Below are 72,089 nucleotides of genomic sequence, written 5' to 3' on the forward strand. Positions count from 1 at the left end.
GCTATACTTTTTTTTTAATAGCAGGAAATTAGACTGTACTTTAACATTAATCCACAATTTAGAGAAAAAATTGCATTTTATTCTGGGGGGTATATTTTAAATATGACAATACAATTTAGCTTCATCAGGAGTACCAACAGTTCTGGAAAGAAATACCACTTCATTGCATTCTATATTTAATCATTTATTTTGATTCACAAAAAGAACTTCTCTCAGGATGCTCTTGATAATTTAAAAAATTACAGCAATTATACCAGCTCAATAAATACTTCAGCTTCATCTTCTACAGTCAACATATTACTGCTAAAAGGAAAAAATAAACATGGAAGTGTTCCTCCAGTCCTTCTATATTTGGAATTAGGACTGTAGCAAACAACATGGCCACTCTGACAGATTCACAGGGTCAAAAGCTCAGAAGGATGGCTAAGAAACCACTTTGCATCCATGCTTTACCACAGATTTCTTGTATATCCTTTGGAAAAGGCTGAGATGCTACTCACACAGTCACTAGTCATGGAAATAGAGATTTAATATATTGGCTAAGTCACTCCACCTGCCTTTGTGCCGACCTATTGCAGGGCTGACATTGCCTCCCCAGTCCCAAAGGCACTATGATGGAGCATGGCACAAAGACACTCTGGTAGGATCCACACTTCTAGCAAAACAAACACTGACCCAGTGCTCTAAAGCACAGTCAGATACAGAATAATCCATTATGGGTTGTCTAATAGGCCCCACAGTAGTACAGCCTTCTATTGACACTTGAAAGGAAGTAGTGCTAAATTGCCTCCACCTGCCGAAAAAGGAGTGGGATGAACACTCTCCTGAGGTGCCTCTTCCTTTGATGCAAGCTAAGAAGTGCTCATGGGCTGTGGAGCACCAGGAGCAGCAGGACAGATGCCCCAGTGCCCTGCACAGAAGCAGTGCTGCCTGGAAGCAGAGGCAGGCACCACCAAGAAGCAAGCAAAGGAGTTGCACTTGTGTGTTAATTAAAATTGTATCTGGATTCAAAGTGTGGCACAGACATTTTGAGTACTGATGACCGAGAAGTCATTATATGGAAAGAATACCTCTAATATTGCATCATGTCTTAAGGAGTTCTGATGGTGAGTCTCTTTGTGCCTGTACACAAAGAATAAGGCACTCAATTGCCTCTGCTGCCTCACCACATTGCCTGATAGTGCAGAGACCTCCAAGGACTTAGGCATATAAAAATTGTTATTAGACAAAGACTGACAACTTAGACTGTTATCAGCATCTTGATGAACTTACAGCTCTATCTTCTGCTCCAGGGGGAATTCATTGATAAATCCTCACTCCTCTTGCAGCACCTAGGGAAGGTGCAAGGATGAGGCTCAAGAGCTGCAGCTGAAGCAGCCTGGAGGTGCAGAGATGCTGCAGGAACCCTCCTGGGCAGGAACCACCTGCTTTGGTCTCTGTGGACAGAAAGATGAGATGTAAGAAATGTTGAAGGTCACAGATCTGCCTGAGTTGGTATTTGAGCCTGGTGAGTATCTGAGAGGCAAAGTGAGTGCCCAGCAGAGGGCTTAGGCAGGCCATGGAAGAAGAGGACTCCTAAAAACCACACAGGGTGGATGTAGCAAAAAAAGCTCTCAATGTGCAATATGATATGGTGCTCAAGATATAATAAAATACTTAAATAAGTTCTCTAAATGAATGCACCCTGAGATGATTCAGAGGAATTGCATCACTGCAAATAAGTGAGACAGCAAATCAGTTTTCGAACCTCAATCCTTTTAAACTGTGAACATATTGAAAGACATATGGTAGACAAAATACTTTAGGTCCAGAAATCTTCCCTGAAAGAAATGTCTGCAGAAAATACAGTTTGAAAATATGAAACTGTACCAATCAATTTGAGGATCAGGCCACCTCTGCCAGGGCCCAACTGCTCACTCTGACAGCACCACTGGCAGGAAAAGGACAGGAGACTGTCATTGAGAATAGCGAACCTATAAGTATTTCCTTTTATTTCAGTAACTTTGTGTTACTGGGAACTTCAGTTTTCCATCAATGAAGTGCTTAGGACAATAAATAAAGAAATAATAATCAGTAAAATAGCCTGTACTTTGCTTTTTACTCTGTTGCTCTCATATAATGACTTGTGCATTCAATGAGGCAGTACATTTTTGTCATTTCCTAGTATTTTAGTAAAGCTTAATGCTCCCTGGCCCTATGGAAATGTTTCCTTTTTGTTTTGAATCATGAGTAATTTCACTGGCTGGAAGGAGCTTAACACTCACCCGCAATGAGGCAGGACTTTTGCCACTGCTGCCACTGCCTGACTCTGCTTTTTCCATTATATCTATGGCTGCTGACATTTGAGGGTTTTTCCACATGGGTGAGTTGGAAGTGATGTTAAGCTGCTGAAAAAGCTTTATGGAGAGCTAAGGAGTTGGAGTTTGAGCTGTCAGTGGGAGGCAGGAGAACGCAGGAGCGTTCTCGGTAGTGACAATGCGGTGGCACAAAGTCCCACGGGGGCAGTAAAGGCTTCTTGCTGTGACTCCTCTCGTCTCATAGTGAAAATGCAAGTAAATCAAATTTACTTTGATTTAAGCGTATGATGCTTGGGGCTTAGTGGCCTAATTAATTTGTGCCACATTCTAATCTGCTATAAAGTACACATTTCATTCTGGTGGTGAACCTGGAGCCAAAAATGATTTCTTTATCTAAGGAAATAAGTCTTATGTGAACATCGCGATCTCTGCCACCCGCACCCGTCTTTGTGAAACAACATCCTCCATGCATTCTTACAAGTACTATTTGCAACCCCATTGCTCGGTATCGCTCCAAACGCCACCGGCGAGACGCAGGCTCCGCGTTTGCGGGCAGCGCCGCCCCACACGGGCCGCTGGGCGCTGCTTTGGCTGCGGCGGGGGAGGCGCGGCCCGGCCGGCCCGGCCCCGAGGGCCGCCCCAGGGCCGCCATGGCGGGCGGAGCGCGGCGCCTGTACCGCCGCATCCTGCAGCTGCACCGCGCTCTGCCGCCCGCCCTGCGCGACCTGGGCGACCGCTACGTGAAGGAGGAGTTCCGGAGGCACAGGGCGGCCGGGCCCGCCGAGGCCCAGCGCTTCCTGCGGGAATGGGAGGCAAGTGCCCGCCGCCCCGCGGGGCAGGGACGCGGCGGGGCCCGGCGGGGCGCAGGGCAGGCCCCGGCAAGGTCAGGGGCGCCGGGCGGTCGCAGCTGCTCGGGTGTCGGGCTCGGTGGTCTCAGAGGTCTTTTCCAGCCCAGCTGATTCTCTCTGCTCGGGCATGCTCCCGTGAAGGGCGAGCTCCTTGCAGAGCTGCAGAATGCCTTGTGACTCCATGTCTCTAGGCAGGTTATTTTCTATGGTTCTCAGTGCCTTGCCTCGAATGTGTGTGAGCACACACAGGTATATGTAACAGAGTGGCCTCAGTTATATAATTAGCTATGTATAAATATATAAATAAAAGTATACGCACAATTATCTGTATGATCTATAATAATGCATTGTATAAGTATATATAAATATTTATAATGACATACATAACTAATTGTATAAGTATAATTAGCTAAGTATGGGTGTAAATAGCTTCCCTGTGAACTTGCATTTGATTTTGGAGTAGCATTTTTTCATTGTTTCTTAAGGAAATAAGTCTTATGTGAACATTGCTTCTCTGCTTAACACCCCTTCCCCTGAACTTCCTGCCTGGTTTCTCCAAGGAGAGAAAAGCAGATCACTCCCAAGTGACGAGATTGTAACAAGTTTCACAAGCAGCAGAGGAAGGAGACCTGTAAGGTGCTTTCCCCACAGGCCTGGACCCCAGTAGGTATCAGCATATTAACAGGAGTCACCAGGAGTCCACGTGGCAAATGTATAGGCACTTCACAGAGGAGAAGCTTCAGTTAAAGTATGAGCACAGCTGCAAGAGACAGATGTATTGACAAGCTTCCCATTAATTTTCATGCTCCTTCAACTACTGGCTTGGTAGTACTTTTGAATCTCAAAACTGGTTTCCTTTCTGTGGAAGGAAACTCTGTTCTGCTTTGCAGTGGAAGGTGGTTAGCAAAGGCAGCATCCATTGCCTCCCAGCTTACCAGAAGAAGGGTCCTGGGGGAGAACTGCCCCATCCCTTCTACCTGCAGTAGCTGAAATCTTAGGGCTTAAAGTAACTGGGGCATCAGGAATAAGCAGGGAGAAGACTGCCTGGTGTTCTCTACAGAGGAAAGGAATAAATGTATTTTAATTGCCTCTTGCCAACTGATAGATCCTCAAATCAGAGGAATTTGTATCAACTTCTCAAATGCCTGATGCTATTGTAATTTTCAATTGCCGTTTACTTAATACTGCTGAAATGTTTCCACATCACTGCTTTCAATTTTAACATGAGCTAAAGAGACAAGTTACAAGTTACTATTTCCAGTGCTAAAATCTTCCTTAAAATAGTTTTAGAAAAGGAAGGAAATGTTTACATTGAAATATCTTTAGCCATTTTTAAAGTGAAGTATACAAATAGTGAAAATGTTTCTCAGTTCTGAAATGTTTTAAAGGTAGATTATAGGGAAAATGGTGACAAAAATTAGACTACAAGTAACAAATTGAATTTTGAAACCTGACATTTAGTGCTATTAGCTATGATATGTTCAAGGAAAGGAAACTAATTTAATAACTGTTTTGAGTGTGTGAATATAAAGAACTTTGCAAATATGTCTGTCTTCTAACAAGATGCTGGGAGATATTAGCACGTAGTTAATGTGTCTCTTCTCATATTTAATTTTTGTTTTGTTCTGGGGTCTTTTTTTCACCCAAATAATAATTTATTTTGAGTGTGAAATTTAAATCAGACTTTCACATTTTTGGCGTGTGAGACTTGCTTTGCATCTTATGTTATGCTGTGGTTCCCAGCCCCATGAAGACTTGAATGAGGTAATCGAGGAAAGTGGACTGTGGACAAACTGGGATTAGGTAAATCTGGGCTCTAATTACATACTAATTAATTCATGTTGGAGTCAGTCCTCTGGCCTGTTTTTGGCTAAGATATAGTTAATTTTCTTTGTAGTAGCTTGTTCAGTGCTGTATTTTGGATTTAGTGTGAGAATAATGTTGGTAATGCACTGTTGTAGCTGTTTTTGAGCGTGCTTACTCTAAATCAAGTATTTTTCAGATGCCCATGCTCTGCCAGTAAGGAGATGCACAAGAAGCTGGGAAGGAGAATGGCCAGGACAGCTGACCCAAAGTGGCCAAGTGGATATTCTATACTATACAACCTGTAGGATGTTCAATATATAAACTGGGGGAAGTTGGCCATGAGGGTTGATCACTGCTCAGGCGTGGGCAGGGCATCAGTCAGCAGGTGGTGAGCAGTTGTACTGTGCACCACTTGTTTCTCTTGTATTTTATTTTTTGCACCCTTCCTGGGCAGCAGGACACTCTTGAAACAGGTAGGAAGCTCCAGGACAGGTCTTGCAGGACACACCAGCATAGCTGTGGAGTGCTTAGATTCTTGCCTAAGAGTCACCCAGTTAGCCACGAGGGAAGCTGAGATAATGCTGCTGTTCATGTAGCTTGTACCATAACTGTACTTCTTGCCTCTAATTTTATTAAATGAAACAAAAAACAATCAAACCGAACAAAAAAATCCACCTAAACAAATCACTACAACATTAATACAAACTGGTTGTCCTGTTAAGTTTCTTCTTTTTTTGGAAAAATGCATGCTTACAGCTCTGATAACAGTATTATGGCATGTTGCATTTCCAACTTTTTTCTTCCCAATTTGCTTGTTCATTAGGCTAAGCGTATACCTTGCTGTATGCACATTGGTGTTGTCAATATTCAGCTTCCATCTGGAAATGTTCTTTCCTCATACCTTCTGTAGAATGCAGGGCAGGGCATCTGGTACAGAATGGCATGATGTCTCATGTTACAGAGAATTAGCATTCTTAACTTTATGTTAAAGTAATATGTCTTGATGTATATTTATCAGAGGGTAAAGATTATGGATATGATGATTGCAGTGATGTTTCTTGACTTTGAATGAGGATTCCAGTATGAAGTGTAATCTTAATAAGTCATCTGAAGTGCTTTTTGAATGAAAATTTCCAAGATGTCGTATTTTAACAGGAAACTCCTTGACTATTGCTAAATCTCTTCAGGCTCTCTTTGGGTAGTCAGACCTTCTGGGTGAGCCTGAATATACTAGTTCATAGCCTGTGGTGTGCTTTCTTGTCCTCCAATTTGATTCATACTAGCTGAACATTTAGAAAACAGGCCTGGCATTTCAATCACATTGTGGTTGCCTCACATGATGCCCCTGCCCCCCTTGCTATTTAAATTATGTTGATTCAAGGGAGCTGGGCATATTAATTCAAGTTTGTAGCCAGGTGGAAGTCAGCCTCTTGTCCCAGGCTGTGGTTGCTGTCCCAGCCTCAGGGAGGCTGTGCCATGGGGAGGTTCAGGTTGGACATCAGAAGGAATTTCTTAGCAAAAATGGTTGTTAAGAACAGACTGCCCAGGGAGGGGTGGAGTCACTGTCCCTGGAAGTGTTCAGGAGATGACTGGATGTGGCACTTACTGCCATGTTTTAGTTGACAAATTGTGTTTGAGCAAAGGTTGGGCTCCATGACCTTAGAGGTCTTTTGCAGTCTGAATGATTCTGTGATTGTGTCTCACAAATGGAATAAATTTCCTTTATTTCTTATGAAACACAGTGGAAAACCTATAGGGAGATTTCTAAGATCAGCCTTAAAAATAAAAGGAGGAGAAACAAGAAGTAAAAAGCTCCGAGATTATATTATTGTAGGATGTCAGTGGTTCGTGTTGTTTTCCTGTAAAGGAGATGAGAAGGGACCTCATCTTGTTTAGAATGCACAGGAATTGAGGGATTTAATGTTAGAGCCAGCCATGCAGATGGCTAATGAAGTTTTGTAGGAAACCTAAGCTGACCTATTTGCACTTATAAAATAGGGAAACTATCCATTGAATATTCTTGGAAGAGTTTTTAAGTGGGTACCACCAATAGTAGACTGCAAGTCCATATGTGCTCATGTCAAAGTAGAAGAATATAAATATTGTGGTTTTGCTATCATTGGTATTGGATTCCTAGTTTGTGTCTGGAAACCTGCTGGAAAATATTAAAGAGGGATGATACAAAGAAGGTGAGCTTTGTTGTTCAGGAATTATGCTTCTTCAGGTAGATTCAAATTAAGCATATAAATTATTAATATATGTTCCTATCTATTTTCTAAATAGTTAATATTTTAATTAAAATAATTGGTACTCATTTACAGGAGACTGCTGATATAATTAGATTGATACTGATTATTATCTTGGAATGGTATTGAATTAATGTTGACAGGTATGATAAGTCAGTTCAGCAGTCTTCTAAATCACGGTAGCTGATGAAAATGCTTACATAAGATAAGTAATATTAAGATAGTATTGATTACTTCATTTCAGATTGCAATAGGTTCAATATTCAGCTAAATAATTTCAGTAACAATTTGTTTCGCATTTAAGCATTAATTTTGAAAATGACCATTTTGTACTTGGCTTTTTTAAAAAGCCTGACCCTGTAGATGAGAGGGCCTGGACTGTCACTATGACAAACAGAATCATTCTGCAGAATTACACAACATTTTCTCAATTTAATACATTGAATAAATTGCCTTTGAAATTCTTTGGCCACTCTTGACCTTTGGAATCTTTTTCCAAGCTTTCAAATGAACTGTCACGTAGCCTCGCAGGAATGACTAAATTTTTGAATCAGTGCATTTGATGCAATACAAATAATTGTCATTCATCAAATTTATTTTCAGTTGCCTGTGTCACTTGCAGTATTTACTTTGCTGGGAAGGTTGTGGGATGCTGTCATATCTCAGAGAATAAAGTTGTTCTGATATGTCTTTTTCTGCTCATGAGCAGATACACTTACAGAACTTTTTGCTTCTTAATTTTCTGGGCAAGTGTAATCTTCCCTCCCCTTCTTGATTTATTTTTAAACTACTAGCACTCAAAAATATGTTGAAATGTTGAGTGGAGAATTTGAAGAGCAAATAGTCAAAGAGGGTGGAAGAGGAAATTGTGGCCAGTACTGGAGTCAGACTGAAATGGGAATGGGATGTGTGGGTTCCCCTTTGTGCTGTCTTTCAGCAAATAATGTAGGTAGTACAAGTATAAAACAGCTGCTGGCATTCTGAATTCTGCTCTCAGTTTCAGTGAAGTGCATTATATAAGAGATGTTTTCTTTGCCTGACAAAGAAATACATTTTTTTTTGGAAGTAAAATATGTCCTTAGGTTTTTTGCCATTTTATTACTTCTATTAAAGTTGTGAAATAGGATTTTAGAGTAGTATTTCATTTTAACATTACTGGGTACATGGGAATTTGCTTTTAGTGATTTTTATGGCTATCTGGATGAAAACCTTATTAAGAGTAAATTCCTACTGAGTCCTGTGTTTTTATCCCCCACTTAGGGTGTTCACTAGTTATTAATCTGTAAGAACTAAACTGTAGTCAATTTCCTGTATTTTCTTTTATATTTCTCAAAAGGTAGGAAGGAATTTTGCACTTTTCTGAGAGCCAGGGAGTTGTGTCTGATAAACTGAAGAGCATTTGGGATTAGGGCATGAATGGCTGCAGGAAATCAGGCTGCTGCTCTGACCTGGTGTTCCTGGTAGCCTGCTTGGTTGTAGGATTTGAAGTCTGCCTCTGATGAAATTTTGCCTGGATGCACCCCCATGATTTGGTGAGTGTCCTGAATTAGTATTTATGTGCATTTGCAAAGGTTGACATTTGTTGTGAATCCCAACATCTGTTGTGAATCCTGTTTGTTGTGAAGTTTCATGCAAATGAAACTCTTTCATATTATGCCATCAATTCCATTCTTTCAGTGCTCTTTCAGTTTTGGGTTTAGAAGCAGGAGCTGGTGTCTGCTTCTCTTCTGTAGAGAGCTCAGACAGTCTGGGAGCTTTCTGAAGTGGTGAGACTTGGGGTAGCCTGGTGGATACCCACTGCCTTGTGCATGATGCACACCCATTGCAGGAAGGGGAATTTGTTACTTCTCACCTGGAAAGCAGCATCATTGTCCTTCAGGTTCACCTGGCCACTGCTGAGACCAGTGATTTTTTTTTGCTGGGTTGGTTGTTTTGTTTATTTTTCCCCCCTGTGTACATGCTGGTTTTAGACCTTTACCGTATTTTCTAACTTCAAAATTTTATAAATTGTAGCATCAGCATTCTCAATGCTTCTGTCATGTTACTATGCCCATTATCTGTATGCTATCATATCTATGATTGCATGTAGCTAGTCTGTAGATGGCTCTTTTGATAACTGCTTATCTGCTAGTTGAAGTTTTTATTTACAACTGTTTTGACCCAGCAGGAAATCACATGGAAGTCAGAGGGGTGACATCCAACAGTAATGTCAGTCACTTGCTTCTGCCAGTCACCTCTGGTACAATGCAAGTATAAATACATGATGTGCAAATAGGTTTATAAATTTCAGATGGTTTCATAGCATGCCTTGGATATTTAAAATGTGGCATGAATTGAATCCCTGAACTGAAAATTCTTGGCAGAATATAGCAATTTTATTAGTTACAACTTAGGTTGAGAAGTTTAAATTGCTGGAGAAGCGGGATGCATCTCTAATGAGTGTTAACAGTTTACTCCTTACATGGAATAGCCCTGAGAGGCCACATTTCTCAGGGTTGAAGATACTCTAGAAGTTTTGTGAATGTCTGCTCCATGAGCAGAGACCTGAACCTTCCTAATGAGTACAGGTTAGTGACAGGCAGTGTGAGAATAGGTCTCTAGATAAGAAAAGAGCCAGACACAGTAGAAGCAGAACCAGTAATGGAGCATTTACAGAATTGTCAATTTAAAAGGTAATTCAGGTTTCCATCTAGTGGTGGTATAAAATTCTGTCCAAGCCATATGAGGCAGCATGTGCATAGCCATGTTCCTAGCATACTATTGTACTGGTGCATATGTGTGAAACTTAGGGAATCAAAAGCCTTTATTATGTATAAATTATATATGTAATAGCACATAATTCTCAAGACCTCCAGATTTTTTTAAGTCAGAGCTGCAATGACCAGCAGTCTGTAATTTTGTGCATTCAGATATCCAAATACTCTTCGAATGTACATTTATCTTATTTGTTGTGAATGAGGCTGATTCCTCTTTTTCATTATTCCATGACAGCCATTTAAAAACGTTTAACTTGACACAGGTTATTGAGAGCAAATGGGTTTCTTAAAAGGTTTTCTCCAAGTTGTATCTGTGCAAGTATGAATTTTGTTCAATTTCTTGCTTTCTCTTAAATCTAAACAAAACAGAAAAAAAAAGGAAACAGGAACAGATGAGTATTCTGATTTTTCTGCCCCAGTGTTTTAGCCCTATTTTTACTATTTAAAGTATTTTGCAGTAGAATTTAGAAAACCTACCAGGTTATGTTTTGAGATGAGAGTTAACAGTGATTGAAAGATGGACCAAGCAGTGTGATGCTGCAAGGATGTTCATTGACAAAAGGCACAGATATTTAAATTGTTTCAGCTTCTGCCTAAAAATTTCCAGTTGTTCAGTCTATGTGTGATTTAGTACATAGCAGGCCATAATGTATATTTTTTTCTTTTGCACAATTATTTATCACAGCAGGCTGTTCTGTTCTTTGGGAGGGGGACACAGTTTCTGCAGGTCCTTCTTTATGTATCTTTCTCAGTTTCTGCAGTTCTTTCTCACAGCTTTTTCTCACAGCTCTTGCTGTACAATCTTCAGCAACTCAAGAGTATTGTTCATGTCCTTTAGCTCATTCTGCTCTGCAACACAAGGTATCGAGGTCTGAACTTTGTTGCTACATTTTAAGACAATGTAGTATCTTAAACACTACATGGGTCAGACAAACAAACTGAGTATGAATTGCAGTTGCAAAGTTATGAGGATTTCTGCTTGTTTGTATTTTATTGGCACCTTCCTTCTAGCATTTGTTTGGCACTTGTGTGAATATTGTCAGCATGTAGTGTTTTGTAAGCATGGTAGGTTTTTTTACCGCCTTGTCAGTGCATTTCCACTATCAACACTGTAAACACTGCCAACTTTCTACAAGTGCTGTCAAGTACCATATTTTGTAATTACTGCAATAATATTATGAGTGCTGTAATTGCATATACTGTATAGATGTGCCTTTCTGTCCTGTGTAGATAGAAAATTGATATTTTCTTCAAGTTAAAATTGCATCTGGAGCACATCAGAATAATTGTTTAGAAACTGTTGTTTTTTTTTTTTTCTTCTTCTTTCAGTGTAATGTGAGGTTGCACAAATAGTGTTATGCATATTGGAGGATTTTAAAGCCCCAGATTTTTTATATAGAGAGCTATACTTAAGGCATACTGATGTGTACCCATTGAAGAATGAAAGGGTTTTTTTACACAGTTCACTGATATTAAAGTAATTTAATTGAATATTGTTTTTTGCAAGAAGTTGAACCTCAGATTTTGACCTGATAATCTTGTATTTAGTGGCATCTTTATCACCATTCATGTTGCTTTAGCAGTCTTTTGTATGCTGAGACCTTTGGCTGTTTTGAAGCTGACTGTACTTACAACCATACATCTTCTTTCTTCTTGGTGATGTCCTGCTTTTTGTGCAGCTCACTCCTGGGAATCCATCAAGCAGAAAATTTCTGATGAAATATATTTTGTTTCTTTCTCTCAAAGCTGCTAATTTCAAGCTGTATTTTTTAAGGATATAATTTAGAAAATATATTTAATCATAGTGTCTGATAAAATGTTTGAGCTTCTAGCTTTTAAAGGTCGTTTCCAGAAGTAATGTATAGTAATGAGGTATTTCTAATGAACAAGTTAGAAATCCTACTAGAAGCATAGTTACTGAGTGTTGGATTTTAGGCTTATTGAAATGTGGGAGGGTTGAGTCCTGTTAATGTCCTGGTTTTTATTGTTTCAGGGGTATTAGTGAGAGACAGAGCAGTCTAAGATGAAAAAGAGCATGATGCACTTTTTTCTTCACTGCAGTAACTAGGTAAATTTGTAAAATACCTTCTAAATTGATCTTGCAGCCATATTTCAAAACTAGCTAACAAGAGACACAAGGTAGATGCATCTTCCCTTTCTCTGTGGGAATTACTGAATGATGTACACTTGATAAACTGGTTTTATGCAACTTTATGGTATTTTTTCCTTCTTGATGAACTATTGTATTCAGTAATTTAGAGGAAATGAGCATTAGGTCACTGAAACCTTTTTTTTTTTTAATTTTCTTTTTTTTTTCTTCCTGAACCAGAAGAAATGTGGTGGAAGGGTTTAAGTCCCTGTCACCATTGCTTCTTTGGAGATGTCATGGCTGAAGGTGTTGGGTGGTGTTGGAAGTATTGATATTTGCTTATTTTTTGCTTATTATTTCTCTGGCTTATTGGAATAAGCCAGAGAAGCTGGTTTATTTTTTTGTGGGCCATCAAATACCATTTATTTATAACCAGTTTCTGGCTTCTTATGATTGCATAGTGAAAGCATGTGGTCTTTGTTGTAGAATTTGGATTATAATAGGCAGTCTGTATTGAGGTAAGAATTCATATTACATTAGCAATCCTTGAGACTTCCATCACCTTCTGACTGAAGTCTGTAATACCTTTATGTGTAATCTCATGGCTGATTTTTGACCTGATGAAGGAAGTGTTGTTCACAAGTTTGCAGTTTTTAAAGTGTACACATGATGGCAGCAAATACTTAGCTAGAGAAGCCTTGTTCCTATGCTAGAAAAAAGAGGCTGCTGAATTTTCTAATACAAACTAGAATTCCTACAGATTCAATTATTGTTAAATTATTTATTGAAATACATATTGAGAATTGTTAACTTACTGCTACAAATGTTGAGAAGGCTTTTCAATTAGAAAACTTTCCTGGGCTTTCCACCTGGTTTAGTCATAATGTGCTTTCTGGTTTGGATTTGCATTGGTAAACAACACTCTTGGGCACAGGGTGTGACTCTTGTGGATGGTGCTGGGCAGGGCCAGGGGTTGGACTGGTCCTTGTGAGTCCCTTCCAATTTGGCATATTCTTTGATTATAAAATTCAGATCAGCTGTGGGAGTCCCCAGGAGGGTAAGCCCAGAGCAGATGGAGCCTCAGTATGTAGATGCAAAACTCTTTTAAAATTTTATTTTTGTCATAATGTATCTGTTGAGTTTTAAAGCAATTATATTTTTGGAAGTGTACTGTAATAGCCCAAATACAAATGTTTTTTCTACCAAATAAAAGTTTTATTGTTAGTAATGTCACATTTTAGATGCTGTTACAACGTATGTTGTTATTGCATAGAACTGTTTAGAGTAGGAAGTTTTCTATAAAAATGAAAATATAGTATAAAATATTATTTACCTGCTTTTATTCCTGGATGCCAGTGAAACATTTAAATTGAATCTCTTTCTCTTTCTTTGCCCCTTTCAAAATGAACATGGCATATGTCAGTCATCCACCATGATATTTTAAGCCAGGAAGTTACAGGTTGCCACAGTTCCAATAATAAAACCTTGTGGAAGGTGTAGGTCAGCTTTTGGCAGTGGTACAAGCAGGCTGCTCTAAAATTAAGGATATTTTGGTTCATGTTCAATTACTTGTTCTGTCTACATACTTTATTTGCAGTAGTTTAAACTTGATTTTATGCTTAGAATTAATTTTAAAGTGTTTGGGAAATCATGATATTCTGTTGTTTTCTGGGCCTCTTAAATTTGGTTTATTGTTCACAGTGAAGTACCCTGGTGAGCTATTTAACATCTGTTATTACAGTGAGTCATTTTAGGAATTTATTTAAGAGATCCATGATGTGAAGGGTTTTAATTAAATAGCAAACATGTCTTTTGTTCTTCAGTTCAGCTGCTGATTGAGAAGTGAAAAGAAATTTCATTGGTAGCACTAGCAAATGTTGTTCTGGTTCATGGACAGTTCAGTACCATCAGTGTAACCGAAAGGATTTACACTGTTGGGAAAAACATTATCATCCTGTCAAGAGGGAAGTGAGAGTTGCTTTGTGAATAATGTCAACTCTGATTTGTCTTTTAAAAAAAATTTATTATTTGTTTTACTGGTGAATCTGATTTTTGTGGAGTCCTTGTCTGCCAGCAGATGCCACTCCTCAGCAGCAGAGTGTTTCCCAGACTTCACCAAATAGAAGAAAATAATTGTGGTAGACCCTTGCCTTTTAGATATAAAACAATTAAATATTTATATTGCTATAAATATGTATAAACAATTAAATATTTATATTTTACAATGGAGCTGTTTAAGGGTTTGTTTCCTGCTGATGCATTAAACCCCAAGGCTGCAAAAATGGTAGTGTGTGAGGTAAGATGCCTTTGTTCTTCAAAGTATTTTAATTGAACAGAGGATGACCCAGAAATCCTTTGGGGCTCAGGGAGCTTCATTACAGAAGGTGTAAAGGTGTCTGTGTTGGAATTGCTGAAAAGATGTAATGAGAAAGCCTTGGAAACTGAAGTCTCAATGGCTTGCAATAGGCCAAGTCCTTGTAAAACCTTTAAGCATATGGAAAAGCAGATGGCCCAGTTGTAAGTGTAAGAAGGAACTAAGAAGTGAAAATAGACAAGGAAATCCTGGTAAGAATATTCTGTTTTTAATTTCTAAATTTTGAAAAGATACTGTGCTTATGTGTCCTGGGACATGAATAATGACATACTGCTATCTCTAAACTTCAACAGCCAGCGTTTTTAGCAGCTGGTGTTTTGGATATGGGCAAGGCCTGCCTTGGCCTCTGTAGGCATCTGCAGTAGAAGACTATTTTGATAATTGTCAAATATGGTTGGACCACCAGACCTTGAATTGAGATTATGGGTGTCAGCTTTACAGCCTCAACCCCTTCCATCTGTGTGCCAGAAATGGAAATACTCTTGATATAGCAGACAAGTTTTTGACTTTTCACACAGAATCACCTCTGTGTGTAGTTTCATTCTAAAGGGTTTTGATTTATATTCCTGGTGAGAGAAGATATATTTTATATATGTATATATATATATATATATATATATATATGTGTATATATATCTATATATATCTATATATATATATATGTGTGTGTGTGTGTGTGTATATATATATATATATATACACATATACTCATATTACGCCTCCTCAACTTTAAAAATAGTGCAGACTACTTTCTTGTGGCTGGTGGGAAACCTGTGAAGATCTGGGGATGCCATTTGAGCCCTGGATAAAAAACTGTGAAAAAAGCCATACGTGCCAGTTTTATTGCATTCCCATATGTTTCCTGGGAAAGTTCTCCTTTAACTTCTAGTTTGTGTTCTGTAGTTTGGGTTTCATCAGCTCTTCCTTGGAAATTGTGTATTCTGCATTTTGTTTTATTCCCATCGCTTTCAGGGAAAAGTGTTTCTGATTTCATTTGATGTTAGAACAAACTTGCTTCTCCTAAGGATGTTTACTGAAGCATTGATTAGTGTCAAGTATCCAGTGTTAACAGACTTAAGTGTTTCACAGACTTAATTTTCTAGATGTTAACTATTTCCAACCTTTTTGAATTTTTTTTTTCTGTATTCATATACCTACAGCTGTGCAGTATACATGCATGGTGTATTTCAGGGGTTTGGCACCATCTACTTCATTGAGTGTTTAATAGCTTTGACTTGAAGCAAAGCATATTGAAATCACAGGGTGATTTCAGTGGCTTCTTCTGAAATGGCAAGTGTGCTGGACAGTCTCCTCAGTGGACAGTAGCTGTGGGTGAAGTTGAAGTTCCTTTCAGCTCTTTTACTGAAGTATGAAGGTAAAGCCATTCATGTATCACAGTGTTTGGTTGAGAGAAAATAGTTGGAATTTTGCAGTTAGAGAACTGAAACACTTCCTGTTTGCATGCAAGCAAACCTTTGTATTAATTCTGCTTGACAGGCTTCCAAATGTTGTACTCTGCCATGCAGAGCCTTTGGAGCCTTCCCAGTGATGGGTTTTTGAAGAAGTTACCCCAATACAAAAACTGCACAGTGCAGAGGGTGAGACAAAAAGCAAGCAGTGTATGAAATAAGCTTTTGGCTTGGGAATAGAGATAACACACTTCTTGCAGAGTTTTCTGGGGACTGTTTGGCACAGCATTGTTCAGCTAAAGGTGGGTCTGTACTGCTGAACTGATGTGATCAGCAGGAAACAAACTTTGCCAACTTTGCAGCTGGCAGTGGAACAGCCCATTTCCATGCTGTTAAACTCCTGTGCTCCAAAGAAGGGTGGCCATGTCCAAACTGCCTGCTGGGAGCAGTCCCTGATCTGTGCCAGCTCACTGGCTGAATTTGGGAGTTGTTTCACATAAAGATGGTTATCCTTGATCAAAACCTGTGCCAGGGACTGTGGCACCAAGGTCCCAGGGTGGGTGCTTGAGTTCTGGTACCTTCTCAAAGCATTCCCTGGCACTGCTCTAAGCTGTAACTGCACACAGAGTGCTGGCTTCTTTGCTGTCAAGTGTAAGGTCTGCTTTTGTTCTGAATTCTCTCTGTCACATATTAGCAGATCCTCAACAGCTGTTGGATTTATCTACCTTTCTCCAAATCAAGAGTTGTCATATCTGAAATCTGTGTGGAGGTTGAGCTGTCTAAGAAACAAGCTCTGAGCTCTCTGGTGCTGTTCTGCTGCTGGTTTGGTGAAACGAGAGGAGACTCTCTAGGCCAAAATGAAATTGCAGTGCTGGGCACTGTGTGTCCACTGTGTGCTGGGCACACATTTGTGAATGTTCAGCTCTAGTGGAAAGTACATTCCTGGAAGGAAAAGAAAATGAAAAAACCCACCTTTGCTGTCTTTCTAACCAGCAGGGATTGCCAGACATGTCTCATTATTCTGCATCCTAGATCAGTAATATTCAGTACCATTCAAATATTATTTGAAAACTAGCATATTAAGAAAATTTCATTTGTGATTCAATTCAAAGACAGCATTCACTGCTATTTCAGAGGCCTCTGGAGAACATAGTCTATCTGCTGTTCATGGTTATGCTTTGTGTTGATAAGACAAGTAAGCACAGACTTTTTCATCATTCCCTTTTACTGACCTGCTTCTGAAATGTCATGGGCCAGGTTTACACTCTCATGGGCCACAGAGATGAGACTGAGTTTGGGAAGATTGTTTGGTGTGGTGACTTTGGGAGGGTATTGTGGGTTTGGGTGAAGGAAAAGCTGCGTGAAGAACAAGCTGCATGGGCGAGTTAACATGCTGTTAACTTGTTTGGGTGATGATGGGTATAGAGGAGCTCCTGAGTTCCCTCAAAAAACTAGAGCTACTATCATCTTACACAAGACCTCAAGGACAAGCAGGCAGAAAATAAACCTTTGAGTAATGCCAATTTGTGTATTAGAGCATTTCTAATTGTGTTTTGTTGTCACAGAACCTTATTTGGTGAACTGTTAAGATGTACTGCTTGTAAATTTTGATCAGATTTTTTTTTTTGAGTGCTGTTGCATAGTGTGTGTCATTTCCAGTAGAAATGAGGTTTTCTTATTTTTTCACTTGCATATTGTACAAGTAAAGCTTCAGTGACTTTGGTATAGAGAGGAAAATCATAAGTACAGTCTGTTTCTTATCTGAAAAATAGCTGTTAATAAAGTTTTGTGTTGATTATGAAAGAGTAGGATGGAAACTAGCTTGTGTGTGTGCTAGTAATAGCTTGTATACTAAAAGAGTTTGAATATATCAGCTGATTATTGAATAATGTCAGTATTATATTACTGATCTTTTAGCTGTGTGAACTTGTCTGTCTTAGTGAACTATGTAGTTGATTAAATTGTTTTGAAACAATTGCCTTGGGGGAAGAAGAGAACTGTTTGATATAGTATGATATCTTCAGTACTGAAACATTTTTAAAAAATCTGAAATCTGATAGTCCTCAAAACATAATGTCAGATCTTAACAATAACCCGAGATTTGTAATTTAAATATTTTTATCTTGGGATTAGCCATTAAAATACAACTTGAACTAATTTTGGGTTTTTAATGAATGGAGTAATAAAGCAGAGGTAGCCTGGAAGATCTTTACTGGCTGGGCCATTTTAGATCAGGTTGGTTGTGACCTCATCCAGTCCTTTACACAAACCCTTTTGGATTTTGCTGGTAGAGGATGTGCAGAAAAGATTTGACTTATGTATAATTTTCAAATGTTAGCTGAGAAGATTCCCAAAATTTCTTATATTCAAGCAAGACTAACTACAATTCTAAAAGTCAGTTGTAACCTAAGATGTATTCACAGGTGAATGGTGCTGAAGTACAAGTGCTGACTCAGCACTCTGAAGGAATATGTTCACTGACACACATTGGTATCCTTTGTGGCACTTTTAATTGCTTGGTTTCAATCCAAAAGTAGTAAGGATTGAAAACCTGAAAAATTTTTAATCATACTATATTGGGTTTTGCCTAATAATTAGTTAAGTTTACATAGAAATGTAACTGCGTAGGTGTGATATAGTTAGAGATGTGTTTATGCTTCCACAGTATGTTTAGTATGTTTTAGTTTAGTTTATCTGTCTTTATACAGAGACACAAGTCAGCCCTATAAATTGCATATGTCGTTGAAATGAGGATTAATGTGCTATACAGGGTGGAATGTAACTGTGATGGAACAACTTTCATGGTAATTAGCAAGAGTCTGGAAACCTGTGACTGCTGTCTACATCATTATTAGTTTTTATTGTATTGGTTTTGATAGATTGGTTGTGTAATTATTTGCACAAATGCACACTTTTAATGCACAGTAGCAAGTATAAGAATAAATGAAGTGTATGAGTTTGTGCATTTTTTTAATATTAATGCCATGGTATCTAAAAGATTTATTTCTAGTCTTTCATGGCATTTGATTGATATCTAACAGTTTCAGTTGAATTTATTTAGTAGTCTAGCAGAAAGCATACAGCAGTGTGCAGTGGATTTAATTGTGAAATTGAAATTCACTTTGAATTTATTTGGCATTGTCCTTTTTTTCTTAACCTTCAGATGTTCAGTTCTGTTATGTGAGATGAAATTCTCATGGTCCCTTGTACTATTTAGCATATCCCATTTGCTGATTAAGCTTTTGGCACAGTAATGCCCCTATCACTGAGTACTTACCAAGTTACCTGCCAAAGGTTTCCTTTCTCCTGGGTAATGGAACTTTTTTGTTTTCATTTGTGATTAGGTAGCTTGTAGGAGCATTTTTGAGGGAAGACAGATTCTGAAAAACATTTCAAATAGGTATGAAAATTTTGACAGCAGCTGTAGCAGAACTTTCCCAGGGAAATTCTCTACCTACCTGACGAAATAAAGCATTACTGAGAGGTTCTGTAAAGGAAGATGTTTTGCAAAGTTGTTATTTGTAAATTCACTGCTGTAGTGGATATAGCAAAGAGTTCAGTGAAGATGAGGAAATCTGCTTTATTTTTGTCATAAATATAGTAGAATACAAACGATCCCATCACTTTTCCCCAACGCTGTACAGTCTTGTTTCAGTGTTTTCCCCTATTGAGGCATTAAAAATGGATGTTAAAGTGTTATGCTTTGACACAGAGATGTTACATTTTGTTCCAGTTTTCTAGGGCAGCGGTCACTCGGCAAGGCTAGACCTTCACTATAGCAGCAGCTGCACTCCAGGCTGACTTTGCTGTAGTGCTCTGCCTCTGGCTCAGAGGTCCATGGGGAGCTTTCAGTGGCTAGCCCATAGGGACATTTCCCAAGCAGCCCACAGGTGGCTTTTGGAAGAAGTGTTTATTCTGGGTCACCTGTGTCTTCTGTGATAGCAATGATGGCAGAGGGGCCCCTGCAATCCAGTGCCTTCCTGTGCATGGCCATGCTCACAGCTGTGACCTGCAGCAAAGGTATGCTGTGCTCCCCTGCTGCATCTCAGAATACAGGGGAGGGGAAGGGCTTTCCCCTGCATCACTAAACAGATGTAGTGGGACTGGTCTAGGCTTCCCTCTCAACTGGTGCCTTCAGAAATTACTTTTTTTTCAAAGGTACATGAAACGTACTGCAGGACAGCAAATCATGCTAAGAATACTCATCCATCCCTTTAAGACTGAAATAAACCCTGCTCACAAAGACCCCATAAATTGCCAGTCAGTGTGATCCATGAGGTTTTGCTCTGCTTGTGAGCAGATGTCCACAAGACTTTCTTTTCCATATTTGTATTGGCTAGCAAGTAAAATTCATTAAGACGTATAAAGAACTGAAAAATAGTTCAAGTTTTTATTACTCAAATAGCATTGCATTTTTAAAATAAGTCCAGAGTAATTTTAAAGCCATGCAAATATAACCTGAGATAGTTCCTTAGTGTTGAAAAGTCCTAAAACACAAATGAAACCTCATTAATAGCTTTGATATTCTCTGACTGGTAGGAGCCATACTTATTGCATCATCAGTGGATGGCAGGCAGAGAATTTTCTAAACTTATTATATACTCAATTTAAAACCCTTCCTGATCATATACAGTAGGAAAAGAACTTGGTGTTTTTAATCCAGTGTAAGCAAACAGTGCAGTGGTTTGACATTGATGCTGGTGATAGGAGTATCATTGTATTAGTGTGCAGAGGGCAGCTGAGCAGATGTGGGTCACCGTACCAAAGTGATTATATGGTACCACTTAGAGCAGAGGTAGTTTATCATGGGAGTTTTGGACATACAAATACAACTAGTATGTGACACTTCCCATTTGTGCTCTTTGCCACAGGCAGGCTGCTTCTGCTCCAAATGTTAATGTTTTCTTTACCTCTAAGTGAAGAATGTGGCTGTAGAAGCACCTGCAAGAGTGCCAGAGCACAGAACTGAGCTTGCCCGACCAATCTTTATGTGGTGCATCCCTGTTTCTGCATGGTTGCCCTGATATTTTCATGGCTCTGGTATTTTCACAAGCTTTTTAAAGTATTGAGGTAAATTAACTTCTATGCCAGTTCAACATGTACCTGTTTGCTTGGGATCAGCCTGGTTTTGCACAGAGAAAAAGGAGAGGTTCTAGGTGAGTGAGAATTTTTAGGAATATATAGGCAGTCTGGATTTTTGTTGTGAAATCTTAGAGCTTTGTTTAACTGAATGTTCACTTAAAACTGAAGTACATACAGCTCTAAGCTATTTGACATACTTGATTTCCATTCCTTTATTTTTCCTGTTTTCCCTGTCATACAGTACAAAATATTTGATGGATTTTATTTTCAGAAGTACTTTCAGATTAACTGTCTCTACAGTACTTTATTGAATTTTGAAACTTGTTTGGCAGATGACTGAATTTTCCTTTTTCATTTCCTGCTTAATCCCTCCAGTCTTTGATGGTGAGGCTGTCGCTTGCTGTATTGTGACAGACACTATAAAAATCCTCTTAAATGTCAGAGGTGTTGGATAAACAGATAATGACTTGCAGGTGATTACAGAAAGTTTTTGCTATCTCAGATTGGAGGGTTCTCATGTAGTCAATAAAGATTCATGCTCCCTTTTAGCAGCTCTTGACTGTACTGACAACACATTTGTTTTCTTCAGTTAACTTGTGTGGCCAGTTCTGAAGTAATTCAGAAATTCAATAAAAATCTGCAAGTTAAAAACCCTTGGTAAGATATATAAATTTGTAGGCTTTAGAGTTTTTTTATATTAAGAAACCGCTGAAAAAATAAGCCCAGTTTAGAATGGGAACTTTTAGTTTCTCTGAGCATCTTTATCTGCAGTTACACCAGAGGACTCTCTGGCTACATATGTTAAGGAACTTTATGTTGTCATTTTGAGAGCAATAAAACTAAAGATGAAGGAAATGACATGATTTATTCTATTGCTTGGAGGATATGGAAGACTTTTTAAACAATTTATGTTATTAATTTCATTTGACAGAGGTAGGTGTATGTGTATACAAAGCATTTGTCTGGTCTAAAACTTGGATGCCATTTAACATATTTTGCTGCAGCAACATGAACTTAAAAAATTTGCATTTTAAAAATTTGCACAGCGAGTAATAAGTTAACCTTTTGTGCCTTTTATTAAGTACTGTGAAGTAGATGTTAATTGCAGTAACAAGCTTTTTTTCCATAGAGTGAATTTACAAATATTAACCAGTGTGTTGTATGTTGTTATAAGGAAGATGTCAATTAATCAATTTGCATTTCTTTTCATAGAGATGTCCTATTGCTGCTGTTTAAAAGTAAGGACTGAATTGCAACCAAATGATTGTGGCTAAGTACACTGATTTATTTTTACAGAGTAAGACTTTCAGAAGTTCCAGACTAAATGTCATACTTAGATAAGTAACACCCTTATTAGAATTCACCTGTGTTTCCCACTGGCAGTATTTTTTTCATTTTTTAATGAAAAAAAATTCATGAGTCTGCCTGTGTGTAGGCTTTCTTTTATTGATGGCCAGTCTCCCAGGCAGTGCTCTGGGAAGAGCACACCTCAGAATGTTTGTGTCTTGTTGAAGAAGCAGGTAGATAAACTTCCATGCCTCCTTGTTTGTCCGCTTTAAATTCCTCCACAAGTGCTGAGGTAGGGCTTGTCTCTGTCCCCTGTTACTGGACATGGGAATACTGGCCAAAGAAATCAGCCTCTGATTCAGTGTTTTCTGACACAAAGTTTGCATTGCTAAATTAGTATTTGCATGTATTGCATTGGAACAGGTAACATTGACTATGTTAATTTAAAAATGGGGAGCTTTCTGTCTTTTTGTCCCAAGGGGTGAATCTGACTTCTACACTAATGATCTTGTATGTTTATAAAATATTGCCCATGACTTTTTACTAAATTCATTCAAGCACATATATTTCTTCTACAGGTCCATTAAAGTAAAAAATTCAGTGCACCCTCAGCAGAAGGGTTATTTTTGGTGTCATGGAAATCAATACAAGATGCCTATTAGTGGATTAATTTTTTGTTTATACTTGAGGTTTTCTTTGTTGCTTTATTAGTTTAAGGTTTTGTTTCTAATGAGCATGTAGAAATGCGTGCAATGGAAAAATAACAATACCAAATTTTTTTTTTATGTATATGTACACTTTAAATGCATCATTAGGTATAAATTGAGTAGAAGAACATGCATGGAAGTCATTGAAATGTTATCATCTAGGATATATAATCTTTTGCATGTTCTTAGCATCTAGCAGTCTGGCAACTAACATGGTTGTCTTGGAAACAGGCTTTATTTTCCTTTTGTGAATATCTAGATGTGAAATGATTATCTTCCTTAAAAATCTATAAATAATACTTCTGAAAGAAATAACTGCAGATTTAAGATGCTTGTCATCTATTTAAAGAATTGAAACAGAAGTCTGCAAGTGATTGCATTGTGAGTTTTAATTATAGTTGTGTGCTTATGTTGATAAAACAGTCTTTAGTGGTTTTTTTAGGTAAAATGCCTGTCCTCAGTGTTGATATTTGTCTGGGAATTATCCGCAATGAAACACTTTGCCAAGATTTCCTAGCTTAATGTTTAAATAGAAATATTACAGTGTAACTGATGCATTAGAAATGAAATTCCTAAAACCAAACTGATACTGTGACTTACAGTCTTTTCCCTTGCCTTGTTTTAAATTAACAGCATGCAATAAATCCTTGGGTATTCTGTGAGATTATAGCATAATATTTGCCCGGTAAAACTTCGCTTTTTTATTAGCCAGAGAGCTGCCTGGCTATGCACAACATAAAATGTCAAAGTAAAATAGAAACTGAGTCAAGAAATTACCATCTTTCAAATTGTTGGGTTTTTCTTAGGATTTGTATGCAAATATGAAATAATGTTCTCGAAATTTAATTTTTCTGATCTGTAGCTTATTTGTCCTTATTTGTCAGCAGTCTCATAGTTTGCTATTAGTAACAGAGTATTTTCATCCTGATTTTTACAGATGAAGGTCCAGACAGAATAATTGTCCACGTTTTGTTTCTTAAATTTTTAAGTTTAATAAGTTTTCTAATGGAGGTTTTAATATATTTCTCTTCCCGATATTTTTGTTTCCAGTACCAATTTAAAAGGCTTTTAAATTTGGATATGTACATCAGAGAAGAATATTTTTATAAGCCTCTCATAAAATAACTGTTTTTTGCAGCAAAACTCACACTTTGAATGAAACAACCTGTCCAAGGATAGAGAACCATGGCAAGATCTTGTTTAGCCATCGGAACCCAATTGTGTGACCACTTCTTTCATTCATCCTCCCAACTCTTCCTCCTGCTTCATTTCTTGTGCTACACCCACATTTCAGATTGATCTCTTTTTCCCGAACTTAATTGACCATTTTATTTTTGCTTAAATGTTCAGGTGTGCTCCAAATTTTTTAACTTCCTTATTCCCTAGAATAAGATCAGGCTTTCTGTGTGAGGCCCGAGATGAAGCTTATTGACCTAAGTGGAGAGAATCTTGAACACTTAAAGACTATGGTTGTTACCAGATGATGCAAAAAGCTTTTAGTGACCTGTATTTTGGCCCCAATGTACAACAGTGACATAAGTATTCTGCACCCAGAAAGAAATAATCACAGCTTGTTTTTCCACAAATAGTGCTGTGTTCCATTTTGGATGCAATAGCATTTATATGTGTTTACCTTGATGGCCAGGCCGTAAACTTCCCACTTTCACCTCAGATTATGATCTCATAAATCTTACATTAAAAAAGGACATTAAAATAACATGTTATTTAAGCTACGAACAAAGCTGATTTAGTCCTTGAGCTTTTTTCATATTCCTCTAAATAAATGTCATTTCTTTGAGTTTAACAATATTAGTTAACTGTGTTCAGAAAAAGCAGTCCATTTTATACCTTCCTGATCAAATAATAATTCTTCATGCTGATTACTAAGTATTACATAATTAAATTCCCTGTCTCCATTTTAGCTGAAGATTTTTTCATCCTTTGCTCCTAAACTGCAAACAAGCAAGCAACTGAAAAAAAAACCCAAAAAAAACAACTAAACTCCTTATGGTAACAGTTGTGTGTACAGTATGTGCATCATTGTGTGAATGTGGTCAGTTCCCTGAAATTGGTTGATACACACACTAGCATCCTTTTTGAATATCCTGGGAAAACCTGATGTTGTTAAAGTTCTCATGGCTTTTCCTTTCAGATTAACTTTTAGTAAACTTTGATGTTTTCTTGTTCCTGTTCTTTATGATGCAGAGATGTTGTCCTGGAGAAATCTGTTTTACCTCTGTGCATTGTAAGACATTGTCTTTCATCCCCAGAAATGAAATTATGCATAATTCCAAGTTAGTTCTAAAGATAAAGAGGAAGTACAGTTTTTTTCTCTCACGTGTTTCACTTCAGGATGTTGCCAAGTCTGATATCAGCAGCATTAGGAAAAGATAAAACAAACTTCAGGGGAGGGATTGCAGAGTCATTCAAGGAGAAATGGTATTTTTGTTGCCTTTTGTAATTAAAAAAGCACAAAACAAAATGACTAATGAACATTTTTCTTTTAGCATAAGCAAGGAAGTTGATCAGATAGTCATCTACAGCCAGAGACAGAGACATGTAGTAGCTTTCTCAGTGATGAGAACCACATCTCTGGAGGACGGTGTATCCACTCATCACAGTGTGTTTAAGACAGAAGTTTCTCTCTCCAGTGCCCAGCACAAAGGCAAGCTACATCTCTAGCTTCACTTTAGGCATATGATATTTAGGTGTAGGCAGTCCCATTGCAAGTGCATGACATGGCTTGAAATGATCTCTGCAAATCTTCCCATCTAATAATGGACTGAAATACAAAATAGCTTATCCAAGCTGCTCTTTACACAACTTGTTTTAGAGCTTCTCATGAATAACAGGATCTTGTTGCTATTTCTTTCCTGTATATGCTTGGTGTGTCATTACACATATGGTGGATGCTCAGGTGATTCAAATGCCACAAGAAAAAGTTGCCTTTTCACCTTCTGTCAAGACTTGCAGTAGGAGCTGGACATGTTTATTCCCTAGAGGTCCTCTGCTGTGCTAGGTACCTCGGAGTGAAACTCTTGATTCTTCATTCTGTTGCCCTTTCCCCAGCAATTACTGTTTTAATTATTCACATAAGAAACTCTTCTAATGCTGCCATATGTCATTACTTGGTATCATTCAAATACCATTTGATAGGTATTTTCAAAAGCGGGGAGAAGGTTTACTCAGAACTCTTTGTAGTATATTGATTTTTCTTTTTTTCACTTGTTAATGCTGTGACCTTTACAAAACCAAAAGTGATTTATAGTTTAAATTTTGAAATGGATAATAACATTGCTCCTGTTAGAGGATGTGGGACTTTACATAGGTTTTTATTCACATCGATTAATTACTTTGGCAGTAATTGTATTTTATGCAATTTTTAAAATGTTTAGGGCTATTTTAATGGTCTTATCTCGTGGAATATAGATTGTTATGGGTTAATGTGTTTGTGAGTGTGTGAAAATGTTCACTGTAGTGGTGTATTAAGCTGAACTTAAATGTGGTAGAATTTTCCTGGGTTTATTACTGCATTTCTAACTATACCTACAGCTTCAGGTAAAATGTATGAAGAAGATACTCTGGATTTTCATGGGGTGTAGCGCCCATTAAAAAACACCTTCTGTAATACTGTATCTTTTTCTGATTCTCAGTTTAACATCAAAACAGCTTTGCAGTAAAAAATATAGTAAATAATTTGCAGAATTCTATCTGAATGAATATGAAATGATTAATTCAACATATCTCTGCACAACAATAAGAACAAGGCGCTCCTTGCTGTGCTGTTCATTCACAGCTGTTTCTTCATGCTGCCACCCTTCGCAGCATGTGTTTGATTTTGCTCTGAGTAGCAGCAGAAACACTTGAAATGCTGCAATTTGAAATTAGCTTCCAGGGAGTGATGACAGTGCCTTGTCAGGCCATGCTTTTTTCTTTTTTTTATGTCACCCTGAATAAAATAAATTTAAAATAAATTGATAGCATTTTTCTAGTGCCTGACCGTGCCCTGCTGAACACATCTCAGAGTAGCATTTTCTGATCTGGCCACAGTAATGTTTTTTATCAGTGCTGTCATTTGGCTGCAAGTGGAGATAGTCTTTTTGAATGGATGAATACTTCAGCTTTATACTTCAACTGCTTAAAGGAAATAAAATTTTTAGAACTTTTTAAAAGAGAAAATCTGACTAGAAAGTGAATTGTACAGGTAGTTACTATGAACAGACATATCTTATGGAGATTTTTTGGAGCAGTTGTCTTAAAATGCAGCATTGTACATGTTTAGGAGGATGCCAGAGAAAATAAAAATTATGATTATTGTTCTTTTCAGTGAAAATGAACTAATGGGCTCTTAATTCATTTAATTTTATGATTAAATAATAAATGCTTATCAGCACTTTATAGTAGCATATGAGATAAATGTGCGTCATTGTGGACTAGATCTGGTATGAGTCTGTATATCTGGCAGTCAGGGAAGTGGGGCTTTTGGTTGTGGGATTTTTGCTTTTATTTTTCTATTTAATCCTTTCTCAACTTGGAAGACAAGAAAGCTGATGCTCTTCCTAGTGTGTGGTATTTTAAACCTCAAATGTCACCCATGCCCTTGCCCTTTAATGAATTTGTGCATTCTATGAATGCCCATGAGTCAGAGAGCAGAGGGGAACTCTGTATTTGCTTCAGTTAGTGAATTTAAATAAAAAACCCCTATTATAGCAAACACTCACCTTCTGGTTTTTTGTATAAATAATTTAGAGGTTCAAGCATTTACTCATATAGGGTTTTAAGAGAGCCTGATGCTTGGGTTCAGCATGCATACTGTAGATGCCAGTGATCTGAGGCAGAACCATGACCTGTGTGTGAGGAGTGCATCAGACCTTCCAGGGGAGGCATCTGCCTCCACACTGCCCATACGAGGGTTTTGGGGTGTCCCTGTGGTGGCACACACTGATGGCAGTGCTGTGACATGGCCAGTCTGCACCTTGGACTGTTACCTTGGGCTTCCTTGAAGGTGAGGAGGGTGCCTGTGATATGGATGGGCAGCAGGCTGGGATTTAATATGGAAGAAATCAGCCATCTTCTGATGGTAAATGGTCAGGAGAGGTGATTGTAACTTGAACTTGATTCTGGTCCTCTGTTTCTAGTGGCAGTCACATTCAAGGGGGAAAGGCTTTTGCCATTCAGCAAGTGGTTTGGGTTTTGCTTGCTTTTTTCATGTCAAAGCACAGAAAGTTTACAGCTGGAACAGGCAGAGGATCATTGTAGTAAGAACTCCTTCCAAAGAAATAACTAACCAACCTGAAAACCACCAGGGAGGAGGGCTCCTGTGTCCCCCTGCCATCCTTGTGTATGTTGAGCCTGGCTCTGTGAGGGTGCAGGATTACTTGTGTTCCATTTTGTGTCTTCTGTCTCTGTGTTTGTGAGCACAGTGTGATCCATAATTGAAATAAGATGCCCTTGAAAAATCTGCTAAGGATTTGTGTCATGATTGATGACAAAGGAGTTTTGTTATATTTGAATGATGCAGTTAAATACAACATCAAATAAAAGGCAGAAGTGAAGTAATTTTCCTTGTTTGAGGAAGCTAAGCAAGAGTTGGTTTCAGTTCTGCTGGTGGAAAATAGTTAAATTCTGTATTTATTAAGTTCTAATGAAAACTAGACCTTACATGACCATACTGCTCCTATTACCTGAGAGGGACTGTGATCATTGTATTTTATGATGAAAGTTATATTATTGAAAGAGCAAATGTTAGCTTCTCCCCTTTTTATTTTTTCATTATGCTTTTAAACCTGTTACAAAACCTTGGAGTTCAGCACATTAAGTTCATGTGCTGTTAGGAAAATGGCACATTTTCTAGATAGAAGCTGAATATTAAATTATTATGTACCATCAAATCATGCAGTACCTCTCCACAAATCACTGATCACATAATAATAGTATTAATTTCTGAGGGAACAGTAATGTATTAAACAGTTAAATATTCCAGGCTTTGTTCCTTATCTGGTAACACCGGGAGAAAAAATGAGATATGCCACTATTTCATCTTATTTTCAGCACTTTTATAAAGGCTAAAGCATATTTTATTTGATGCATCACTACTTTTGGTAAAATGAGGTGAGAAAGCTCCACTTTCTCTTAGGAGTCAACCAGAGCCCAGCATGTTTCCACTGTCCAGTATTGAATTTCTGTTCACCTTGCAGATCAATGTGAAACTGCAGCCACTGAGGCTTTCTGGTATGTACAAAACATTTGTTCAGCTAGAAAATGAGTGGGGGAAAAGAGCCAGATGGGAGCCCACTGGAGTGCTGTGAAGCAGAACACCTGGTGTGAGGAGCAGGGCATGTGCAGTCCATGACCATGTGTCTGGGTGCAGGGCACCTGTGGGAGTGGGTGCTGCAGCTTTGTTGGGGACCGCCACTACCAAGATCTGGGTTCTGAAATGTTGGTGCACTGTGAGATGAGGTGCTGTGGTGTTAGATTAAAAAAAATTGCAGACTGTTTGCCCGTAATTAATTTGATATTTTTGGAAAACAGTCAACAGTTTGTAAAATTGTAACTGTTTCTTAAATGGACTTGAGTTATTTCCAGGTACCAGAGGTCATGCCTGCAGCAATAGCTGCAGGCTGCTCTCAGGTGGATGTTATTAGCAGTGGGGAGGACTTTCCTCCCTCGGTGGAACCTGCACTGGTGGGACATTGTATGGAAGGATTCTTGAGGTTTGTGTGTTCAGTCAGATCTCTTGAGAAGATGTGAAGAGTTTTGCATTGCTTGCTTTCAGTATTGTGTCTGAATTATATGCTGTGAATGTTGTTGTTGGTATAGTGAAAGTAGTGTGAGGTTTGTTTGTTTGTTTGTTTGTGTGGGGTTTTTGGTTGTTGTTTTGGTATTTTTTATGTGGGTTTGTTAGTTTTTGTTGGTGTGGTTTTGGTTGTTTTGTTTTTCCTAGTCCAGAGTCAGTACTGACTGGATTGTTCTGTGCAGAAATACAAACATAGAATAAAGTAGAATGAGGTGGAATGGTTGATGTGTGTTACTGGTCTGCTGGGTAGCTTCAGAGATCACATTTGTCCATCTGCCTTGACAAGAAGTTCTGTAATTTGCAAAGTTGAAGAATTAACCCATTACAATTTTTTATCTTATCATTACAATGTGATTGTTCAATCATTGGGAAAAAGCCTATTTAGTTTGTTTTAAACCCTACAGCAGCTCTACCCTGAGGTAATACCACTGAGGTGTAGGTTTACCATGGAAATTAACTATAGTGTTACTGTTTCTGAATGCCTGTTTAATTTAAAAGCAGGAGAGGTGATGTTGGGAACAACCTTGAACAATCAGTTTGATTCAGTCTCTGTACTAATAATAATTTACTTTTGTTTGCCCCAGCTTGTTTTAGCTGTCAGTTTTCTTTAAATAGCCATGAGTTAAGCTTTGCAACAGGGGTAAGATCCTGCTGACTTCAGTGAGGCTTGACACGGTCCATTAACAATCTAATGTATTTATGTTAGTAAATGGTGTAATTTTGAAATTTATCACAGGCTCATGAATATCTTTATTTCTTCTCGCCCACTTCTCTGGAATTGTTAGACATACAGTTCAAGTAGTGGCTTTAGTTACTTTGCTGGTAATTGGATTAACAATTCAGTATGTCGTGCCAAGGTTTCTTTCAGCTGAAAATTGGGAATAATGCTTTTCTGGATGTATCAGTTTATGAAGTGTATCCTATTGATATCCTGCTATATAGGAAATATTATTTTATTATTTATATCAGATCTATAATTAAATTTCGTTTTGTTTTCAATAGTAGTATATGATAGGGCATTAATCTGTAAATATATGCATTTTAAACTAGCTACATAAAACTACTTTAGATACTAGAAATGCTTGAATAAGTTATCTTTCTTATAAAAAGTGTTAATTTTTTTAGTCACTTGTTGTCGATTAATAGACTGTTGTAGGAGATTGTGTAAGAGTATGTTATTACCATATAATGCTATTAAAAAAGTTGACCTGAATCTTGCTTTTTTCAGTTTTGTGACCTTTATATTTCTTTCTCATTAGAACTATGCAGCGATGATCCAGCAACAAATTAATGAGGACAAACAAAACTTGAGAGAAAAGGCTGTATATGGAATTCCACTCACAGAAGAAAAACTTAATGACTTCCGTGATGAACAGATTGGGCAGCTGAAGGAACTGATGGACGAGGCTACCAAACCTCATAAAAAAATCCCTATTTCTAAAGACTCAGAATACAAAACCTAAAAGATTTTAAAAAATATTTTAATGCATATTGGAAGCATTTTGAAACTGCTTTTTCCAGTTGTACTTGAATGTGGTTTCCGTGAGATAATGGATGCTGCTGATGCTATAACTTGTCTGAAGTGGATGTGTTTGGCTTTCTGTGCAAGAACAAATGGAAAAATGGAATAATCACACTTTTATGTTAATTGCATTATTTTTTCTCCTTTTTGTTTTTTCCTTCTTAATGGATGTTGAAGACTGAAAGAATTTGGGGAAAGTAAATTGACGTTTTTAAAATATGGAGTTGTAGTTTTGGGGTTGTTTTGTAATCTTGGCACCTACAGGGCAAAACATCTTTCTGTTTGCTTATCATCCTCTTCCTTAATGGAAAAGATGCTATTAGCATTTATTTTCTGGTGAAGATTCAGTAGACAAAGGAATGGTACTAGAGTGGGTTTGTTTTCATGGAAAGAAATGAGCAGTATTAGAAAAGCATACTGCTGATGAAATTGGAAGTTGATTTTTGTCTTGAGCTTTATTGTGAAATGGACTTTAAAATAAAAGATGTAGCTCATTATTAAATTAATCTTGAATCACTCATGCAGAAAATTCTGTGTTTTTTTCAAAGCTAAATTCAGATTATTGTTAGTATCTAAAATTTTTAAAAACCTTTTATGCATGGGTTGTGCTGTAGTTTGAATTGAAAGGTTCTTTAAAAACTTGGGATCCCATATTATGCAATATTTTGTACAGACCAGAATTTGTAAATGGCTTGATCACAGAAATTATCCTGTTGATAATACTGTATGACCAACATTAGTAATTTATTTCTAATAGGTTAGGTCTTCAGTAAGACAATGTGTGCAACACTTGTTGTAATTCATACTGTTGGAACTAAAGAAAACAGGGGGTTTTATCTGTTAAGAAAAACACATACATTTCTGTGCAAAAGACAGCTTTAATTTCATCTTCCAAACCTAGTTTTATATTATTAGTTTTGTTCTATTTCTGGACCCTTCTCTGTCTGCTACTCACAGCACATTTAAGACAACAAAATTTCTTTGCTCTCGGGGAATAACAGCTTTGACAAGGAAGCACATTTCCATCTGTCTCAATTTGTAATAACATGCTGTTTGCCAAAGCTGCGCTCCAGGATCCTAGCGGAGTGGGGAGCAATCTGAGGAGCTGCCTCTTTCCTTCTCCTGTACCTCTCTTCCCAGTTCTTTGATGGGGTTGTAGGCTGCAGGTTGCTCATTTCTATTAAAAGTTCACTTGCAGAATAGTGTGTGAGGAACATGTGGTTGCTTTGCTGCCTTGTTGTGTTTTCTGAGAACCCCCATGTAGGAAGGAGTGATGAATCTGACTCCATGTTCTTAGAAGGCTAATTTATTATTTTATGATCTATATTATATTAAGGAATACCATACTAAACTATACTAAAGAATACAGAAAGGATACAGACAGAAGGCAAAAAAGATACTAATGAAAACTCATGACACCTTTCCAGAGCCCCGACACAGCCTGACCATGATTGGTCATTAAGTCAAAACAATTCACAGCAGAAACCCAAATGAAACAATCACCTGTTGGTAAACAATGTCCAAACACATTCCAAAGCAGCAAAACACAGGAGAAGCAAATCAGATAATTATTGTTTTCATTTTTCTCTGAGGCTTCTCAGCTTCCCAGGAGGAGAATCCTGGGCAAAGAGATTTTTCAGAAAATATGATGGTGACAGCTGCATCTTCCTCTGGCACCCACTGCCTTTGTGTGTGCAGTAGGAACATGCTGTAGCCTCAGGCACCCAGTGCAAACAGGATGGAAAGGCAGAGATGACATCCAGGCTGTAGAGCTGTTCCCAGGTCCTGATTCTGGTGCTTCAGACGCATGGTTGGAGAGAATGGCAGCTCCCTCCTCGCCTGCTCCATACCTAGGATGCCCCAGCATCAAAGTGGGAAGCAAATGGCATGTGCATAGAGGAAGTTTGAAAATTGTCTCTGATACTGCCATTCACACATTTCTAAAGTCTTGTTCTTTTTACAGTTTAAAGCTTGTAAAAATCTAATCCAGCTCTAAAGTTTAGGGCAATAAGATTGATTCTGTTGCTCTTCCATCAGATGAAGAGTAATCAATAATTCCATCACTAAATCTCTTTGGTTTTCTTACTAAAAGTAATTTTTGGGTGTTGACAACAGAATTTGTTTCCAGCCCTTGATTGGTAGTAGACCTGTGCCTGCTTTCCAGTCAGTATCCAAGTTGCTTCAAATTTATTTCAAATACTGCAGTTTAAAGCAACTTATTTTTATCAACTCCATTAAATGGAACTTGTTAGTTCAATGGAACTAGGTAAAATACTTGTTTTAGCTCTGTCTACTCATGTATGCATCTAGGTTTTAGAGGTTAAATTAATTAATAATGAAAAGTTTCTATTTGGTATGAAAACCTTAAGCTTGTAATGAGACCTAAAGGGAGTTGGAGGTGAGGGTAAACATCTTTGTATGCACAACCCCTTGTCTAGTAAAGCCAACAATTTTTTCTTTTATTCCCAATAGTAGTTTGCATTTGGTACAGTATTTGTATTCTTGTTTTAAACAACTCCCACAAAAGCCAAAATTCCATTACAGGAATGAAGCATCTTTTGAGATTGCTGGCTTTAAGACAGGCAGTGCTATTAGTAAGGTGTGCTCTGGTCTGAGTGGGGCTTATGTGGGTGGTGGGGCCCCACAGAAGCTTTGTGATGCCAGCACCACCACGCATTAATAAAATTCTTTGATTTACAAGTGTGGTTACTGACAGTTAAGTTGAAAACAATCAGTTGGAGTGAGCTGAAGTTTTAAGTAGCTGGAAAAGGCACAAGCTGAAGTCTTCTAAACAAGTAAAGAATTTTCAGAAATCTCTGTCGTTAAAAATGACCAGTTTTGATATGCAAAGTTACATATCTTAAAAAGAACAAATGAAATGTCCTTCTTTTAGTGTTTTGTTAGGCCTGTGTTGTGGGTTTATGCTGTTTTAACTGAATGCCTGACAAGAGCTATTAGGATGTATTTATTTCTTAAAAGTAAATTAATAATGTAACATCTTGAAGGTAGGATTTGTGAAGATGTTTTATTCCTTAGCTATTTGGACTTTAATATTTTAGAATTATTAGTGGACGTTCTGTTTCTTCTTCTTGAATACGTATTTGTGAGACACTGACTATGCATGGATGAGTCAGTGGCCAAATTTTCATTGGCTTCTAGGTAAAAATATTGGAGAATTAATGAAGGAAACATGGCTTTCCCTGCCTGTCATAAGCTATTTTATCTTCTACTTTCTCTGGCTAAATTAATAGCAGAGGGAAGGCTGAATCTTCCAGCAGACTGATTTACCCAAGTGGGACCACAGAGGATCTGTGTACCTTTGATGTATTGTGAAAGCTGAATCACTGTGAAAAACAGCTCACATTCTAGGGCAGAATAAGTCTCTATGTGCTATCCTGCTTAACTGTTGATTTTCAGACCTCTTGGAAAGAGTTTCAAGGTAAATCCTTCCTGTTAGATAGTGTAGATGCAGCAGCACAGGTGTTGCTGGGATTGTTTGATAAACAGAACTGCCTGACCCATCTCCTACTGTTCCATGTCCTAGTGCTGGACCAGGCTGGGTGTGCCCACCTCACAGTGAGCATTGGTTGGACTAGTTTGAAAACAAACCAGTGGAACATTCCAAGGCAGAACTACAGTTTCATAGGAAAATTAAAATAAAGGCAATAGTACAGAAACACTGGCTTAAACTGACAGTCAGAATACAACCTGACACCTTGTCAGTCAGGGTGGTGGTAACAGTCTGATTAAACGGTGGCTGCAGTCCTGTTGGAGTGATGGATGTGGTTTTGTCAAAACAGTGATCCTGTAGAACAATCTGGTCTTTCTCTCTTGAGGTCCAGGAGTGAGTGTTGAGCTCTTGTTCGCTGGGAATCCAGTGGTAGTGTCCCCGTTGTGTTCCAAGCCTCAGATTGTATCCAGGTAGGAATGTCTGGTTCCTCCCCCTGGGCAGGGCATCTCACAATGGGATGATGTAATTTTATGAGTCATGCAGTGAGACTCCATTTTCCCATTAGCAGAGATAACCCCCCCTCCGAGGGAGTTGTCAGGGATGAGTCATGGAAAAGATAAGGAATACTGCCCCACCTATTTTAGCAGCTTATGAAGATGGCAATAGAATACATTATTTTGGTTACATCTTTCAATGTAACCTAAGACAGTGGTGTATGGAGGGGTCTTCCCTGTGGAGCCACATCAGGAATTTGGCTGCAAAGACTGATGCAAATTAAAAGGTGTTAGAAATTATAACATTTGCACTTGTAAATGATCTGTGTTTGTTCATGGAGGTTATGCATCTGCTGCAAAACCACTGGCTTTGGTAGGAACATTTTCAGCAGTTTCAGTGGCCACAGTTCTGCTCTGGGAGCAATGACAGTGCTGAGTCCTTCCAGCTTTTCCAGTGCTCTGTCTACCAGGTAGGGTACATATAGCTCACAGAACCAAATTTCATTTAGATGCAGCCTTTACATATGTATATACAAAGTATTCTTTGTTCATTGAAGTTGAGAGCTTTAAGTGAGTGCATCAATTCAGTGCATTACAATGAAATGTCTTTGCTACTTGTAGCGGTGTGTTATGAGGAAATACCAGCTGTTTCAACAAGCTCATTTATGGGACACGTGATCCTGCACAACTGAATGTGTCTCTGGGGAGTGCAGTGTTTAATCTCTGTAACCATTTCAAAGCTATTACTTGAAGTATAAACAAGGAGGAATCCTTTTTTAAATAAAATGACCTTTAGTCATTGAGTATTTATCAGCTTGTTATAAGTGCTTATTACCACTGTAAAGCCCTTAATAAGTACTTTGTTGAAACACCACCACTTGCAACACAACTTCTATCACTGATGATCCTTCTGGTTTATGGCAGTTACATTCCTTGAGGGTTGAGGTGAAATTTGTGTTAAACAAATGAACCTATTTACCAGTTTTTCCCCCAGAGGTTCCTATTTCTGGTTTTGACTGGAGAAAACATGAGTACAGAATCTGAAACACTGATATGTGTTTATCCTGTGAGATTAACAGCAAAACCAATACAACATGCAGAGGAATCTAAGATGGAAATTCCCTGTTGGGGTTGTATCAAGGGCAGGATTTCACTTTGCTTTACTGTGGTGGAATAATATACAGAATCTGTAGCACAAAAAGTCTGCCAGAGCAGACTACTTGAGTACATATTAAAAATATCATGCTGTTATCAGTCACCTTTGATTATAAATGAAGAGAACTTTTCAGAGCTGAAAAAAATCTCAAGTTAATCAAATACTCAGTTAAAACTGATTTAAGAGCTCCATCCTATTCAATTTAATAATGTGAGCACATACTACTGGGTAGTGGGAAAATGGACCTGTCCTAAGTATCAGCTTGGTATTGTACAGTGCTCCCAGAATGTCCCCTCAGGTACACTAAAAAGGAAAACTCCTTTGTGGCTTTTCTTTACAAATGATGAAACTGAACTACTCTGATTCATTTTTTCCTTCTTAGTTAAATTACACCATTCCTGTCCAGTTCAGCTATTCCAAATTAACACTGTCAATTGAAAGATGAGCTTGGAAAAGAAATTAAGGGCATTTTAATGTGCAATGAGGTTTGTTTAGATGCATCTGTATTTCAGCCTGCTTTTGTCCTTCTAGTCACAGAATCACAGAATAACCTCTGTTGGAAGTGACTCATAAGGATCATCAAGTCTAGCTCCTGGCCCCATACAGGACAGCCCCAAAAAATCACACCATGTGCCCAAGAGTGTTGTCCAAACGCTTCTTGAAGTCTGTCAGGCTTGGTGCTGTGACCACTTCCCTGGGGAGTCTATTCCAGTGCCCAGCCACCCTCTGGGTGAAGAACCTTTTTCTAATACCCAACCTAAATCTCCATGGCACAGTTTCATGCCAATCCCTTAGGTCCTCTCACTGGTCACCAGAGAGACTGGCCAGCACAGCACCAGTCATGCTGTTGGTTGCTGATTTCACATGGGGGAACTTAGCTCAGACTGAGAGAGGGGAAATCAACACCTCCTCCACAAACAACTGGGATGCCTAATGATGTGTGACAGACACATTGCTGTGGGGTGGACAGGAATGTGGCACACACACAGCTGCACATCTGCAGCCCCTGCCCAGGAGACTGGCAGACAGGGAAGAAAGAGTTTAGGAAGAACTGGCTTTGTTAAAACTTAAGTCTTCCGAGCATCTCTTGTTACTTTAAGGTACTTTCCTCTGGAGAGCCACTGCCGAGTGCTGATCCATCACACAGAACTCCAAAGCCACAGCCAAGGTCTTGGTGCCAGACACTGACTCAGACTGTGGGGTCCAGTCTTCCTCAGGCTCAAAATTCCCCAGTTTGTCCTGGAAAATGCAGTCTGTCCACTGCAGGAGAGAGGGGTCATGGATGTCTGTCAGCTCCCCTGTGCTCAGGAGTGCAGCATTGCCTGTGTGCCTCTTGCATTCTGCATGGCTGTGGCAGGTTCATGGCAGTAACCTGGGACAATTACTGTGATTTTGGTGCAAATACAGCAATGCAGCCCCCTGTTTTCTAGGGATTTAGTACAGTGTTGCCTTCCTGATCCCACAGTGGTGGAATGGTCAGAGGAAGACCAGCACTGCTTAGTGTTAACATTTTCCCTTCTCCATTGCTTTCTTTGTTGTCGGCAGTTTGTGTTACAGCAGTGTGCTTTAGTGCATACAAGTCCTACAGAGGTAAATCCAGTACTTCCTACCTGCCCTTCCCAAGCCCTGTCTCACACCCCAGATCTCAGGAAAGCTTTTGGGTCTAATTTGGCCCACGCTACTCACCCCAGTAGCCTGCTTTCAAAACTGCAATGAACAAGTAAGTTAGAAAATATTTTATTCTCTTGCTGCTCTCCCAAGCCTCAGGTGAGACTATAGGATTGGAATTGTAAAACTGAGGAAGGGAAACATTTTTCATTGTTGCTATGGAGACTGGAGTTTATGCAGCAGTGACTTGTCCTGTTTTCTCTCTCCTTTATCTTAGGCAAAAAAAAAAAAAAAAAAAAAAAAAATAGGGAAAAAGAACATGAAAATATCACGGACAAAACCTCTGGGACATAAGATTACAATTTGGATGACCTCTCAGCAGTATTGCAAAGAAAAACAAAGATGACAGGAACAAGGAGAAAAAAGTCTTTGTGTGTCAAGACAGTCTCTTTCTGCAGAAAAGGAACATAAGAACAACCACTGGTTGCAGATTCTTTGGAGGATCCAGTGTTCCCTATCCAGAGCCACTGCTCCAGCCCTGCAGTTCATGGAGCCTGGTCATGGTCAGATGTTAAGAGAGCAACATAACACTTTTAACAGTAAGATAGACCCATATTTTATCTGTAATATGCATCTTTCAACAACAGGGGTATGGAATCTGGGACTTTACTTCCTCCTAAATGGCTGTGGATGTGGTCTTCCCTTGCTAGTCCATCACCTGAAGGAAAATCTGCTGTAGGAAGTGTATGGCAGCATGGTAAAGAACAGACATGTACCTGGTTCCTTGTGAGCACATGATCAGTAAGGGTATGAAGGGTACAATACATGAATTCTGTACCAGGCTCTATTGCAGATCAAAGCATGAAGTGTGTCTGATCACATTGCTGCAGTAAATAAATTATTCCAGTATTTGAAAGCAGCTCTGAAGTTTCAAAAAATGACACGTCCTAAGCATAATAGATTGCCCTTAAAAGACCCCTACAAAAGAAGTGGGGCTCTGCCAGACTAAAGGCATTTTGATCTTGCAGGAGACCAAATGCATCCCTGACACTGTGATCAGACAGGTTTCAGAGCATTGTGGAGAAATACCTTTTTGGTTTATGACCACTGAAGTCCTGTGCTGAAGGAGCAAAGAGGGTGGCCATATGGCCTGATCCCTGACCTCAGGCCCATCAGCAGCCTCTTCTGGTTGTCATGACTGGGGACATAACTGAATCCATGTGCTTTTCCACAGTGATGCATGTGTCAGTTCTGAAACAGCACCCAACAAGTGGAAATGCTGCAGAGCAAGTAAATCAGGTGGAATTAGCTTCTCCATTTTCTCTTCTTTTTCACTGCTGAGCTCTGCAAAGCTGCAGCTGGCTCCCAGAGCAAGAAGTGTTTCTCCTGGCTGTTCCTAAGCATCTGTATTGCCTCTAGTTAACAGCAGCCAGGCAGAGGGTGTACAGATGTCTGTGCTGACTGACAGTTATTGAAAGACTGGATAATGGCTTTCAGTGTTAAGAAAACTCCCAGAAATGAGATGACAGGGGACCTGTAGGAATTTACTAGTTTGGTCACTTATGTTGAACTGTTGTAGGAATTTTAGGGGATATCAAACCAAAAGCTCACCAAAATCTATATAGCAAGTCAAAACAAGCAAGGAATATTGACCTGAATGCCAAGGGGGTGATGCCTTGAGAGGCTATGCAGAACAGAGGCTAGACAGTGTTAAAGGAATAAAGTAGGTATTTGTTAAAAAGGCCTTCAAAGGATACACCTTGGGCAGTACAAGAGCCTGGCCAAAGGCTACACCAAAGATGGACAATGGATCACACGTTTTCACACTTTTGTACATTTTGGTCCACTTATATATTGGGGTTAATTGTCCAGTTACAGTTTCAAGTTAAGAAGTCCCATCCTCCTAGATTGCTCTCCTCAATTTGCTGTTGTTTATACTTTTTTAAGTCTGAAGGTGCAACAGTGTCCTTGGTTCTCAGGCTGGAAAAGGATTGTTTTGTCTAACTAAACTGTGAAGAGAATTTGTTAACACATTATACGAACTTCAGAGTTATATACTAATGCAGTACAGAATCTGGAAAATATGAAAGCTAAAACTTAAGGCATCAGGGGTACTTGGAGCTAGAGACAACCCTGTAAAAGCTATTCCAATGTTATTGACATCCTACAATGTGTATAGTTATTTTGAAACCAATTTTCAGCAAGTTTACAGGCCAAAATATGATTCTGCTCATCTCAAAAGCTGGATAAATTTAAAAGTTGATGTAAAATCAGCCTCAAAGGGAGAGTAAATTAGCTCCTTAGAAAACATCTAGAGAACTGGAACGGGGATCTAGGGGATTGTTTTAATTCAAGAGTGTCTTCAAATGCTAAGTGCAAGTTAAGAAGCTGATTCTAGCTTGAAGACAGTTCTTGTCTGGTTGGACTTGATGACATTGGAGGTCTTTTCCAACCTTAATGATTCTATGATTCTGTTCTTTATTTTGCTCAGGTTAATTCATTTCTTTATTACCATAAGAACTACTTGATGAGTTAAAATTTAGAGCTATTTCTTTTCGAGTTCAGAAATAAACACAAAAACTGATGGCAAGGGTTCTTGATACCAGTATAAAGAGTTCCTATAAGTAACTAAGACTAGAGAAATTTGAAAATGCCTGGTCTCTCCTGCACAAAACAATGAAAAAGGCTTAGAAAATTAATAATGTTATTAATTACTCCTGAACAAAATATGTGTAATGAGATACCTGTGAAACTCTTCATATCACATAAACCATATGTATTATTTATAATCACTTCTGGGTCTCATCTTTATCACAAAACCCCTTCTCTTATAACTAACTGATCACTGTAATTAGTGATGGAATAGTCATTTATAAGAGCAAAAGTTTGTTCCCTGCACAAAGGTAGCTGGGGAAAAGCAATAAACATGAAATATCAATGCTACCTGTGGATTAAATTGCTGTTTCCCAATAGCTGCAATCTGTAACAGCTTGTTGCTGTAGCTGTTTGAGAAATGTGAGGCTTGATATACAGCCATGGTTAAGTTAAACCACACTCTGTCTTTCATTTGGCTACCCTTTAAACCAGGTAAACACTGGGTGTCACATCCTCTGGTGTGCAAAGGAGTATTTGTGCTGGTGGGAGCCAGGGAATGTCCTCCGATGGAAAGGGGGCACCCATTCCCCATGGTCCCCACTCCTGCCTCCTCCCCAGGCAGTGTGACAAGCTGAGGATGGGCTCTTCTGACACAGCTCAGCAAACCTCTGAGGGAAATCCTGACATTATGCTGCACACTGCTCTCAGCAGGCTGAGTTTTGGACTGCAAAGTCCACACTTCTTCCCTTGTGGGGAAACAGAATGGAAGAAAGTGAAAATTGCATCAAACCAAATCTGGTCCCAGCTGTGTTTGTTCTTACTGTGTTTTTTTCCAGTCCCAAGGAGGCATTTCTTGACCAGAACTGTTTGCTTTTAAGCTCAGAAAATGGAAAGCCTGGCTTGGGAAAAAGACATCTTATCTCTTCCCCTTTGCAGGTAAGAAAATCTGCTCGAGGTTTGCAAACCTGGCTAAGATTATTGAAATGGATGCTTTTTACTGAACACCAGAAGCTCTGGGGAGCTCAGGGCCCACTGCATTGGCCTCTGCAATAGAGGTCTCCTCTGTGCAAATGTGCAGGGGCTTCTGTCATCACTCCAAGGGATCTGTGTGGATTTTCTGAATTAATTTCAACATACCACAGAGGGGATTAGGAGGGAACCTTTGTACCATCTGTTGTGGACTGCAAGTGGACTTTCTAGAAATGACTCAGATGCTTTGGTGTGGACAGGCTGCTTAGATGTGAATTTTAGCCTCAGGTCACTGCATAGCACCTGGAACACCAACATTTGAAGAGCATGGCCTTAAAATTCCTAAATAAAAAATGAACTTTCATATAAACATTTGCAATAAGCCCCAAAATAGGCTGCTTGTATTTTTTTTTTTTTAGAAATTATTCTCACTGTGCCAAGTACCAAGTATGCAGCAACATCTGCTGCATAAAAAGCACATCTGGTGAGCAGGGGGAGAGGGGGCAGCCCCAGAGGTCCCTTTTGGAGGGTGTGGTGAGGGGTGGGGATGAGCAGATGTAAGAGGCTGTGGAGCAGCTCTTGGTACAGCTGCTCTCTGAGCCTTGTGCTGCATGTACCATTGCCCTGACCTGTGCCACCCTGCTCAGCCTCATTGAGCATGGACAAGAAGGCTTCCCAAGCCCCAGGAGTGTGGCTGATTGCTAAACTCACTCTCTGCCATAAATATGAAGGGGTTTTTCTACTCTTTCTGACATTCTGCCCAGATTACATGCTGTGAAAATTCAGAGCTGTCATGGAGACTTGACATGCTGGTGAACACCTTGTCCAAGCAAGATTTTAGTGTATTTTCTTCCCAACAGGTGGGAGAGGCAGTTCCTCCTCCACTTCGGACCACAGGCCTTCCTAGGCCTTTGGTGTGCACTGTGCTTTCAGGGTGCTTGGGAACAGGGTATGAAACTATTTATAGTACTTGGCATATCTCTATGAAATATTTATAGAAGCACTATATTCCAGTGAATTTCATCACTGGCTCATGCAATTCAGATGATAAAAATGCCCATTCTAATCCACAGAAAATAAATCCACCAGCACTGTAGGAATAAGATTTACAACTGGCAGCATCACTGAGTAACTGGAATCCAGAACAAGGACAAGCCCCATTCCTCCAGTAAGCCCCAGATACAGGGGAGAAGGTGGCAAGGTTCACCTCTGTCTGTGGAGCCAGGCTCCTGCTGCTTGTGTTAGAGAAGGAGATTTGTCAGCATCTTGGCCTGAGAACCAGCCTGATTTCCAGTCAGAGCAGCACAGGCTGTGATTAAGGAGCAGCATTGCTCATTGCTCACCCTCACACAGCTGGTGTAGAAAAAACCCACAGCTGCAGACAAATTCACAGTCTCAGGTCCTCTGCTGGGAGATAGAAATTGCAATGATCCATAATGTCTGTCTAGAGGCAAGAACAGTATTTCATTTGGTTGAGGGGAACCTCCCCATTCCCTGAGCACAAGCATAAATGCTGGTGCAGAATAAAACCCACCGTGAATGAGTTTTCATTAAAAGCAGAAGTGAGTTATGAAATTGTGTTCAATATAGTGGTGATTTTCTTTTTCCACTGCAGGACAGACTCCAAGGTATGCAAGACAGAAAACCTTGAAATAAAGTCTTCCTTTTCCATGGAGATTTTATTCTAGTTCTTCCTTTGTCCTCCCTTGGTTTCCTACTTGAAAGTAAGTTGTCTCACCAGAGTCTCAGGCCCTGGCAGCCCCATCCCACAAGCAAAAGAGGTGGTGGCAGGTCAATCTCCTTCCTGCTGCTCAGCCCTGCCATGCCCTGCTCCCAGGACACAGCTCTGGGGCACAGCTGACTTTGGGGGAGATATTGGAGTAAGAGAGACAGGAGCCAAGAGTGGCAAGCATTGGTTTAATTTGTTTTATATTTTCTGGTTTTTTTCCCTGAGTTTTTTTATTTCAGGGTAAAAGTGGAGTAAGAGATTAGATAAAGAAGTACTGAATGAAGAGAGCTTGGATCAGTGGTGATGAAGGAAAAAAGGGCTGGAAAAATAAAACACATACTTTGTCACAGGACTTCCACACCTACTTTGGGGACAGCAGGCTGCTAGATCCAGCAGAGACCACGATACTCCAGGCCACTGGGTTATCAGGGAGCAAAGCTGTCTTTTTGCAGGAAAGCCATCTTCTGTGTTGCCATTGTCCTGCTTTGGAGTGTAAGTTCAGCCTTGGTGAAACCAAACACTCACTGGCTGAACTGGTTTTCTGCATCTCAAACTTGCAGTCTGGGAAACATCACCATTTCTGCCTCTCCATACTCTTCTGAGTTTTCTCAGCTGGTAGCAAGGATGAACCCCTAAGTGATATTTCTAGTAAGAAGGCTGTTTAGAAACAGATGTGCAATAATTTCAGGAGCATCCTTATTTTAATGTAGCCTTATACGAATTTGTCTTCAAGTCCTTTGGATGGCTAATTCCTCGTTGCACATGATGATTCATCATGAAAATAATAATCACTTTACTGGCTGCATAGTGTTTAATCTTTCAGCAAATAAAGAAGTGATTGAAACTTGCTCTTTATCACACCAGAACAAGTTTGTTCAGAAGAAGAAAATAATTATGTTATTTTTGTACAAATTGGTATAATGAGCTGTCTCTGTGCTATTATCTCTGAGCACTAACTGGCTCTATTATGCAGGATAATACTCTGAATAATTATTACTTATCTGCGTGTACATACACTGAATAATAAAATAATTAGACCTTTTAAAACAGAGGATAGAAAAGATTCCATTTACTGTAATTCTGACTTTCTGATTATAAGGTTGGAATAAAAAATGTGATATTTCATCAGTGTGTCAAGCCACTAAATGCTGGATTTGTAGAAATCAGTGCAGGATTTTGCGTAAGTCAGTCTAGACTGAGCAGAGATTTACATAAGGATGGGAAGGATCTGGGCTGCTGAAATTCAGGGATGGCTGAAGCTGCTGAGCACAGCAAGCTCTTTGCAAGAGCAGTGCTCCTGCTGCATGCAACTGTGCTTTGGTGCAGTGCCTGTCCCATGGGAGCCTGCACATCTGGAGAGCAGGAGGAGCTGGGCTCCTGCAGATGTGGAGGCTCCTCTCTTCTCTGGGTGGAGGCTGCTCCTTTCCCTCCCAGCTGGCCAAATTCCTCATGAGGTGGAGTGAGCACAATCTGCCTGGCAGCTCAGGCTGGTGTCTTGTGCAGAGCTGACCCAGCCATTGCATCTCAGAAAAGTTGTCTGGGCTCTTGGGCAGTATGAACACACTGGATTCTCCTGAATTATGCACATACATAGGGAGCTGTCACATGCTCAGAGTGCCAGAGCCTCCCATCTGTCTGATGGGGCAGCTTCTGCTTCACATGTGTGCTGGGAAGACAAAAGTGATTATGTTAAAAATGGTGGTGTCTTACTGTACTAAAAGGTAAAATGCTCCAGCCCTGTTTTTTGTTTTTGGTTTTGCATATCTGAAAGACATATGTCCTTCAGAAATAGGACCATAGAATAGTTTAGGACATGAAAGACCACGTCTGTAAGTACCACATCTGTACATCCATTAAATACCTACAGGGATGGTAACTCTACCACTTCCCTGGTCAGGCTGTTCCAGTGCCTAACACTTTCCATGAAGAAATTTTTCATAATATCTCATGTAAACCTCCCTTGGCGGAACCTGGGGCCATTTCCTCTCATCCTGTTGCTTGTTACTTGAGAGAACAGACTGACCTCCACCTCACTACAACCTTCTTTCAAGTAGCTGTAGAGAGCAACAAGATGTCCCCAAGGACATCCCTGCTGTCCCCAGGAGAGGGATGGGAGCCTGGATGCAAGCCCCGATGGCTGCCAGCAGGGAGCAGGATCTTTAGGGTGGTGTAAGGCAGACCTCTCCTGCTCCAAAAGGCTCTTCAGAGCCAGGACACAATCAAACATACACGGAGGTGTTAGCTTTTATGTGATTGCAAAAGCAGACAGATCCCAGGGATCATCAAAACCTCCTAATTGTGGTGGTCCAAATGAAATGGAATCAGTGGGAGATGGCTACTGCAGAGAACAGGGTTAAAATGTTGTGGTGGGGAGATGGATGAGTGGTGCTTTGAGCTTCACATTTTTACATGTTGCTCTTTATTTTCCAAAGCTGCATTTCTGCCTATCATGCACCCAATTCTCTTGCCTTCACTCACAGTTCATGAGCAGGCTGGCCTTGCCTTGTGTGCTCATTCTTGGCCTGGGATTGGATTTGCTTCATTTGCCATCTCAAGAGCATGACCTTCTGACTTGCACAGTGGTCCTGAGGAATGGCAGTGGGTGTTAACCATTTCTTGATGGCTCACTATTTAAGGGGAATTTGCTTGGCTGCTTGTTTTTTCAGGACACCTCAGGAATAACCAAACTGTGTCAGATAATGAAGAGAAGCCAATTCATCTCCTACTCTCTTGAAATCCCAGACACTGGGTTAATCCCAAAAATGATTAGGAATTCAAAACAGACTGGTGGAACATTTTAATTCTGTTTGTTGAGAGCTGTAAACATAATTGATTTACATTTCTCTGCAATAAGTTAATTTGAGAATGCTCCCATTGTGAATAATATCAGATTCAAGGCTGTATGGCTTACGAATCTCAGTGGCTCCACTGGAGAAAATACAGATCACTCCTTGCTGCAAAGGATGAAAAGGATAAAGACTAATGACTGGTAAATGTTGGCTTCCTGTAAACAGAAAATTACCAAATCTGATAAATGTAATACATTAGCACTGTTACAGAAGAAGCAACATGCTCTCCATTATCCCTGATAAGTTAATGGATCAGTGCTGAAATTCAAAAAAAGAAATTAGAGAGAATCTTTGGATGCAAAGTCTCCAATATCCAGAGTAGTTTTGGTTTTAAAAAAAATTCCTGGAAATACTACAATTAACTGATGGTATGATGTATGAAACATTCCATTACAAAATGTAGATTGGCTGAAGATGAAGATCCCTACGGAAGGACATCCCTTGAGATTGAATCTTTGGCTGTAATTGTGGTGAGTCAGACAGAGGGAGGGAGTGGGCTGAACATGGAAATGCAGCAGACCCAGATTCAAGCTCCTGCTGATGCTGCAAATGTTAATCTTAACTGGCTTGTCTACAGACTATCTAATGTGTCTTTTTTTTTTTCTTTTTTCTTTTTTTTTTTAACTTTTCCATTTCCCAAAAAAACTTTGTCATGTCTGCATGGAACCAGATCTTATGTGATTTTTTTTTTTGTCTGAGTGAAAGAGAATTTTTATATCCTGGAGAGTTCTGTGGTCCTCCCAAGTAGGCAGGAGAAACACAGACACTGTGAAAAATTCCTTGCATACTATTGTTACCTACTGCTGCTTCTACAGCAAAGTGAAACAATTCAGAAACTAGAAAGGCTCAGTATTCAGTTTAATCAAAAAGTCACTCAAAATTCTGTAACTAGAAAAAAACCTCAAAATCCCAAGCCCCACATAAAAATGGGGACAAAAGCCCCCTCACCAGCATGATGAAGGCAATTGGGTGAAAAGAACAAGAGAGAAGGCCATATTCACAGTGAAATGAAGTTAGTTAAATAATGCCTTAAAGCATTTCAATAAGTATTAGTAACTACCAATATGGAAAAAGTTTCCTTCTGACACAGCCTAATCACAGTGACAGTGAAAATATTTCCCCTTTTTAATGTGATTAATGCAGGTCAAGGTTTGCTGTGTATTTTTGCAAGCATGGCTTGCATTAATCACACAGATGTTGCAAATGCCTCTGCCTTGCCAACACTCATTTCCACAGCTCCTTGTTGTTGGCACAGCTTCCCCAGAAGCTGGGCTGGAGCACTGAGCCTTGCTCACCTGTCCAGGTGAGCTCCTTCAGTGCAGGATGCTTGGGCTCCCAAGCCTGTCTTGTTAGGGAAGAAACTTTGTTGTCACCTCTTGGTAGAACATATGAGGAAGGCTCTTTTTAGCAGCAAAATTTGAAAATATTTGTAATGTTTGATGCCAGCTTCTTGTAGGTAGCACTGCAAAAGCAGCTCACCTGCATATACATTTTATATATCCCTAGTAATCCTAACCCTTTCAGAGTTCAAATTTACATCCAAATCCCTTTGCTAGCAACCAAACTAAAAAAAGAATTTTTTATGAGGCTATCATGGAGGTGCAATTAACTGTCACTGTAAAACTGAGTCTTTCTTGTCTCTGAAAAGAAAGAAAATAATAATTTTCAAATGGATCTAAAAATTCTGCTGCATCACTAGAAAAAACAGGCTGGATATTTTCTGCCCCATCCAGTGAATTTTAGGGATGCCACTGTGGGTGCTACTGTGCTGTTAGGATGTGAAGAACAGAAGGTGCTGGGATAGGTGCTTGAAGAGTGGGCAGGTGTCTTACCTCCTTCTCCTCTGCCAAAGCTCCAGTGAGAAGGATGCTAAGATTTCCAAATGTCAGTCTTTCCAGACATGGAAAACACTATTTACTTCTTAGCTCAGGGATCCTGGCCAAGACACCCAGAAACACCCAAATGTGGGCTGTCATCAGAAGTGAATGAATATTAGAAGTCTGCTGGGAAATGCAGTGAACATTAATGAAGTGCTAACATTTTGTTAATTTACAAAAGGAGCAGAAGAGGACCTTGTGCTGTGAAATTGTACCCAAAGTCAGTAGTGTCTGACTGTTAATCACAGCTTTAGATGGGGTACAGATGTTAGTGGCAAGGGCTTTTCCAATTTGTTGTCCTGAGACAGATACAGACTCTGTCCTTTCCCATTTCTTAGCAATTTCCTCTGATTTGTTTTGAAACCTGAGTTTCTCAGAGAGATGAGAATGATTATCTCAAACTGTTCTAGATTTACAGGATCCACTCTGGCTCAAATTAGCTAGAGGATGTTCTCCATAGGTGCAGGCATGAGTGGGTTATATTTCATCCTGTTTTTCTTGCTGTGAGTTTAATGGCACATGATCTTTATGAAACATTCACCAGTCTATAAAAGCATGGTGTTTTCCCTATTTCAATCTCATTTTGCAAATCTGCTTTACTCATTAAATATATGACAATGGCACATATGCTCTGAATAGCTCCCTGGTAACCTCTGTTTAAGATGAGGAACACAGATTTGACCTAATTTCCTTTGTGAAACCTTGTTATGCTCCTGAAAAACATGATCCTGATTTTGTAATGATTGGCTCACTTAGAAACAGGTTTTCAGCCCTTTGCTTTGTTTTACAGCCCCAAGCTCCCTTTGGTTTTTCATATACGAGCAAGTCTTTGTTGCACCTGATGGTTGTTGGAGCACACTGCACAGGAAGTGCTGGCTCAAGGCTGCTGGTTTGCATCCTTGTCTGCACCAAAGTGCTGCAGAAGTGTCCTGGTTCATGGATGGCCTCGCTAAACCTCACGTTGCATTCCCAGGGAATAGGCAGATTCATCTTGCTATGGAGATGGGTCCAGCACAACTCATTCATCAGTGCTTTCTGATGGGACAATATTTCATTGACAGAAAAGAAAAACATTTTTAACATGGTCCTTCACAGGATGAGCTGTTGCCCCAGGCTATTCATCACAGTGATTCATTGCAATTTCATTTCTTTTGGGAAGTGTTCTCACTGCTGCTCTAGGCCACTGTGTACCCCTATCTGTCAGCTTGGGGGGAGTGACTTGCTCCATGGGGAACCTGGTGTTGGCAGGATACTGAGATGTATAAAAATGCGGAATTATTGATTAATTTCCTCCCCAAATTTCACATGAATTGCTCAGACAGATGAATGTACGTGTTGTGTTTTGTTAATCAGTTTCTTATAAACATTCCAGTTTTTCATGCCTGAAACCACTGTGTTGACTCATGCTTGGTTCAAGAGCAGCTCTGAACGATGCTGGCTGTCATAACACTAAGAATTTCAACCTATGCCTCAGAAATTCTGGAAATCTGTTGGTTAAGTAGGTGCCATATTTGTGGTTACTGTAGCTCTTCAATATCCATCAGCATATGTTCTCTCTAAACCAGCTGTAAATCCCATAAATAATTTGGAAAAAAAGCTGAAATACCTGTCCTGTCATCCTCCCCTCTATTCTTTCATCATTAAATTACCCTGTGTAAACTCAGCCTTGAAGATTAGCTTGCACAGAGAAGTGCTGAGGGACAGCCATGTCCTGGGACTGAAGGTGTGCCAGGGAAGCTGCTGGCAGTGCCAGGGTGAGCACCTAGAGCTTGGAGGGAGCCTTGGACAGACAGAAGGAGCCCCAAGCTCACCACGTCACTGCTTCTGTGGCTCAGACAGCTCATGATGGGAGTCCCACAAAACAAAGTTCCATGGATTAATATGGCTCGGGTATGTGTGGGAATGCCCAAGCACTTCCCCGGCGAGGGGAGACCTTCATGCTGTCTCTGTTGTCACAGCAAGTGACCCTAGGGGTCCCCAGAGGGCTGTGCAAGGTTCCAGGTTCTCAGGGTGCAGGCACAGGTCTCTCTCCTGGTGGGCTGGCAGAAAGCAGGATCAGAGTGACTCACACACGGTGTTGCCACAGTCCTTGTGACACTGCTGGTGTGCTTCTCTTCTCCTCCTTGTCCTGACATAGCAAAGCAGCAGGCTCACCACGCTGCATTTTGTAGCTGGGGATATAGGTGGGTGAAAGGGGGAAGTCTGCTGAGCATTCAGGGGGATGCAGAGGCAGTGAGATGAGAGGTACTGTGGGGTACCTGGGTCTGGAGAAAAGGGGCACAGTTACTCTAAAATCAGCAGCATGAAATAAAGCTGAAAGATAAATGTACACAGTGGAACTTGCTCAAAGCAAAGTTTGATATTGAGGGACCTCATCTGCCAGCAAGGAATTCCTTCTTTCTATCCCGTGTAAACCATCTCTCTTTGGCTCCAGTTTGCAGCCATTCCCTCTTGTCCCATCACTACATGCCCTTGTAAAAGTCCCTCTCCAGCTTTCTTATAGGCCCTCACGAAGGACTGGAAGGTTCCCCACAGCCTTCTCTTCTCCAGGCTGAACAGCTCCAGCTCTCTGAGTCTCCTTCACAGGAGAGGTCTCCAGCCCTGTGACCAGCTTGGTGGCCTCCCTGGGCTCCTTCCAGCAGGTCCATGTCTTTCTCATTCGGGCAGCCCCAGACCTGGATGCAGCACTCCAGGTGGGGTCTCAGAAGAGCAGAGTAGAGGGGCAGCTTTGTGAAAAGTACAAGAGCAGAAGCAGAACATAGGCTAAAGGTTTGCAGAGGAGAATTGTGCAGGTTATGAACTGGGGGTGTTTGTTGCTTTATGGAAATAACTTCACGCTCTCCCAGCATCAAAGATTATTATGGAGGGTTAACAATGAGGGAAAAAGGAAATTAAAAAGAGCTGGAAGACAGAATCACGCACTGTTTTAAAAGGTAACACAAAACTCTTTACAGTGTGCATTACACAGTCAGGTTTGACATTTCTGATGTGGTGTTTGGTGAGCATGATTAGGCTGAAATGGACGAGTCAGGTCTCCTTTGGACTATGGTGGAACCAGGGTTTAGCTCAGTTTTCCCCACCTCTTTTAATTTGTTCCTGAATTTTGCACTTTAAATGTTTTCTGTTCTGTTATAGAAGAGTTTATCAGCATTTTGCTGAAAAATCTGATGTTTATTGCAAAAGTTCTGGCTTTCTTTTTCACAAAAAAAGCATAAAGCTAACTAAATTTGCACAAAATGCCTTCAAAGATGGCAATTCCCCTGTTAATGAAGCTCCCAAGGAAGTGAAGCTGCAGAAAACAGTGAGGTTGCTGATGGCAGTAGAGATACTCATGGCTTTTCTGCCATTGCTTGTGCCTTGAAATTACTGCAGCTACTGTAATATGGATTATGGAATTGTATGAGGCTTGCCTGGTGGGAACAACTCACTGAGCTACCAGGCAAGTTTGGGTCTCCCCTTATAATCCAGATATACAAGGATTTTGGAAGGAATGCTGTTATTGTGGTAGAATGCTTCCTTTTTTTAAGAAATAGAAACATAGAAACATTCAGATAATTTATTTCTGCTCCCTCTTTTTCTGACCAGAATTACTTCAGTGCAAACTTTGGTCACCAGGATATAACACCTCCATGCAAGCATGCTGTAGGTGTAAAAATCCCAGCCTGGAGAAACAAGGGCAGAAGGAGCCTTGAAGTGATTTTGGTTTCTGTACTCATCTCCTGTGGCTGGGAAAGTGGGGCCCAGAGAAAAGATACTGGATTTTGGCCATTAATTATTTCTTTCAATCTTCATTCAGAGTGGTTCAACCTTTCCCTGGAGGGATACCAGTTGTGGACACTCTGATTTATATTCTTACATCATGGCAAAGAATATACAACAAAAATATGTGGACTGGTTATCTAATCACTTGGATATGCCAGTACACTGATTTAATGTATCTTCCAAATTATCCTCAAAGTTATCTGTGTACTTTTCTTTCTTTCTTTCTTTCTTTCTTTCTTTCTTTCTTTCTTTCTTTCTTTCTTTCTTTCTTTCTTTCTTTCTTTCTTTCGATCACTTTTTAAAGGGGATTTTTATTGTTACAGTGAGCTTTTACTGCCAGGAGATTTTAGTTTGGTGATACATTCCTGTCATCAAGTGTACTATGGTAGCAATTCTATCCAGGCATCCTACACAGTGAGCCACAGCCACTGGTGAAAGAAAACAGTATTTCAGTATATTTAGTGTTACTTTGAGGTAGTGTCTTGGGGAGGATGTTAATGAGGTCCACAGTCTTTAAAAATATAAATTTGTGTTCTGGATTTAATCTGATTCTGGGGAGGCAGTCACTATCAGTGAGTATCAGAGTTTCATCAGACTTAGAACTACAATTCTTCATATTTTCAAGCTTCCCAATTAAGGCACTTCATCTACTGGACTTCTCAAATATGCACATTCAACTTTCTAATACTTTGTCTTTTAAGTAATTTAACAACATAAATTTCACTTTGACTTACAGAAAGAATATTCCTAGGCATGTTTGGATCTGTAATTTTGGCTATCAAACCCCAGAACAAAGGGGAAGATGTTTCCTGCAGAAGAATATTTACATATCTATCCATGCTATATATTCTAGAGCTTTCACAGCTGCATAACTTCCAAGGGGAAAAGGGAGACCTCAAATTACAAAATTTAAGATCACAGAGGACATTTATATTCTCCTATGAAATGTGCAGTAGAGCCCCAGTTCCTGTGTGTGCTTTGATAAGGCTCAGTTTGTACTACAGTTACCTGTTGTACCAATTTTCTGTCTTTAAATTTGACTGCTGTTCAGGTAGAGAGAGAGTTCGCATTATTTTCAACATAAAAGTTATAAAACTCCCAGTAATTCTTAATAAGAAATTGACTCTTACAATCCTTTGAAAAATAGTGCTTGACCAAGCACATATTGTTTTTACATATTTTACAATGTGTCAAAAGGAAAATGTCCCTTGCCATTTAAAGAAATGTCTGTCATTTTTCTGCCTACAAGTTGATCAAATAATTCACCACATCTATGATCAGAATACATATACCTTGTAAAGGGGAGAATCTATCTGGAAAAAAACAAGAGTTAATGTGAGCCAACAGCCCACCTCACACCTCTGCAGCAAAGGTAATTCTCTGGGGGACTTGAGGACTCTGCTTTTAGAGTTTGAGAATACCTGGTATATTATCAGAGAAGTATTTTTGGTACATTTCTTCTATGACATGCTGGGAAAGTCAATCAGTCCCACTGGTTGATCAGTGCAGTGCCAGCTCATGTGTTTAATTCACGCTGGGTTCAGAGACTGTCGCTACAGCAGTTAAAAGATTAATCTGCCTTAAACTTAAATGCAGCAGAAATATCACCCTGAGAACACAGACAAGCCAAAGCAAGGTCTGGAAGAGATGCCAGCTGAGGCCAGGACTGTATCCTCAAAAAATTTCTTGGACCCACAGGCTGAGAGGCCCCCACAGCTGCTGTGGTGGCCACAGGGATGCAGCACCCACAGGGATGCCCAGGGATGGAGCTGTCCCAGTCCTGGACAGGGTGGTGGGATGAGCCCTGGGCTTCCAGAGAGGCTCCATAGCTCCTGGTCCCCAGAGAGCCCTGACACCCAAAGTCTGTTCAGTCTTGTATGTATCATTTTCTGCATTTTTTTCTTGCCTTTAAGAAGAACTCTATGATTCATGAGTAGATATTTATAAATTCATGTGGGTAAATATTTGGTTCTCTTCAGCTATGTAGAAAACAATTAGATGATGAACAGATTGTGACTAAGTACAATTAATAGTGCCAGAGTGTGCCTTCACAAGGGAATAAATACAACAATTAGGTGTCTTATTTTATCAATTGTATAGGTTTCTTTCTAATTATAATGGCACTCACAGAGCAGGCTAATACAATACATCAGCTGAATGGAAAACACCAGCTCCTCTCAAATCCCAGGACTGTGTAACTTGGGAAGAATAAAACCTACTATGAAGCAGAAACTTTTTCTGGACTGATGCAAGCTCAGAGGCCATATTTGCTTTTTAGAAAATTGAGGACAGTTGATGGAGGAAACTTTGGGCTACAAGCCTGTGCTCCAGCCCAGACACTGATAACCATGAGCTCAAGTGACTGGGCTGCGCTGGAGTCAGGGGGTGCACAACAGAGCACTGCACCCCATGGATGCAGCTGAAGGGCTTTCCCACTGCAGCTGGATGTGCCTTTTCCTGCTGTGCCACAGGATGGAGATCAGCTTCCTCTGGGCTGTCTGTCAGAACAGGTGCTGGGAGGCAGGGACAGCAAGTTAGGATGCAGGAAGGCAAAGCTGCTGCCTTAGCTGCTGCAGCCACTCCGTGTCCTCAGGTGCCCCCTGTGAGGTGCAGAGAACCAGACACCCAGCTAGAGAATGCCATACAGCTGCAATTGGCTCCATTTGGTTGTGCACCATATCTAATTTTAAGTTGCAATGTCACACTTCATATGGCATAACTTCTGTTGACTGGAGCTGCTCAGCTCTGGTGAAGCCAGGCAGGTAATTTTTGGGGTGAGAGAAGGGATAGCCTTGCCACATACAGTCCCTAGTCAAATCCCATGGGAAAAGTTGTCTCCATTCTCAGAAGGGCAAACCAGCTGTCAGGAATGGCCATATAGTTTTCATTACAATTTCTGCTCTCCTGCCTGTAAAAACCTTGTGACCTTTTAGATGAAATGGCCAGCTAAGATCCTGGTGGCTGATACCAGACTGTTGCAATGGAGGGCTCTGGATAACCTCAAAGGCAGGTTCCCACCTGCTACATCACTTGGTATGGAGAGGAACTTTGGTGTATATTGGTCACATGTTGGTCACTAATCCCATATTAGCTCTTGATGTCAATAAATTTTCTTGTATGATTGGAAATAAGAGCTATCTTGGTTCCTTTTTCATGGAGACAGAAAACGTGACAATTTCTGAGCTCTCCATGGCTCTCTGGCATCATCAGCAGCACACATTGTTGCATTACTCAGTCTCAAATCAATCCCTACTTTAATTGCTCTTGCACTTTCCTCTGCATTGTTATAGCACTCAGGAATTACTTCAAAGGTGCTATTGTTTTTCTAAAACGTATCTTATTGATAAAAAGATCTGACGTCTTCTATGCAGCATTTCTGATGTGTTCTATGCAAATGCTGCCATTCATCTTTTACTTTTAGCTGGATTGTTTTGAGCATGGTTAGCTAGAGCTTTAATAACTTAGCTACTGTTCGTGTGTAGATAAAACCAAAATTTAAGGGGACAGTAGGTGATTTAATCTGAAGAGCATAGCAGCAAGCAGACCACCAGCAGCAGAGGCAGTGTCCCTGCCACACATCCTGCCAGCTCCAGCTGCCTCGGAATGCTGTTGTGAGGGATGGAGTGCCATTGGCAAAGAAATATAAGTCATGTCCCCTGTCTGTATCCACTCAACAGACTAACATCTGGAATGCAGAAAGGGATCTAAAGCCCCTCCTACCCTTGCTCTTGCCCTGAAACCAGCCTCTTGTGGGATATGGGGCAAAAAGGAGGCAGAATTACATGGGCCTGATGCCCTCCATTTGCCTCTCTCTCACCCATGGTGGTGATTTATCTCTTCTCAGAGACTGAAAGTTGAAGGACCACAGACTCAGAAAAAATATCAGGTGTGATGTGAGGCAATAGCAGAAAACTCAGTTTAAACAAAGAAAGAAACTTCCACCAGAAGTAGAACAAACATATATGTATACATTTATGTGTATTTTCTAAATACTGTAATGATTCAATGTGCAGCACGCAGTAATGACTTGAGCTATTTTTGGACATAACAAAAACCCACCTTGAACTGTATTAAAGTCTATTGTACCAAAAGTGATATTCAGACTGAAAGCTGTTGCTCAACCAGAAAGGACTTTCTGTAATTTAAATTAGTCTCAATATGGTTGAAAAAGCATATAAAAAGACTCAACTTAGATTATTTTCTTAAAGGCACACAAAACTTCAGCTGATTTAGTTTAAGAAATGCAAATTTTTTTCTAAGGCTAATTTTCATGGGGGCAATCTTCTGTAGCTCTCTTCCCTCTTCAAATAAGCTTTTACAAATCTTCAGATTGGCTATTTGCATCTGTATTTTCTGAAGTCATTATTCATGTCTTCCTTATGAAGACTTACAGAAATTTTAAAGCAGTGTATTGCTGGAACATAAATTGATAGAAGGCTTTAAACTTGAGGTGAAATCTTAATAAATGGTAAAGTTCTTTTATTTGCTACAATAAAAACATTTTCTGCTGCTTTCTTGAGGTTGTATGCATACTACCAATGCTGTCATCTTAAATTTTTTTGTCCGTATCATCTTGGAAGAGAACTGCTTTAGCTCTTGTTTACCAGAATTTTCTTCTAATCTCCTTAAATTGCCTTCCCTCTCATTGATTCTAGTGTGCTGATTAGATTTATAATGACTATAACTAGTGCACAGACTAAGATCAGACTTAATGTTTGCAGAAAACACAAACCAATCCAGAAGAATGTCACATGCTGATGTTCTTATCTCCTCTTGCTGGTCCCCAGAAAAAACACAAGCAATCCTTCTCTTCACATTGAGCAAAGCAATTCATCAGTAGACTGTATGCAGATTCTTTATTAAACTTCATCCACAAAAGGGAACAAGCCCCCCAGTTTTCATTCTGTCTGGCCTCCTCAAAGATCAATGTGGTGGTTGCAGGTGGTGTTTTGCCATTTCCATGGGCTCAGATAGTAGTAGAGCTAATTCACGCTAGTAGACACATAGAAACAAAAATAAAATAAAGACAGATGAATTCTAGATTGTTTCCTGAGCCTTTGTTTGCTGCCATAACCCTACACCAAACACACAGAATGCTTTGCCCATACATGACAGCAATTCCCATCAGCACCTGTGAACAGGTCTTTCTTCTGCCAGAGGTGATTTTGTGCTGTTGACCCAATGTAGCTAGGCATGAAATTTTTAATTGCAGAAGTATTCTGCCTTCCCAGGGACTATAGGAGTAAGCACTATAAACCCATTAGCTTTTGCTGAACTGCTCTCTTCTATTGTCAAACAGCCTTGGGCAGCCAAGATCCGTTCTACTCCCCCAGGAACTACTATTATGCCAACCTAAATTTATTTGACTTCAGTGAAGTGCCTGCCCTTACACAGCAAAGAGAGATCAGACTGGACCAATTGTCTTCAGCAATGTTTTTCTCTGTTGCTGGATAGATAGCATGTCTAAACTTTAATAAAATAAGTGTATCTAGCATAAACAAGATGGACTAAGGTTTGTTGACAAAATGATAGGTTATTTTCAAGGACACTGATTCAAGGTTTTCCAGAGAAAAATAGCATTTAACAGATCTATTGTTGTTGAATAAGCAGTAGAGAAACTGGGAAGATCTATTTACCTAATGTTGGTTTTATATTTTAGAGGTATTTTGCTGGGAATGGGGATACATTGGGCAAAAAGCGAACCTTTTATTATTTTCTTTTAGAATCACAGAATCATGTAGGTTGGATGGGATGCCATCTTCTCCAAGCCCCTGCTCCTAGCAAGACCAAGGGTGAGGGTGTTCAGTCTGTCCTTGGATGCTTCCAAGGATGAAGATTCCACAACATCTGGACACCTTTTCCTGCTCTTGACCACTGCTGTGGTGAAACCTTTTGTCTTGAATGAAGTTGGCCTTTCCCTTTCTTCAATTTGAGCTTGTTTCCTTTTTTACTGTGCAGGTCTGAGAGCAGTATGAATTATTCTTCTGTATGATTTCCCCTTAAACAGCTGAAGACAGCAGCAAAATCTCTATTTAGAATTCCTTTTAAAGCAGACTCAAATCTCTCAGTGTTTATGTGTGTGTCCCAGGATCCTGATGGTTTGGGTGGCCATAACTCCCAGACACATGGTGGGATTCTTGGTGTGTCCTGTGCAGGGCCAGGAGTTGGATTCAATGAATGGGGCTCTTCCAACTCAGCATGTTCTGTGATTTTGTGACTTTCTCCAATATGTCAATGTCTTTTACTATGGAGCACCAAACTGCTCACTTGTTTAATAGAATTTTCTCTCTTTTAATTTTCTTGCCCCCCACCCCAGCCCACATTTCCAAAAATTATGAATTCAAAAAAAGTGCTGCATTTCTAAAGCTCTTTCAGCCACTAGCTACAGACAGCCACTACTCTGCTGCAAGTGAGATGATGCTTCTGGAACTTTAGGAGCTCTGAATCCAGTGTATTTGGTTTATGTGGCAAGGTTCTTGTAGTGAGGGGTCTGCAGGGCTGGCTTCTGTGACAACTTCCCAGAAGCTTCCCCCATGTCCAACAGAGCCAATCCCTGGAAGCTCCAGGACGGACTTGCTGCTGACCAAAGCCAAGCCCATCAGTGATGGTTGTAATGCCTGGTGATAACATAGGTGATAACATATTTCAGAAAGAAAAAAGTTATTGCACAGATGTAATTGTGGTCAGAGAAGAGTGGAGTGTGTGAGGAGGAGCATGTGAAAGGAACAGCCCTGTTTACACCCAGGTCAGAGGAGAAGGAGGCCAAGGAGGTGCTCCAGGTGCTGGAGCTGAGATTCCCCTGCATCCTGTGGTAAAGACCATGGTGAGGCAACTGCAGCCCACGGAGACCCATGTTGGAGCAGATGTCCAGGTATCCCATGCTGGAGCAGGCTCTTTGCAGGGACCTATGGAGGCAGGAGACTGCAGACCCATGGACAGAGATGCCATGGTAGGACTCTCTTCTCCCTCCTTGCTGGGATTCAGGGAGTTGTCCCCAGTTCCTGAGCCCAAAGGAGAATTTTTTTGTCTTGCTACTCAGTGGTGCATCCTGTCCAGTGTGCTTGGCAAAGCTCTCAGGGGCTGGGACTTGGCTTATTCATGGGATTCCTCTTTAAAGGGTCCTCTCAGGAGTATCTTCAGCAGTACACAGATTTCTGAGGCTGTGCAAGCCCACACAGCTACTTGGGTTTTGGCAATACAAGCCAGGGCAGACTAGGAGAGGCTGGGATGTCGTGGGGCACCCCAGTTTTAGCCCACATCACATCACTTTGGCTTTGGTTTATAAACCCGGCTGTGAGCCAAAGCACTTCTGGCAATTAGGATTGGAAAGGCAAAATGAGGTCTTCCCACAGCAGCGGGCTTCCCAAAGCAGCTGCTGCATGGCTGTTATTCTGTTCCTTGCCTATTAATATTCATCTTGCTTTTCAGATCTAATATTGATTAAACCTTCATAGGTAAACAAATGAGATGCCTTCCTTGCAGTAAAAGCTTGAGAAAGGCAGGACATTGGCATTGGTGTGCTGTTTTCCTCTGTTCGAATATGATCTCCAAGCACTGGCAACATTATTTGAATCTAATAAGCAAGCAATTTTAGAGTGGTGATATTCTAACAGTTCCATCTATCTAGAAGACAGGCATTTTGAAGGACTCCATTTGGTGGGTTGGCAAAGCTACATCTGTACAGAATAAGAAGAATTCAGATATGACATATTGCATTATCTCTTTTTCTCTGCTAAGGCAATTTCAGTCCATGCATATGAAAGTTGTATACATGAGTGAAGACCAAGGCACTAGATGAATAGAAATTATTTCAACCATAACACTGCCCCTATCAGGGACCTAGCACATTTACACAGGTATTTTTCATCTCTCATTATTTTGTCTTTTTTTCCCAGCAAAGTGCCAAACCCTGCAGGCTTTGCTTGGCATCACAGGCATTCTGCAATGAGAAACTAAAGAAAGACAAGCCAATGCAAAATGAGAGCTGCAATATTCACAACAGGAAAGAACTAAAGGATATGTTCAGCTTTCCTCAATATTAGTTCAGCTACAGCAGGTGTGTTGTAGTCCCATGGTCCTGATCCTCCTTCTTTATCTCTTTCTTACTCAGACAGCTTTATTGTTTCTGTGAACTGGAATCTTGAACTCCATCTGCTCCACTCAGCAGCAGAGACAGATAGTAATAAAAGTGAGAGGGTGAAATGCCTGCCATGGGCGAGTGCTGCATTTTGTGTCAGCTTGATCAAAAGCAAACTCCTCCTTTAAAACATATTTTAATTACTTATTAAACGACTTTAAAGAGTTTTTGTGAAACAAAAACTGACAGAGGAATATCAGCTTTTAGAAGCACTTAGAAACCCACGCACTGCATAAATGCTTTCAACACATATACATACATATATATATATGTATATATATATATATAGCTTTGAATAGCACCATCTTTTCCACTCTTGGATCCTCACTATAACCAAATCCAGATTTTGCCCACAAGACATTCAGGTATTATGGAGAGAGTTCTGCTAAAAGATTTGGGCAGGTGCACAAGCTGACCCTTCTGTTTCATTGTGCTTCAGTGGCTTGAGTCCTTGCACCCTCTCTGAGGCAGAGCAGCAAGGCTGCAGTGGAGCCCTGTGTTGGGAGGTGTGCAGGCTGCAAGCCAGGGAGCACAGATGGCTTTTCCACAAAGTGCAGTCGCTGCCACCATGGGCAGTGCACAGCAGAGCTGATGGAGAGGAGTTTGCAGAAAGTGTGTTGTGCTCAGGTAACTAAAAGTTTTATCATGATGTGTCCAAATGGCTTTAAGTTACATTGGCATCCTTAGCTGGTGTCCTCTGTGTGATTGGCTGTACAACTGGAATGGTAGAGCTGTGTTGGGATCAATGTATTTAGATCAAGGTATTCATCTAATTGATCTAATTTAGATCAATGATCTAATGTATTGATCTAAATACATTGATCCCAACACATCTAAATACATTGATCCTTGTTCCAAAGGATCTTCTAGGAATGTCTCAGAAAGCAGAGCAGAAAGCCTGGCTCAAAGTGCTCTGAGCAGGCCATTGCATCAGCCCCTCCAATGTGAGCATTAGCAAGGAGATATGGCTAAATAGTCATCCGTGTTTCAGTTTATAAAGAAAATAAAAATAAAGAGGAAAGAGGCCCCAAACAATCCTTTCTGACAGAAGAGGATGACTGTTTAAATTTGTTTTGACTGAGCATCTATTAAACAAAAATGGAAATTCAGATAGGTTAAACTGCAAATTCAGCTGGTATTTCTCATGTTGTGTCATCTCAAAAGACAGAATAAAAGTAGGAAAAGATAGGCAAAACCAAAGTGTTTTGAATTATGTTAAAAACAAACAAAAAACCCAAGTTATTTACTTATTTATGTGCTTAAGGAAGCAATCACTGGAAAACAAAAATCTTCTTCAGCTAATGTCTCAGCTGGAAATCTTGTAAGTGGCATTATGCCTCTGCAACCTTGCTGTTGTTTTAGAACTTTTTGATTAACAAAAAAAATGCATCTTTCATAAAGGAAGACACCATCTCTATGCTGGTAATATATTTTGCCATGGACTGTATAACACTCTCCTATAGTTAATAATAAAAATTGGTACAGATTATAAGGTCATCAATGCATTTTCTTTTACTGTAAAAGGTAATGGTTTCACCTGGCTGTGGAAGCCTCTTACAGGCAGCACTCTGTGGTGGAACACATAGTCTTTGCCACTGTTTGGAGCAAATTTAAGTTGTACCATAAGATAAAATACTGGTGTGGTCAGGACTTTTATATCAGGTATGCCGTGGCTCAGAAAGGGGCAAACAGTAATGCTGAAGTGAGAGCAGTGTTTTGGAAAAATATTCTTCACAAGTCAGTAAAAATTTCAATTTCAGACCTACTTAAGTTTTAAATGTGTTTCTGAATTCATATCAAACTGTACATTAAAGTATGAGCAGAAGTGCTATAAAAGTCAGAACATTTATTTCATCATTTTCAAATAAGGCCATTTGATTTTTTTTTTCTTCCTAAGATATCTAAACTAATTTTGAAAATTCCACCTTAAAATTGAAAAAAAATATCTGAGGTTGAACAAACTGTTTCTTCGATCTAGACATGCATTATAGAGATAGGGAGGAGGCTGCCTCTCACAAGACATAAAAATAAATTATTCATGCAGCCTAAATATGATGTATCTATTATTTAACATCACCCTGTTGTTTCAATTTCACATTACTCACACAGCAAAAGTGCAGAAAAACCCAAATTCTTTGAAGGACAATACAGGTTCATCACATTTGATCTCATAATAAATGTAATTGTCTAAGAAATTGGTGTTCCATAGATCTGTAAAGGAGGGTATGAGTAATTAGAAGTGCTGTATGATAAATCAGGAGAGTTCTTCCCTGCAGTCCTGAAGAAGCAGCACTTTAGATTTGGTGGAGCTGTGAGCTCTTCTCACTGATATTCCTGCTGTCAGTCCAAGACAGTTCTGTTGACAGGTGGCATTGATTTTTCTAAAATGCCAGCAGGCTGACTCCTGACTGCTTTGGCTTTGTTCTCCCACAAAATGCAACCCACAGAACAGGTCAGGAGAAGGCATTCCAAAACTGAGGAAAGTGATGTGTGCTGAGGGAGTTTTGCTCTAGGGAAAATTCCTCAGAACTTGCAGGAGAGGCAGTGCTTGTGGGGAGAAACTAAAAAAGATAATAAACTGTTTCTATTCTGATTTCTATAGAGAGTCAAAAGAAAGAGAAATTTTAAGTAATGGTCTGCTGAGATTTGCTCTCCTCTGACTTACAAATTGGAGAGAACAACCTGTATCCTTCTCAGAACCTGGATCCCAGTGGAAATACATACTAATAGAAGAGTAATGGGTTGTCGTGTTCCCTGCCAATCTCTGTCTTTAATCCATAGATTTTTTTTTTAATCTCACTCTCTTCTCTTTCCACTGTTGCATTCAATCCACTGCAAGTACTGTCATGCCAGGAAGCCAGGCATACATGGAGCAGAAATGCCTTGACTACATATTTTATGAGGGTCCTTAATCACACGCGTGGAAAATGTTTATTTTATAAGTGCAGAATTGTCCCCTGGGGATGTTTTGCTGCACAAATGAGCCTAATGAGCATTAGAAGAGCAGCTTTGTTCTGGAAAGTGGTAGGTTTATTGTTCCTTAATTTTTTAATTACAACCCCTGACCTGAATGACTAGCATGAAACTGTAAACAGATCGGGATTACAAGCAACATGCCTTTTTAATCAGTGCCACTGAGGGGGATATGGCAATGTGCATCCCCCATGCTGCTCAGGGGTGATGCAGGGTGAACTCTCGCTCTGCTGAGTGCCAGCACTGACCTTGCTGCTGCTCCCCTGGGAGCTCCTGTCTCCTCTGCTCTTTGCCAAGGCTCGCAGGAGTCTCCCTGACACAAATCCTGTGTGATACAGACACTGCAAAGGGGCACATGTAAATGAATGGACTTTGCTTCCCCGAGGGAGGGAGCATCACACAGACACACCACACACAGCTCACGGGTTTCTCATCAGGTGAGACCTGTGCTCAGTTGTCAGCACAGATTTGCAGAGATAGGAAAACATAAAACAGCAAAATGTGTTCTCATGGTTGTACTAAACATCTCATCTGACTGGTGGGCTGTGCCCCCTGCCAAAGGTAGTGACTGGTTCCTCCTTACGTTTTTCTCCCTGTGATTCCCTCTGACTGATCGCAGGAATAGTGTCTTATGTCACCATAAAAGACTATATAATTATTTCATCCTGCTCTTTAAGGGTACCTGATTAGTAAGCCTACAGGACAATTTAGTTTTTTCTGGGTGATATAAAAAAACTGATCAGCACCCAAAAAATTTGGATTTTTCTCCTCAGACCTGTTAGTAATTTCTGAGCAGACAGATGGGTAGCACCCACAGGTACCATTAGGGTGACTCCCCTGAAACATCCCCAGATCTCCTGGCAAGCATCAGTGTTGACAGATTGATTTCTTTGTCCAGGCACCACTGTCCTTTTCAGTCAAGATCTCAGAGCAAATGTCAGGCTGCTTTTCACCACTAATCTTTTGAAAAAACCCAACAGCTTTATATTGCTGCTCCTGCTCTTGCTGAGAGCATGTCAGCAATGGCCATGCCCTCAGATATAGATCTATTATCTGGGTATATGTACCTATATCTGTTTTCTGTATATTCATTTTTATCAGTCATTCAAAAAAAAAAAAGAAGGAAGAAGTTTTTTTTAAAAGTTGTTCTTGGCTTTCATGTTAAATTAATTTTTTTAGAAATACAGTAAGTGAACCTGAAGCATTAAAAAATGGTAGCCCAAATAAATATCTAGTAAATATCTATGTGTATCTCTATTTTGTATGTAGATACATACACAGGGCTAGAATAATCTATTTGGAACTGTTGTCCTTTTGTATTTTTTATGCTAGGGATGTGGAAATGCTGGGACAAAACTGAAGAAGTGAGTGTGTTCAGATGGGGGCCAGAGGCTTGGCTTTCAAAGCAGCTAAAGCTCTTCTGTCAGTGAAAGCACTGCAGCAGCCAGAGCCCATGACAGAACACAAGTATACATGCCCTGCAAAAACAGTCATTATCCAGAGAACATCAGATTTCTGCAGTGCAAAACCATAAAAAAGAGTTCTGAAAATGGAAAAGGGGATCCAAATATACTTCTGATTTTTGCTGGTGTCTTGAGAGTCCTTTTTACTGTGTATTTCTGAAAACAACCCATTTTATCCTAGTAGGAGTGTGTTACCTGGTGCTGACTTTGCTCAATGCTGTTTGCAGAAGAGATGCCTTTTTGTTTGGCACTCACTGAGTATACAGAACACAGAGAATGGTTTAAATTGTGCCAGTTTAAGTGGTTTAAACTGTTAGCAACACCACAGTAATGTATCTGTTGCTTTTCCTAGCAGAACAAACCCCTAATGCCCCATGGTTCAAGGTGTTCCTATTTTCTCTTCTATTTCTGTCCCATTTCCTTTCATAATTGAAACATCACTACATTAGATGCCACACGTAAAAAAAAGTCTGAATTTTTCAGGGAAAAAAGTTTAGTTTTCAAACTAAATTTACTTTACAGAAGATAGTGGAAGTGTGGTTGCTGGCTCATTGGCTATGTACACATCCAAACTAGTTTTCACAACATGAAAGAGCTCCTTTCTTTGGTCAGAGGCCATAGCTTGTAACAGCTCAATCACCTTTTACTGTGCAGTCCTCTGGCATGTGGGTCCTGCTGGACCCCAATGTGCAGGAAGGAGGTAACTCCTAATATCAGAGACATTACAGTTGAAATACTATAGGCTAAACACATTAGGAAGAAAGAGCAGAAAATTTTTGAAGAACATTTGCTCCCCCAGCTGTAATTTTTGTGTCTTTTCCTTTCTTATGGGTGAAAATTCTCATAAAAAGGTATTAAGAGTTCCATGTCGTAAATGCCTGTTATCTTGCTTATACTTAAGTGATAGTAGGAACTTTCAGTATTTCTAAGACCTTCCCTGCTGTGAAGCAGTTAATTTTGACATTTTGTCGAAGATGTGTCAACCCTTTTGATGACTTTTTATTTAGTGGAGTGGTGGCATTACTTCCCTACGTAGTACCAAAGTGTGAATCTCAGGGTGAGACACTTTTAGCACAGCAGGAAGTCTCAATGGGATAGTGGCTGGAAAAATTGTTTACATTGTCTAGAGAAAAAAACAGTCTGGGAAAAAAGTGAGGAACATTAAGCAGGATTGCTCGATACCTTCTGACATTCTGTTGCTCCTTTGAATTCAAGGAACAGAGTTAGTGAAGTACCTTAAACACATTTTTATGTGTATTGGTGTTGCACCACCTGTTTTATGGCCACAGAGGTGGCTTCTGTGAGAAGCTGCTGGAAGCTTCCAAAACACCTGGCAGAGCCAATCCCCGGTGGCTCTGAAGAAGGACATGCTGCTGGCCAAGGCTGTGCTGATTAGAAATGGTGGTAATGCCTCTGTGGTAACACATTTAAGAAGAAATCAAAACAAAGGTCATGGTGCAGTTTTAACTCCAGCCAGCAAAGAGGAGGAGGTGAGAACATGTGAGAAGAACAACATGCAGACACCAAGGTCAGGGCAGAACAAGGAGCGGGAGGTGCTCCAGGTGCCAGAGCTGGGATTCCTCTGCAGCCCATGGTGAGGCAGCTGTGTCCCTGCAGCCCATGGAGAGCCATGGGGGATGCAGAGATCCACCCACAGCCCCTGGAGGAGGAGCCCACACTGGCTGGGTGAGTGCTTGGGAGGAGGCTGTGACCCTGTGGGAGACCTGTGGAGAAAGGGACCCTGCTCCCAGGCTGGAGCAGCCTGTCCTTGGAGGGATGCACCCCGTGGAGGAGCGACCCACACTGCAGCAGCCTGGGGAGGGCTGTTCCCCATGGGATGGACCCACACTGCAGCAGCCTGGGGAGGGCTGTTCCCCATGGGATGGACTCACACTGCAGCAGCCTGGGGAGGGCTGTTCCCCATGGGATGGACTCACACTGCAGCAGCCTGGGGAGGGCTGTTCCCCATGGGATGGACTGTTCCCCATGGGATGGACTCACACTGCAGCAGCCTGGGGAGGGCTGGGACTGTTCCCCATGGGATGGACTCACACTGCAGCAGCCTGGGGAGGGCTGGGACTGTTCCCCATGGGATGGACTGTTCCCCATGGGATGGACCCACACTGCAGCAGCCTGGGGAGGGCTGAGACTGTTCCCCATGGGATGGACCCACACTGCAGCAGCCTGGGGAGGGCTGCTCCCCATGGGATGGACTCACACTGCAGCAGCCTGGGGAGGGCTGCTCCCCATGGGATGGACTCACACTGCAGCAGCCTGGGGAGGGCTGTTCCCCATGGGATGGACTCACACTGCAGTAGTCACAGGGAGCTGCTGCTCGTGAGATGAGCTCACACTGGAGAGGTTCACAGAGAACTGTCCTCTGTGAGAGGGACCCCACAGAGCAGCAGGGGAACAACTCCTCTCCCTTAACAGCAGGAGAAGCCACAGGTGATGAACTGACCATAACCCCTCCCCTGTCTCCTTGTGCCTCTGGGGTAGGGGTTAGAGCTGGAAGGAGGGAGGGGTGGGGGGAAGGTGTTTTTGGGGGCTTATTTTACTTTTCATTATCCTGCTCTGATTTTGTTAATCAATTCGCTTTGTAATAAATTCACTTCGTATCTCTAAGTTGAGCCTGTTTTGCCCTTGATGGTATTTAATGAGGGATCTCTCTCCAGTCCTATCTCAACCAATGAACCATTCATTAAATTTTCTCTCCTCTGTCCAGCTGCAGCAGAGGAGTGAGCAAGTGGCTTTTATGGGTGCCTGGCATTCAACCAAGGCAAAACCACGACATTATGTCATCTGTAAATTTCTTCTTACAGAGCTGAAATCACAGTCATATTACAATTCTCTTCTCTTCACCATTTCATTTTAACATTTTCTTCATCATCTTGTGACTTAATTGTGTGGCAAATGCACACTCAGTCTGTAAATCTATTCCACTGTAGTGTGTTTTTAGAAGACCCATTATAAAAATGCCTTTCAAATTATAAAATATTGAAACAGATTTGGCTTCTCCCAGCTAGTGAAATCAGTAGATCTCTTTCTACCTGGCTATTTAAATTGGTTTTGTTTTTCAGAGATTAGTATGGCCAGCTTCTTTGAGAGGTGGCTTCTTTGTGGGCCTCTTCTAGAAAAAAGTAGCTGTGGTTTAGAGAAGGGGTTTGCAAAGAGCTCATGTTTGCCACGTGCTGTGTCTTTATGGACAGAAAAGGAGCACTATAAATAACACTTCTGCACAACTACTAGGGGGGTATACCTAACATTTGTGCCAGTTTTTGCGCTTCCAAGGTTGCCTGAGGTTCATTCAAATTCAGTGTTCACTCAATATTCAGTTATGTTTCACTGAAAAATATTTATATCAGCAGTGAGAAAAATAATAACAAACCCTGAAACTTCAGCTATAAGTGTGTGCTACTTCAGTGTTCTCACTGAAACACTTAAAGGGCATTTATGTGGAAACCCAGGGCCCTGGGAATATTTCTCTCTCTGCTCTGGGATGCCCTGACCCCCAGAGGAGCATTGACTTGGACCCTCATTCATGGAGAAAGTTTCCTAAACTTCAAGATAGATTAGAATCCACTAAAGTGTGAAACAGATTATAGAGAGTAGTGTAGGTGTATCTCTTGGTGAGAAGTTTAGGTTTTGGGATTTTTAGTATGTTGTGGATGGAAGCAAGATGGAGGGCACAGGTGTCATCCTGGGTTTCTTCTTCGTGCTTCTTCTTCCTCCTTCTTCATGGGTTTGGTGGCATTTTGTAATTGGGCATAAAAATCTGCATTGCGGGCTCTGTGGGATCAGTTATTGGGTTAAAAGGGAAATAGTCTAGGTATCAGTTCTTAATTGGATAGTTTAGTCTTAAAAGACCTTGTAACAAGAGATTGTTGGCCATTTTGTGCCTTCTAATGAAAAGCTGTCAAACTCACAGTTGTGAGACTGTTTTACTGATAAGAAATAATAAACACCTGAGTCCAAACACGAATTACTGTCTCAAGCGCCTTCAGTCCAGACCCAGAGAAACCCACAACTGGGACTGCCACACATTCAGAACAATATTTGCAGTTGCACATATCAAAGGATGGACAGCCATTTCAGGACTGATGCAGCCATGAAATTATCCTGCAGGCATCCCTTCAGAAAGGAGCTCCAGAGCAAAGAGAGAGCCAAGAGTTCTGTACAGTGAGTCTTCTTTTGGCTTTGGTCTGAACTACAGCCTGATCACCAGATAGTGTACCAGACAGAGAACAAGTGGCAAAGGAGAAAATTGGAGGAAAAACATTGAAGAGCATAATGAAAGCTGTGCTAATGCCTTCTCTCTCTTTCTTAATATGGGCTGGGCGCTACATTAGGAAAAAAGGAAAAATCACAGAATTGCAGAATCACAGAAATGCTGAGTTGGAAGGGACCGCCAAGGATAATTGAGTCCAACTCCTGGTCTAATAAACCTTCCTGGGACTTCAGCAGATCCCTTAGGTGAGTGAATAGGGAGCAGCCCACAAAAGAGTGTGACTAGGATGCATCTTCCCAATTACACTAAAATTCAAGAAATTTTAACATATGCCCACAGACTGAAACTCTCTAGTGATCATACACTGTAAAGATTGGCATAGAATCAGGTCCATTTCTGGGTTTGTGGACATCTGTTGAAACAGATATACAGATTCTGTTGTTACAACAATTTTGTTTGCTGTTACTATTTCCATGTAAAAATGGAAACATTTATCCTATTTCATCTTTGAGTTTATCTGAGCATCTCATAAGCTTTAGTCCTGGTACACTGAAGACTTTATCAGAAGGAGCAGATCTCTAAACAACATTCAAGGACACAGATTGGGATTAATAAAATGCTTTTCTGCTTAATAACTTGCTTAACCTGCTTTTCATGTTGTGCTTCTCTGATAACTACTGCATTCCTTCAATGACACCCTTCTGTCTGTATCTCTTTTTCAGAGCTCCCCCATATTTTATTCCTAGCCATTGTATTTAAGCCATTTGGAGCAGCTGGATGCTGGCACTGCTCATGGATGGCAAGGCAGGGCACTGAAGGCTTAAACACAGCTCCCAGCAAACACAACCTGTTTCCAGCTTGTTTGGCTCTAAGATGTGTATTTAATAAAAAGCTGCACAGGACAGAGTTTGTATCTTTTCCATTATTAATGTCCCCTAGAAGAATGCTGTCTGAAGAAGGTTTGTCCCTTATTGGACAAACCATTTCCCCCTGGTATGCACAGCATTTGGAGGTCTCAAAAGTGACAGAGGAAAATATAAGTAAAGGCTTGGCTTTAAGCTCTTATTTTTGTTTGATCATACTGAAGTAACATGTGGTGGGATAAGTTGCTTTGTTCCTAAGCAACAGTTTTAATCATCAAAACTATTTATTTATTTATTTATTTATTTATTTATTATTTTAATTTTATTTTTGGGTTGTTGGCTTGGTGGGTTTTTTCCTTTTCTTATATGTTTTTGTTGTTTTGAGAGGCACAGATCTCCTTGACTTGAGAACCTAGGAAGCCAAAGAGATTAATGGCTGGAAAAGATAACCCCAAGTAGTGAAAAGTATGTGTTAATACACCAGTTTCACAAACATTAATGGCAGTGGCCTGCCCAGGGCCAGGCAGAGTAGGCTGAGGCAGGAACAGCTCTTGGTGTTAGGTTGCAGGCAAGTCCTCCCAAGTCATGTGCTGGTTATTGTCAGTTTGATAAGCCACATTGCCATCTGGGGCTGTCTCCTGAACATCAGGGAGAACTTCAGGAGAAAAATCTTCCAAATCCTGCTGTCAAAGAGGATTATCAAGGTGTGTCTCTCACTGCCTCTTCTTCTGTGTTTATTCATGCACAAAATACAGGTTTTCTTCAAAACTTGCTGTTTGTGCTCCGAGGAGGTAAGAAGAGCTGTGAAACAAAGCTGTGTGTGTGCTTCCCAGAAAAATCTCTGAAACTAGAAAGGAAGCTCTCCCTACAGTGCACCAAAGCTGTTCCAATGCATGGTGATAGATCCATTTTCTCTTGCACAGGACATGGAGTCTGTCTCTACAGACAGTGCGATGTCTCTGGGACATGGGTTAGCAAGAACATTTGCAATTCAAGCTAAAATCTCTAAATTGTGTTACTTAAAGACAGAGTGCATTGTTGCTTCATTAAGTTATTAAGAGCTATTATTTAGTTTCTAAATAATTTTGAAAGTTCCACAAACCAGAAAGGTGACATTTCCTGCAGCTCCCATTAATTTCTTTTCCAAGTGTTCACATTCTGCAGGTCTGAAATCCAGGTCATTTTCAATTACATAGTTCAGGAGTCTTTAGGTGTTCATTTCGATCTCATACTGTACAAAAGACAAATCTATCCCTCAAAATCCCTGGTTGGCAGTCAGATGATGCCTCTTCCTCTAAAGTAATTTTCTTTTACACAGTGTTAGAAAAGGTCCTTCTCTTCTGACCAGAGTTCTATAAAAAGAGCAAGCTCAAATGTAAAGCACTTCTTTCTCTATGTCAAAGTCAATGAGACAAGACAAGATATCATTCATCACTGTTCTGGGTGAAAGAAGTTTGTCTTTGCTAGTTTGAGCTTGGGCATCTTGAAATCTCTGGAAGAAATTCCAATTTATATATTGTACCTTCTGCACATATGAAGAAGCATGCGAGCTACTGAAAGTAGAAAAATTCAGAAAATATTGTTAGCAAGTCCACAGGAGCTGTTATTCAGCACAATCTTGTAGAGGCAGTGTGCATATAAGGTTTCATCTCAGTTTCTGGGCCTCAAAACCCTTTACAAGCACTAATCTCTTAATCAGTATTTCCAACAACATTACCTGCCCAATACATTAACATGGCTTTCTCTTACTCTTTTGTAAGGAAATATCAGGTCTCAGTCTTGTCTATTCAAGCTTTGGCAGCAACAAACTGCTAATAAACAAATCATATTATAAGTACATTCTTATAAATTCCTAATGAAGTGACCAACTTGTGCTCTCTGCCGTGCACATGAAATTACAGATGCAACTGGATTAATTCTGGTCTGGTGTTACCATCTGCTGCATTGAAAATTTAAATTTCCATAGGCAGTCCAGCTCTTCTTATTCAGCAAACACTGAGGATTTTAAAGACCTGACATTTGAGTAACACAGTCCTCTAATCAGGCACTCATGGGAAGACATAGAAGGTTCAAAGTTTCCAGGAGGTTTTATATCTGAGCCAGAGATGATCTCAGATTGTTATTTTAAAACAAGATGCTGAAACTTTTCACACATCTGGTGCAACTTGGTAATTTTTGTTTATGACCCAAATCAGACATATTTATCCATTAATTCATGTGAATTCTCCAGATATCAAGTCACTGGATGGGAGCAAAGTATTTAATAATTATAGCTATGTGACACTTTTTGTTGATGTTCAAAAGATACAAAAAGTGCAAAATCATCAAGGACTGAATATAAACCCCATGAATTTCAAAAATAACTGAAGTTTCAACTAAAATAATATTGATTACCTGTAGCAAAAGCAAATACATTTCTTGTCAGTTAATCTATGTGAGTAGCAGAGGCTAGGAGAGAGAAGCATTGCCCACAGTAGAAGGTAATTAAGTTAAGGACCACTAAAGCAAATTAGATATGCAGGGGATCATCCAAAAAATGCTGATCAACGTCACTCTGGAACATTTCTCTACTGTCTTTGAAAGGTCATGATCATCAGGGCAGGGTTCTGATGATAAGGAGAGGGGAAATGTTGGGCACATCCATTTTCAAGTAGGGCCTAAAGGGATTTATAGGCCAGTCAGCCTGACCTCAGGCCCTTGAGAGGTGAGTCCAGGC

The 72,089-nt window shown here is 40.1% G+C and overlaps 1 protein-coding gene across 1 annotated transcript; it reads left to right on the top strand.

Moving 5' to 3' along the window:
- The first annotated feature begins 2,924 nt into the window (after positions 1-2,924).
- On the top strand, positions 2,925-31,739 carry SDHAF3 (succinate dehydrogenase complex assembly factor 3). Its single transcript, XM_066564192.1, has 2 exons — positions 2,925-3,109; positions 30,957-31,739. Exons 1-2 carry the CDS (start codon positions 2,948-2,950, stop codon positions 31,158-31,160), a joined length of 366 nt encoding a protein of 121 aa, XP_066420289.1. The 5' UTR covers positions 2,925-2,947; the 3' UTR covers positions 31,161-31,739.
- The last annotated feature ends 40,350 nt before the right edge of the window (positions 31,740-72,089 follow it).

The sequence above is a fragment of the Molothrus aeneus genome, chromosome 1, assembly GCF_037042795.1.
Source record: "Molothrus aeneus isolate 106 chromosome 1, BPBGC_Maene_1.0, whole genome shotgun sequence".
In the NCBI taxonomy this organism is placed as follows: domain Eukaryota; kingdom Metazoa; phylum Chordata; class Aves; order Passeriformes; family Icteridae; genus Molothrus; species Molothrus aeneus.

What these genes read in the sequence shown, in the direction of transcription:
- SDHAF3 (XM_066564192.1), top strand. Translation starts at nt 2,948, where the DNA reads ATGGCGGGCGGAGCGCGGCGCCTGTACCGCCGCATCCTGCAGCTGCAC. An exon ending in GCTTCCTGCGGGAATGGGAG is followed by an intron (nt 3,110 to 30,956) that starts GCAAGTGCCCGC and finishes CTTTCTCATTAG; the next exon opens with AACTATGCAGCGATGATCCA.